The sequence below is a fragment of the Notolepis coatsorum genome (genome assembly GCF_963971535.1).
Source record: "Notolepis coatsorum genome assembly, chromosome: 10".
Lineage (NCBI taxonomy): Eukaryota > Metazoa > Chordata > Actinopteri > Aulopiformes > Paralepididae > Notolepis > Notolepis coatsorum.
Window position 1 is genome coordinate 53,203,056 of NC_140174.1, and position 70,283 is coordinate 53,273,338.

The 70,283-nt window shown below is 44.0% G+C and overlaps 1 protein-coding gene across 1 annotated transcript; it reads right to left on the minus strand.

Annotated features, from left to right (window-relative positions):
* Window positions 1-18,952: 18,952 nt before the first annotated feature.
* On the minus strand, window positions 18,953-60,092 carry LOC311236113 (ATP-dependent RNA helicase DHX8-like). The gene is given in 25 exon segments (XM_084323723.1): window positions 18,953-19,791; window positions 20,104-20,283; window positions 27,979-28,175; window positions 28,529-28,657; window positions 30,434-30,571; window positions 30,825-30,980; window positions 32,477-32,617; window positions 32,704-32,885; window positions 35,803-35,898; window positions 35,901-35,936; window positions 35,939-36,011; window positions 36,879-37,064; window positions 37,835-38,029; window positions 38,651-38,832; window positions 40,427-40,574; window positions 41,693-41,790; window positions 42,288-42,375; window positions 42,505-42,696; window positions 43,214-43,358; window positions 54,617-54,949; window positions 58,396-58,514; window positions 58,979-59,076; window positions 59,196-59,262; window positions 59,367-59,452; window positions 59,969-60,092. Coding segments are annotated over 25 exon segments (3,588 nt in total). The 5' UTR covers window positions 60,072-60,092; the 3' UTR covers window positions 18,953-19,571.
* Between the last annotated feature and the right edge of the window lie 10,191 nt (window positions 60,093-70,283).

Sequence of the window (70,283 nt, forward strand, 5' to 3'; positions counted from 1 at the left end):
TGAAACCCCGGACAGGACCCCATTACAATAGTCTAGGCGGGAGGTGACAAAGGCATGGCTGAGGGTCTCTGCTGTGGAGTCGAAGAGTGATGGTCGGAGTCTGGAGATGTTTCTGAGGTGATAGAAGGCTGATTTGGTGACGGAACTGACTTGGGCTTGGTAGGAAAGGGTGGAATCCAGGATGACGCCCTGGTTGCGGACCTTTGGGGAAGGGCAGATGGTGCAGCCAACTATGAACTCTGTTGCCTATACTAAATCTATACCTATCTACTGCCCTCACTGTCTACAACTGCCTACACTAATCATAACTACCTACCTCAAACTATAGTCTACCCATATAACTCTGTATGATAGCCTTGCACAATAATACTGTATATATATTCATATTTACTTATCCACACCTGTCTGAATATACCTGCATATATTCCTGTTTACATACCTGTATATATACTATATCTATATCTGTATATATCCCTACCTACTCTTACTAGTTATACTGGCCAGTATGGCTTACTACCATAGTGTATCTATACCTATATCACAGTACATTTAAGCAATAATACACAAGAAGCCGTGGTATGTCATGAATATTGCCACGGCTGTGATGCGCCCGCAGGCACGAGAGCGAAGCTCTAGGGCCATAGGCATCACAGCCATGGCAATATTCATGACATACCACAGGTTTCGAGTGTATTATTGCGTTTATACAGCAGGTTGCACCACCAGGAAAAATATAGGATGAATACAGACAATTCTAGGGTCTTTTATATCGATTTCAGTGAACTTGGCGTAGAAAAATAGTTCCTAAAGATGTCTTGTTGCTATGGAATTTCAAATGGAGTAGGCTATCAACAAGCTTGGCAACACAAACTAATTAAGCAAAAGTCGGAGAAAGTCATCAGCACCTTGGGGGATCAGCACCTTGGACAGTTCCGGGAGTTGGGCCACTCGTTTATGGTTAACGGGTACGTTAAATCAAAGGTAACGTTGTCCGTGGAGTAGGTCATGTTGACACAGTTTCTGTTTGATGAATGGCAGTTGAAACTGTCTACAACATTCTAAAGCCAGTGCAGTGGTATATTCACGGTACATCAGATTAGCATTATCACTCTAAATGACCATCTTTAGACAATAAAGTGTGAAAATAATGGGCCTCATGCAAGAACCATGCATATGCAGATCTAATCTTAAAGGGGACCTATTGTGAAAATGGCCTTTTTCTGTGTTTGGCATTGTTTTTACAGAATGACGGGTTGTCCCAACACTGAGAACATTTTAAATATATGCATTGTGCCTTTTCTGCAATTCAGCTGAGACAAGAACCCTCCCCCTTTAAGGAGCCGTTCAGAATTCTTACCATCTTTAGATAATACAGTTTGAAAACATTGTTCCTCTGAAAACGTCAAACTTACTGTATACTTACTGTAAATGGTTCTTCGCCTGAGGTACTCGATTCATGACATAACACATGGTGCAATAAGTCCTCATATTACATACATGTATCTAATTCTAACGGTTCCATTATGAACGTGTCCAAGGAGTTTTCCACTCTACTGATAACACAGGACACGGCTGAGGCACCTGGAGAGAACACAGGAGTGAGTGTGTGTGTGTGTGTGTGTGTGTGTGTGTGTGTGTGTGTGTGTGTGTGTGTGTGTGTGTGTTTGTGTGTGTGTGGTGTGTGTGTGTGTGTGTGTGTGTGCACCCATAATGAGTGTGCACACGACTGCAGCTGCAGTCATTATGTTTCTTTCAGCCCTGATACCTCTCTTCCCAAGGGAGAGGGAGGGGGTCTGCATGTGTAATGTGTGGCAGACAGAGAGAGAGAGAGAGCATGTGTGTGTGTGGCAGACAGAGAAAGAGAGAGAGAGCATGTGTGTGTGTGGGTGGCAGACAGAGAAAGAGAGAGAGCATGTGTGTGTGTGTGTGTGTGTGTGTGTGTGTGTGTGTGTGTGTGTGTGTGTGGCAGACAGAGAGAGAAAGCATGTGTCTGATGAAAAGAGAGGGTCTTTGGGGAGCGAATTGAAGGCACTCTTTGAAGCATTGTTATAACTTGATCTAAAGTACATGGAGCAGAGTGTAAACCATTAAGTCATCGTATTAGTATGACATGTCACATGACCAATATAGTATGGTAGTATTAAAGGGTAGTTTTGAATTTAATATAATAAAAAACACAGGATATGATTATAAGAAGGTCATGTTTAGTCAACATGTTACCTATAACAAAAATTAATAGTAATTCATAAAAAGAGTCAGATCTTCTAAGTCGTCTCCTAGTCATCCCAGGCATGAGTGGTAATGGTCCCATAACTGGGCCCTATGTATCTGCTGACTCCATGTCCACCTCGTAGGCCACCAGCGACGATAATCCATTATTTTGGTTGGTACCTTCACAACACATTTCAAACCAAATGCACAACACCAGGTATGTTTAAACAATGCAATGTAAATGATCATATTATCTATCGTTGTACTATTCTCCTGAAAACCCTCTCCTCCGTGATATCTAGTCAGATATCATGTGACCCAGCGGATCGCGTCCTACACCGTAAATTCTGCAGTGTTAAATCAACACTTAAGAGTTATTTTTAACACTGGCTCAGATAACATATGGTCCCACTCCACAGGGTGTTAAAGTTACTCTTCACATAGTGTTAACAGGTATCAAACCCACAACGTTCTGCAGCAGCCCCTGACAGGGCAGCAAAAACCGTGAATGAAATCTACTGTTACATTTTTATAATGTAAATTACTCCGACATTTCTCATCAGATTGCAATGCGTTTCTTTGCTAGACGTTCACAGAAAGGTAGAGAAAGAGAAAATAACTGGGTTCTATTTAATGGCAATAACGTTCAGGTTTGTTCCACCCGTGAAATATGATCCCGAAAATAAAGAGGGAAAAAAAACGTCACACTAGAAGTCAGATGATTGACAGGGGCTGGCGTGAGCTGGGAAGTGTAGTTTTATGAAATTCGAAAGCCCATCGAAAGCCCTGGGTCTCTTCTCTCAAAAGACTACACTCAAGTTAGGTGATTGATTGATTGATTGAAAACTTTATTAACAGATTGCAGAATGGGTACAATACAGTACAGCTCAATACACACAATTGTTAAGGGGATGCAGACCAGAGAAAGACTTTCGTCTTGTTTACATCAGGGTCCCCCATTTTCAATTCATCAGGACATATATGACATACATGACATACAGATAGACAGTACTGCTACATCTATACATTTGTCCTCATACATCGTGTCCTCACGTCAATACTGTTTGTGCCTTTTTCTGACTCGATGCGCTGAGATTTCTATAAACTCATATTTCAATCTGGTTTTCGATCTCTCCATAGCACTGAAACAGCCAGGTTAAAATCACAAACAACTTACTAGTGGCTGCCGATTCTGCTCTCCTCACTATACTTCTGGATCTCTCTGCAGCATTTGACACCATTTCACATTCCATTCTTCTAGACAGACTAACCTCCATTGGCATCACTGGCACCCCTCTTCACTGGTTCAACTCATACCTCACAGGCCGCACTCAATATGTACAACTGAAAGATGTCAAATCACACTCCACTCCAGTTACCACCGGTGTCCCCCAGGGCTGTGTTCTGGGCCCTATCCTTTTCCTAATCTATCTCCTACCCCTTAGCAACATCTTCAGGAAATATGGTCTGCAGTTTCACTGCTACGCGGATGACAGCCAGCTCTATTTTTCCACTAAACCTGACTCTGCCCTTCCCGCGACTTCCCTTGCTGAATGTTTACATGAAATAAATGTATGGTTCACAGTCAACTACCTAAAACTAAACAGTAATAAAACCGAGGTACTCCTCATTGGTTCCAAATCTACCATAGCCAAATCCAACCGTTTTCCCCTCACCATTGACAACTCTACAGTCTTCCCTTCCCCTCAGGTTAATTAAAGGGGACATGTACTATAAATGTCATTGTTCAGTCTCTAGCATTGTATTATAGTAATAGGAGTTAGTATCAATGTGTTTTAGTGTCTAAATACCATATTGGCGGATTGCTCTGATTCAACTCAGATAATTTCCTGCTCCAGTAAATTAGTCCATCCTGATTTGAAGGCCTGAGTCACGTCATTCAGGCTCTGGGTAGAAGACAGTGATGTGATTGGCTCTGTGGTTGTAGCTAATGCCCGCCCACAATCTACATAGACTAGACAGCGAGTGGAAAACCACTTCCTCATACTGCGAGGCAGTGAAACCCGACACCTCTGCATACTCTGGAGGGAGAGAGAGAGAGATAGAGAGGGAGAGAGAGAGGGAGAGACAGAGAGAGAGAGGGAGACAGAGAGAGAGAGGGAGGGAGCACTTGGGGGGGGGGGGGGGCCTGCCGCGCCACACGGGAGAGGGGAGGAAGGGAGGCCCCCCCCCCCCCCCACAAGCTGCCGCAGGGAGAGAAAAAACGAAAGGAAGAGACGGCCTGTCTTTTTTTTCTCTCTCTCTCTCTCTCGCACCTCCCCCCCCTCTCTCTCTCTCTCTTTCTCTCTCTATCTCTCTCTGTCTACCAGTCGCAGACTGTGTGGACTGACTGTCACTCAAAGTGCTTATGGGCGGAGCCAGGCCATAACAGCCTGAAATCTTGAAGCTGGAAAATGATGGTTTTGAGTACTTGATTAGAAATATAAAACAATGCATTTTTTTGAAAAAAACCTTACAGATGTCTTCAATAGACTAACAGGAATTGTGTAAAGTTGCCCAAATAGTGCTAGGAATAGCAGTACATGTCCCCTTTAAGAGTCTGGGTGTCATCCTCGATAGCATAGATATAGTCATTCAAATCTCACATAAATAACATCACACGGTCTCTGCTTACTTCCACCTTCACAACATCAATCATCTCCGCCCCTGACTCACACCTACCAGCACCGCTACTCTTATTCACGCCCTGGTCACATCCCGCCTGGATTACTGTAACTCCCTCCTCATTGGTCTCCCACACAAGTACCTCTATAAACTCCAACTGGTCCAAAACTCAGCCACCCGCATTATCACTAGAACTCCCTCCACCAACCACATCACTCCTGTTCTCCACCAACGTCACTGGCTGCCTGTTAAGGCACGCACTGACTACAAAGTATTACTACTCCCCTTCAAGGCCCTCCATAACCTAGCCCCTCCTTATCTCCTCACAGTGAACTGTGGTGTTCCACAAGGAAGCATACTAGGACCGCTACTGTTCCTAATTTATGCAAATTACATGTCGTCAGCTTGTGACTGCAACTTGTTCCTGTTTGTGGACGACTCAGCCCTGCTGGTCTCTGACAAGAACAAGTTACAGGTTGAAAAAACACTCAGCTCGGAACTAGGCAAAATCTGCATATGGCTCGCCGACAACAAACTATCATTACACATGGGCAAAACAGAGTCCATTCTCTTCGGTTCAAATAACAAACTCAGCAAGACCGACGGCTTCTCAGTTACAGTGGGTGACAATATTGTCACAAGGAAAGATGAAATTACCTACCTGGGTTCCATCCTAGAGGCTAATCTTTCCTGTGACAAAATGGCATCCAATGTAATAAAAAAAAGTCAACCAACGAACCCGATTCTTGTACCGGATCTCCTCTCTGGTAAACAAGAATACCCTGAAGACTCTGGCAGGAGCACTTATTCAAGGGTACTATGACTATGCTTGCACCTCATGGTACCAAAGCACCTCAAAGGCACTAAAAACCAAATTACAAAGATCTCAAAACAAACTAGTCAGACTACTGCTTGACCTGACTCCTAGAACCCACCTCACCCCTGCCCTATTTGCCAACCTAGGATGGCTTAGAGTAGACGACAGAGTACAGCAACTTGCAATGGGCCTGGTCTACAAGATACACTACACGACCAAGGTACCCATGTACATGTCAAAATACTTCCCAAAGGTCAATGCATACCACGATCACAACACCAGAGGGAGCTCCACAAATCATGTGAAACCCAGATTCGGCTCAAACAAGGGACTAAACACGTTTCGCAATTACATCAATGTGGAACGCCCTACCCAAAGCTGTAAAGGAATGTGAATCACTACCCACTTTCAAAAACACTCTCAAAGAACACCTACGGGAGACTGCAATTCGAAAATGGCCCCTACAAATGTCCTAACCCAGTTGTACAGTAAAGACCAAGTATGGCTTTGTCAGTATTCCAATGTACAGTGTGTGTCCCCCTATCCAACCCCCCCCCCCACCTCCAATGTACAGCCCCACCCAACCCCACCCCACCTACCCAACCTCCTCCAATGTACAGTTTCTATGTCAAATGTATGTCAGTATTCCAATGTACAGTGTACAGTGTCCCCCCCTACCCAACCCCCCTCCCCCCCACCTCCAATGTACAGCCCCACCCAACCCCACCCCACCTACCCAACCTCCTCCAATGTACAGTTTTTATGTCAAATGTATATACATTCTTTTTCTTATCACAAACAGTACTGTATTTGCAAATCTGGTATGTCATAAATGTATAGATGTAGCAGTACTGTCTATCTGTATGTCGTGTGTGTCATATGATGAATTGAAAATGGGGGACCCTGATGTAAACAAGACGAAAGTCTTTCTCTGGTCTGCATCCCCTTAACAATTGTATGTATTGAGCTGTACTGTACTGTACCCATTCTGCAATCTGTTAATAAACTTTTCAATCAATCAATCAATCAATCTCACAGAACTTCTCCAGTCCTATACTCCCTCTCGGTCACTCAGATACTCCTTTTCCTTCCAACTTGTCACTCCCTCTTCCTGCCTGATTACCGCCTTCTCCCGCTGTGCCCCCCGCCTCTGGAATTCCCTACCGCAAGACATCCGCTCAATAGACAACCTGCCCACCTTTGTTTCCAGTCTCAAAACACATTTGTTCATTCTGTCATATTCACTTTAATTTTAAGTTTATTATAACTGTTCCCCTATGTGTAACTCTGTAATAATGTGTTTTTACTAGGGATGTCCGATATTTTCGGCCGATATCGGCAGTAAAATGTGATATCGGAAAATATCGGTATCGGTTTAAAAACAAAAAAAAACAATAACAATATTTGTTATATATATATCCAGTGAAATTATTAGTTACCTGAAATTATTCAGTTTTTTGGACGGGGAAACCCTGCATATATCGGTATCGGTTGATATCGGTTGATATCGGTATCGGAAATTAAGAGTTGGACAATATCGGAATATCGGTATCGGTAAAAAAGCCAATATCGAGCATCCCTAGTTTTTACTGTGTGTAATTGTATTTGTTTTTAACCCTGTACGACGACCTTGGGTGCTTTGAAAGGCGCCTTTAAATAAAATGCATTATTATTATTATATTTCACTAATAACACTTAAAATTAGGGATGCTCGATATTGGCCTGTTGAAGTCAGAGGTTCTAGGTAGGATTGTTATTAACTGTCTAACTGCATATATAACTGTTTCCACTAGAGGGCGCTCTAGGCGGAGCCACTCGAGACACTACCAGGTGGCGAGTATAAATAGGGATGTCTCCTCCTACTCGACCTCTCTCCCCCACCTACCTCTCACAGAGAGAAGGACTCGTGTGTTACTGCTCATACCATGTGAATAAATAAACCACGCCAGTTAAAGGCTGAAGATAGAAACCATGCCTCTTGACCACATTATTGTCGCCCTATAGCCTGATTCTGTCAACATGGCCTTTTTACCGATATCCGATATTGTCCAACTCTTAATTTCCGATACCGATATCAACCGATACCGATATATGCTGGGTTTCCCCCCCCCAAAAAACTGAATAATTTCAGGTAATTAAAATTACATATCTCTTGTTGTGGAATTAACACAACATTATGCATACTTTTGACAATAAATTAAATAAGAATTTGTTCTTACTTGCTTGCCTGAGTAAATAAAGGTTAAATAAATGTAAAAAAAAAAAAAATATATATATATATATATATATAATATATATATATATATTTTCCGATATGTAAGGACGAGGTCATTGTCGCAAAATAATTGACGGACACAGAGTTTAGAATACCAAGGCGCCTCGCCGAGGTGTTCTAAACGTAGTGAAGGTCAATTATTTTGCGACAATGACCGAGTATAGGCTACATACATTATCCCGCTTATTACATGGCTAACTTACTAACAATATACCTAATTCATTTTACACCATCGACAAGACGAGATCAAATGCAGACGCAGTTGTTGTGTGGCTCCGCTGTCATTATTATTATCGCCGGCGGCGGCAGCCGGCAGGTGTGTCTGATTGCACTGATGCAGTGTGTGTCAGTGGGCTTGATTGCTGCAGCTGCGAACAGCGGTCATTATTGCTTGGCAGAGGTCCGTTATCGAGTAATAACGGACCTCTGCCGAGCGCTATTGACCAATCACAATCAAGCATTTCGGCGAATGTTAAAACGGCATGTAATAATACATTTTAATGCCAACATCGGCCCATAATATCGGTAGGCCGATAATATCGGACATCCATACTTAAAATTATTGGTAAACAAACGTAGTGCTGAAAATATACACTTTGACTGCTGTTTTGACAGGGTTAGGGTCTTTACTCTTGGCTATATTTAAAAAAAAATTATAAACGCAACATTAATTAATACATTCTGTAGGGGCGCACCATGTTACTGCACTGCAGACCTACGCGGTCGACCCAGGTTCGTCTCCCAAACCCGACGTACATTTGCTGCATGTCTTTCCCCCCATATCTTCTGTCGGTCATGTCTGACCTGAAAAAGCTGTAAAAATGCAACAAAAAAAAAAACTAAATACGGTATGTATACATTCCGTATTGATCGATTTATGTTAATTATGTTTTGTTGTTGTAGTTGTGTTGGTTAATTATGTTTTGTTTGGTTTGCTGTAGTTGTGTTGGTTAATTGTTTTGTTTGTTTGTTGTAGTTGTGTTGGTTAATTATGTTTTATTTGGTTTGTAGCTAGTGAGCCACTGCCTTGTTGGTCTTTTTCTTTCTTTTATCATTTTGATACCAGTATAACATTAGTGAAGAGCTTCACTGGTCATCTTAACCCTTTCACTGCCACACTACAGAAGGTTAATCCTTTACGATCACACTACCGATGGTTAAGTTCAAGTTCTTTAGTTCAAGTTCTTTAATAGTTGTCATACAGAAGTACAGAATACTTTCATACAAAATGCTTCTTACTGTTACGCTCCAGAGACTGTGCTAGACAAGATAGTATCAAATAACATAATAACATAATATAGCATGAATTTAGAAGAAGAAAATGAGGTCACAGTGTTCGGTATAGACATATGTACAATGTTCTGAGTTACCATATAATATACAATACACAATACTATGCAGTGTACTAATGTACAGTACTATCTAGTGCAAAGCAGAAATGGGATGAGGTACAATTTTAGGTACAATTTACAGTAAGGTGTACGAGTTGTAGTGCAATCCTTCATCCATAAATATAAAGTGTGGGGAGTGGGTGCTACAGTGTGTTTGTTTAAAGTGGGTGTGTGCTATAAGTGTGTGGAGTGGGTGCTACAGTGTGTTTGTTTAAAGTGAGTGTGTGCGTGTGGATGTGTGTGCTATGTGCGTTTGGTGGTTGTTGTTGTGTAGTGTTCATTCATTGTTCGTTTAGCAGCCTGATGGCCTGGGGATAGAAGCTTCTTCTGAGTCTTTCTGTGCTCGCCTTGAGACTCCTGTATCGCTTGCCTGACCGCAGCAGTTCAAAGAGGCAGTTGTTCGGGTGACTGGAGTCTTTAATGATTCTCTTAGCCTTGCCCTTGCAACGCTTGTAGTAAATGTTCTGGAGGGTGGGGAGCCCCCCTCCAATTGTGCGTTCGGCTGAACGTGTCACTCTTTGTAGTCTGCTTTGGTCTTGTGCAGTGCTATTCCCAAACCAGGAGGTGATGTTGCCGGTCAAGATGCTCTCTATTGTACATGAGTAGAAGTTCTTAAGGATCTTCTGGCTGACTTGGAACTTCCTTAGGCGCCTGAGGAAGTAGAGGCGTTGTCGTGCCTTCTTCACAACACTGTTAATGTGTGTGGTCCATGTCAAGTCCTCGGATATGTAGGCTCCGAGGTACTTAAAGCTGTTGACTCTCTCAACCGGTGCCCCGTCGATGCTGAGGGGGCTGTAGTCCTTGACCCCCGACCTCCTGAAGTCCACAATCATCTCCTTTGTTTTGCTGACGTTCAGGGAGAGGCTGTTTTCCTGGCACCATCCCGCCAGGACCTTGACCTCTTCCAGGTAGGCCCTCTCGTCGTTGGCAGAGATCAGGCCCACCACCACTGTGTCGTCAGCAAATTTGACGATTGTATTGCTACTCCGCTGAGCCACACAGTCGTGTGTGTACAGGGAGTAGAGGAGGGGACTCAGAACACAGCCCTGGGGGGCCCCTATGTTGAGGGTGATGGATGAGGAGGTGCAGTTGCCTGCTCTCACCACCTGGGGTCTGCCAGTCAGGAAGTCCAAGACCCACTGGCAGAGGTCATAGCCCAAGCCCAGGTCCCTGAGCTTGGCTATGAGTATGGAGGGGACTATGGTATTGAATGCCGAGCTGTAGTCGATGAATAGCATTCTCACATAGTTCCCCTGCCTCTTGTCCAGGTGTGATGCTGCTGTGTGCAGCACATGGGATATGGCGTCCTCCGTGGACCTGTTGGGGCGGTATGCAAATTGCAGGGGGTCCATGTTGATGGGGAGGGAGGAGCAGATGTAGCCCTTTACTAGCTTCTCGAAGCACTTCATGGCTATGGAGGTGAGAGCTACAGGGCGGTAGTCGTTGAGGCAAGCAGGCTTGGATTTTTTGGGTACAGGGATAATAGTGGACTTCTTCAGGCAGGTGGGGATGACAGCCTGTTCTAAGGACAGGTTAAATATGTCAGTGAATACTGGGGCCAGTTGGTCGGCACAGACTTTTAGGACGCGGCCGGGGATGCCGTCTGGACCTGCTGCCTTCCTGATATTCACTTTTTTAAAGGTCCGCCTTAATAGTAAAGGGTTAACCTTCTGTAGCATGGCAGTGAAAGGGTTAACCTGCTGTTGTGTGGCAGTGAAAGGGTTAATGTTGTGAAGGATCAGATTAAACCGAATATGTATATTTATTTATATATATATATTTAATTGTATTTGTATATCGTTTGATATCCCCTGTATATTCCTTGTACAATATGCATTGAATATCCCCGTTTCTACTAAACAGCCCATAATAGTTTCATTCTACCATTGGACGAGAACCTGGCGCCAGGTTGCCATACCCCTAGGTCCAAGTTCAATCGTGCCGCCTAACATGTCGAGGCAACCCCCGGTTCCGCGCAGTAATATGCCGGGCGAAATACGAATGGTACTATTTGTTCATAGCGCATATATATATGGCGCTCGTAAAGTAGAACTTTCTTTTAGTCCAGTTCTTTACCCTCCAACAGAGTGACAGACGCAAAAGCCTCCCCACGACGCACGTGCGGTGTAGTAAGGCCTACTTGGCCCAGAATAGGCATTGAGATATTGTGTAGATTAATAGTTGAATGGTCATAGTTTGGCACCATACCGTCGAGTTGGACGTATTCTATTAAGCTAATAATAGTCTATTTATGTATGGTGCATCGTTCGGTTAGAGTTCTACAGTTATCAGCACCCCCATCGTTCCTGACATTATCTGGACGCTTATCCAGGCTGGTCAGACCCCTAGTGGTGATTGCATCCGAGGAGCTCCGGGTCAAGAGCGACTGGACCTGTATATTGGATTACTCTACCCAGACGACGGCGAGCCTTCCACGGCTCTTGGATTATGCTTTGTGTGCTTTGATTATTCCATGGATAAAGGCCAACACTGCCGAGTGTTGGAATTACCCCCCGGAGAGGACTCCAGGTGAGGCGGCGCTCTACACGTGAGGTCGCACCACGTCTCTCCGTTGTGGACCGGCAGATACCGTTCCACAGAGGGTCCAGCTGTATTCGTCTGCGGCCCGAGGTTCTGTGGGCACTGTGTCCAAGACTTTGGATTCTCCCAAGACACCGTCGGCCAGATGGGATACCGCCAGCGGCTTCTCTAACCCCCCCCTCCTACTGTCTTACAACCAGCGGGACACCCCCCCCCCCCCTTAGTGTATCCAGCTATAATCATTTAAGTACCATCGCTATCGTTTCCTAAATATTCCAGGTTGTATACTTACTCCCTGCGCAACCAGAGATTGGACATTCAATGTTGATTTACCTACGAATACTCATTTGCCATAAAAGTGCATATTCAATATTTCAAATCATAAATGTAATTAAGTGAATGTTGTATACACCTTTTGCTGTATTAAATATTCGATTTGGTACATTTGTGTTGGTTCGTTTCATCAGGTGGGAAAGTGTTCATCATACTTATATCTTGTACTGGGTGGCCAGAAGTTAAAGTACATGAGGTAGTGGTATTAAATATCATATCTAACAATACAGTCAGGGAATTGTACCCCTCAGCTACAGTTAACCTTCTGTGTATCGTCACAGTGAAAGGGTTCTATATCATACTGGCTCCGCTCAGCGTCATCTGCACTAACCTCACTTCGTGCACAGCACTGAATAAAAATCCACAATGTACCTTTACATACCAGCATCCGTCTGGCCACATCCCTATCCGCTACCTTCATAAGCAGGTGTGTGGTCACCTACTCGCCTCCTTCTTCACTTTCACCACAAGGAAGTGCCTGTTGTATACCCCACTTGACGAGGTTGTTAGCTGAAGAAAGTTGAGAGGAAAACAGAAGACGGGAAGATACGTTGACATTATATCTTTATTTTCTCTCTCACTATTTCAAGAAAATACGGCGATATTGTCTTCGTCACTGGAGTGTCTGGAAGATGATGATCATTCTGACCTCCACCGGCTTTTTCGTATTAGGGGCTCGCGCCGCTGATATACTCCCCAACTGCAGTCCTCCTTGCTGCGGCTGGATGGGTATTGACCCTCCGGTCATACAGCTGGACTGTGGGAGGCACCGGCTGTTGTGAGAAACCGGTTTGCTTCCATGTTGGGTGAGTACTGTTTTGCTTGCGAGCGCTAGTTGTCTGTTAACGCTATGGGGGTTAGCTGCCAATTTTACGAAAGCCGGCCCCGGACTGGGGTCCTCTGCTCGGCTTCTTAAGCGGCGGACGGAGGATCTTGGTCTGACGCCCATGATGGTCAACCTAGTGGGCCGCGACCGAGACCTGGGTTGAACCCGGGATTCTCTGGACGAGCGGATGCTTCTCTGTCCCGTGCAGGCCCCATCTTACACCCTAACGAGGAAATGTGGGCATGGATCTTCGTTATGGGTTCGACTCTGTGTCCCGTTAACCAGTGTTGCAGTCCTCTCGGCCTGCGCTCAGGGTGAAGGTACGAGTCCTGACCGGACTTTAAACACTTCTTCTTTTCTTCCCTTCTAAATGTTTTGTAATAACGATGTTTCCAAAACATGTGTTGCTGCAATACATTGAGGATACGACGCGTGTTGTGTGTGAATTGTCTTGTCACTGGTATAGCTTCTCTCTCCATAGTAAATCGGCGTTGTTTTTTACATGTGTGAAAATGAACTGGTTAGTTGTGATGAGAACATGTGTGTTCATGTAACGTTGTAACGTGGGTGAACTCACAACTAAGAGGGTTAGTTAACCTGTGAAGCTATGCTTAGTGACATGTGATTGAGGAATAAATCTTTTTCTCAGCCTGTGATGACAATGAACAGCATGTTCACATATTAACAGGGGTACCTGTTCAACTTGGTCGTATCAAGGGTAAGATAGGAGGGGTGACCCCCCAGTTTCCCTGGGGCTTCCCCCCCCTCCTCTCAGACATGTTTGGTTACAATATATTGTGTCACTGTGTTTGTGGGGATACGATGTAACCCTCAGCTTAAGTTGCTGGGGTTGTGCTTCCGCTTGAGAAAATTTTTTTCCTAAAGAAAAGGTTGTTTGGTCACTTATCATGTGTGCTTAGTAAGGTCTGTGGCCATTACATAATCGAGGACTTGTGTCTTCTCTCGTTATGAAAAACGGCGTTCCTCTGTAGTAAGAGTGTACTTTTGCCATTTTTTGTTGTGATGAAGGGTTGTGTGTGTCGTTGTGATCTACAACTGGGTTAGGTTTGGCCCACATTAGCACATGTGTAAGTCTGGACCGGGGCTCTTAAAGGGGCCCTCTCTGTTCTGTGTTTTTCCTTAGTAAAACTCAGATAGCAGGTTAGCACATGAGCTATGTGAAGCTGTTAGATGCTTCATGTAGCATGCTATGACTGTGTCATGCTCTACTTTGTCATTACATCGTATCAGGGGTGAGGGGTCGTAAAGGGGTGAACTGGTAATCCCTTCCTCCCCTTTTCTGATTGGTCAGGGGTTAAAACCCCCTGTCCTTCAAGGTTCCTGTCACGTTGCTGTTCGGCACATTACAGGGTGGGGGGGGGGGGGGGGGGGGTGGGGGGGTGGGAGTTTCCTGGTCCCATGCCCTGAAAAATTGGGCGTGTGCACCGCGGAAATTTCCCCGCCATAGAGTACGTCACTGAGCGCGTCTCTATTGGTAAGACTTCCGTGAGTTGTTCAGGTCCATGTTATGGATCTGTTTCAGGGAGTTGTCAGAGCTCCTCCTCACGAAGCTCCTCCTCAGGGAGAAGTGCCTTCTGTGAGTTCGGACTCTCCTTCCCAGTGAGGGAGCCTCCTCAGAGTTTCAGAGCCTCCTCCTCAGATTGTCAAGGTGAGTAGAACTTAATCGATTCAATTCGATTATTGAGTGTGTATTGGTTCAGTGCCTCCTCCTCGGAGAGCCCTAACCCAAGTGTTACATAGCTCAATGTTGCAATATTTCTTTTCAATCTATACAGCTCGCGTGGGAAGTCTCTCTGGGGGTTCCCCGTCCTCTCCTTTTTGGAGTAGGTGGACGGGGTATTGTTTAGGGTTTCCCTGACTCCTCGCCTTATAGGTCTGTTGAGTCATGGGTTTCCCCCTGTCATAGGGGTACATCGCTCACCGTCCCCTCTTATGAAGTGTGGTTGACGGGGTGGTGTTTCCCTCAGCCGCGTCGCATGAGACCCATGTCAGTATTATTTTTTCTTTTTCTGGAAAATGTAAAATAAAAAAGCGGCTTCTTGTTGTTCCCCAGGCGGCTTGGAGGAACGGTATCTGGTGTCTTGTTAGACTATCCATTGATGTGTTTTGGGTCTCGACGCGTACATAGTGCTGGCTCTGGGTGTTTCTGATAGGAATCACGCATGAGGCTGGTGCGCCTTGGTTGCTTGTTATTAAAACGGCGTTTTTATAGGGCAACTGGGATGGAGTTTGTCTCTTCCGAACGCCAGTTTACTAGGTTTGTCTCGACGAATTCTCGTTCATATCTGGGGGATGTTAACGGAATAGATCAGAACATAGGTAGAGGGGTCTCACTCACTTGGGGTGGGCCACTGAGCGCGGTACGAATGGGACCGTCTGGGTGGCGCCCTCTTTTCATGTTTTAGATCGACACGCATACCTGCCCCCTCTCTTGGAGTGGGGATGTCGGCGTGGTTAGAGCACGGGACTGGTTCTGGTCACGATGGTCCAGGTCAGTTAACCCGTTGTTCGCCGGGGACGCAGATCTGCTGTTCTGGTACCCTGAGGGACTTGTGCTTTTTTCAGGGGAAAAAAGGCCGGGTCGGCCCGGGTGTCACAGGGTTGGGCGTTATGGAGACCCTTTGTTGGGTACACGTTGTACCTGGCACTATCATGAAGGGGCTGGTTCTCCTTTCTTTTTGCTCCTCTCTCACGCATGGCGAAGAGGGGGCTGTTGGTGTAGTCTTTTGGACCTCCTCTGGTGACCCTGTGTGCTTCCCGAGCCGCCGGGCCCGGTCCGAAGTAATGTTTCGTCGACCCGTAGGCCTGGAATAACCCTTTTTGAAAACTGAAACACTTGTACTGCGGTATAGCCAGTGTATACCCGCAGGTGTGTTTTGAAGTTTTTTCTTGAGGGGTTATAGGAACAACCACCGCATGTGGTACCAAGAGGGTGGTTGATTCCCTGGTGTGTTGGAGCAGCGTCAACTCCCGGGTTACCGGGTTACCCGGTTGAGTGTGCCCCTGCACATTCATGACGTCTGCCAATCGTGTCAGCCTTCTCTGCCTCGACCCCTCTGGGTGGGGGTTTATTGGTGGAGGCTTGTCATGGTGCGCAACAATGCCAGCATACGCCCCTTCCGCCGGGGTGCTGTTTTCAGTTGTCCCCTTTGGCGCCCGTCTCGTCCGCAGTGCTCCAGGCTCGGGTCTAACGCCTGCTGCCTGGTTTAAGGGATCGACCCCTCTGGGTGAGTGGGGTCGTCTCCCCGGTGCGCTGCCTGCTTCCGCTGTAGTATAGCCTTTTGAGTGCTTCAAGTTACCGCCATGGTGACTGCCTGTGTTGCAGGGTCAGTGTGCCAGGCGGCGTACTAGTGGGGGGAAGGGCCCGCTCTTGGAGGGGCCCTGTCCGAATACGCTGGCGATGTGGGGGGCGGTGTCACTGAGTGACCGCCTGGTGAGGTCTTGATGCTTTGGCGTCATTGACCTCTCCGGGCCCCCTTTTTCCGGGGGATCCAGTCCCTTCAGTGGGTCTGGGTCTTCCTTCGCGCTCCGCTGCTACGGCCTTGCCACAGGGTTGAGTTTGCTCTTGACCCCGTGATTTTGGGGGCAGTAATGAGGGTTGTTCCTTCCGTTCGTTCCCTGGTGGCATGCGGGTTGTGCGTGTGCGTAGTCGTGGGGTCAAGCCACGGTCTGCTCACCCTGTGCGTTGAGTTGCTTGAGTTTCTCTTCGCACGGTCGGATCCGTCTCCCTCCCGTCCTCCAATATGGAGGGTATCCTCCATTGGGGAGGGTCGGGGGGCTCGGTCCTCTCCGGTCTGATGGTTGTGGGGGGCCTCAGCGGGGTACATTTGTCAAGCTTCTGGCTCCCGCTCAGCTCCTGTAGTGCAGATGACGCTGAGCGGAGCCAGTATGATATAGAACGTAAGGTTATGTATATAACCAAGTTCTATGAATACTGGTGACGCTCAGCGTCAGGACGCCAATGCGGCCCTTGACCTCGCCTTGTGGTGAAAGTTTGGGAAGGAGGCGAGTAGGTGACCACACACCTGCTTATGAAGGTAGCGGATAGGGGTGTGACCAGACGGATGCTGGTATGTAAAGGTACATTGTGGATTTTTATTCAGTGCTGTGCACGAAGTGAGGTTAGTGCAGATGACGCTGAGCGTCACCAGTATTCATAGAACTTGGTTATATACATAACCTTACGTTATTAACCGTCGGTAGTGTGATAGTAAAGGGTTAACCTTCTGTAGTGTGGCAGTGAAAAGGTTAATCCAAGTGAATGTTTATTTTAATTTTAAAAAGGTGCCGCTGAATGTCGACCAAACTGTCCCTTTGATGCCTATGCTGTTTTATTAACCAAAGAATATTTTGTTAGATCATATTTTTGTATAACGTTGCTTTCTGGTGATATACTATGCCTTAACAGTGTTTGAACATGTTGGCTGTGGGTGCGGGGTGCCACATTATGACTCATTTGAGTGATACAACTGTAATTTGTACATATTCAGTGTCATATGCGATGCGTCTATTTGACGAGGGACAGGTGTGGTGGATCCACCCAACATGAACCTGAGGGGTGTGTTATCCACCCAGATGGTAATGGCTAGATCCAATCGCCCGGAAGGATATTTACACATTTATTTTTAGTTTGTAAGCAGTGGAAATGGTTATGGTTAAGGGATATTTATAAACAACCTTTTAGGTGAATATTATGGTGAGTTGCAGCTCTGCAGCTTGGCTAAAATTGGCAGCAGATAATCAGCACACCTGGATTAACAGGGTGCTTGCCACAGATAACACATCAAAAACACAATGGTAGCTGAACTCTCCAAATCGACCATGCAAAAAACGTATTTAATCAAAGGTTTCCATGGCTAGGCTGTCTACAACAGGATATTGTGAATGTGAACGTGACGACCCCAAGGAAGGTCCTTCCGGGCTATGGGGTCTAGACACTACCTCTCTGGATTTGCAGAGGGAAAGACAGGTTAGGGTGGGTTGGGAATTTACCAAAATAGTCACCTATTCAACCAATTTTCCATATCAAACAACAATCTTTTTGGAAAGCTGCCGCTAGAACCAAGCAACCTTTTCCTTCCATTCTGGACCGACCATCCTACCAGAATTACCTCTCTTCACAATGGTCTCTCATCACATATTTAAATCATTGCTGATTAATCACGCAGAGTATCTATCAAATTATATCATTTTGTATTCTTGTTGAATAAACCTGCATTTATGTCAGCGATGATTAGGCGAATGGCAACATTGCCACGTGTTAATGAAAGGGCTACCATTCTTCAAATTAAGATTTGCTTTGATATGACCCCTATTCACTTTTTTTTCTTTTTTTTTTTATCCGCTTTTTCTCCCATCCCAATTTTCGTATCGTCCAATTCAACCCTCCCCTGTCTTTGAACGCTGTTTCATGCCTCCCACAAGCCGGCTGCAATGTGGACTAAGTCATACATAGCACAAGTCCCCTCCGATACTCGAGGTAACAGCAGTCGCATCTTTCTACCTGCGCGGCTCCATCTTTCAGCGTCAGGGGTCTGGGCTTTGGAGGGGAGCCTCCCCCATCGCTTCCTGATTCTACTGCGCAGGTGCACCAACCGACCTGTAGGAGTCGCTGTCCACAACGCCCGATCCCCACCCATCAGTTTCCCACCCCCTAATACTGCAAATGTGTATTAGTGCGGACGACCAGCTAAACTGAAAGCAATGTGGAGCACTGGGCTCGAACATCCCTGTTCGAGCCCAGTCTCCAGTATTCGTGGTGAGCGCCTTGCCCACTGCACCACGTAACCGCCCCGCCCTATTAACTTTTCTTGAATGTAAATAGTGTATTTGCCTGTGTTGAAGAGACAGGACACCTGTGTCTGACCGTTACCATAGGGACTAATCTAAAAAAAAGAAAAAGAAACAGATCATTCTGTCACGTGGCCAAATACCACATATAGTATTTATACAAGATTCCAATAAAAAACACAATCACAAAAAAAAATTAAAAAAACTGTTAATATTGTAAAATATTGAAGAATTGGACTTTTCATAAATCTCTGGAGGACATTTCCCCTGTTATGGATACAACTTCACAGAAAACGTTACAATGCAATGAAGCCTCACAATCAGTGAGCCCTGAACTGTAGGTTGGTTGGTTTGTTTGTTAATTGAGCGTTTGCTCAATTACTTCAACTTGGTCAAGCTGGAATGAATTAGTCATCCACCACACACTCTACAACTGAGTCTGACCACTCTTCCGAGCAACTGAAGCTCTTTTCCCATCCGTATTAAAATGACAAATCTAATATATAATTTCATGAGATTTTATCTCACAGACAAGGACAATGAGTGCAGATTTAATTTGTGAGATTAATAGCGAGTTTCGGAAGGGCTGCTCTTTGACAAAAATAAAATAAATACAATAATGAAACCAAACAACATTTGGAGCACAAAGGGGAAAGTGTCTTTGTTTTTCAGCCAGCGGGCCCAAACTACTGTACAGTATGTCCATATAAAGGTATGATTGTGTAACTTCAAGAGCTCTCTTCAACGCCTTCTGAAAGCGCGAGAGATCCTCCATGCGTTGGGCTCCTCGTAGCGGTTGTAGAGAGGTTCCAGTTTCTGTTGTTTCTTCTGCCGACTGAGGCGCGTGGGGTCTGCCACTCTGTAGAAGGCCGGTGCGAGCTCCACCAGCCAGCGGGGGTCGATGGTGGTCACCTCTCGCATGTACTCCTTAGTGGTCAGGACCAGCTCGTGGTACACAAGCCTGGGGACGGGTACGAGAAATATGTTCATTAACAAGTATAAATTACATGACATTTTCACACACATAGGGATCTCTGGAGGAAGACGGAACAGATCTCCATACATTTTCAAAAACGATCAAAGCAATGGACTACATCTATATTGTTCAGTAAAAGCAATGGATAGGATCGGTATTTGGCATCAGCCGATATGAGTGTGTAGTCCTGAGAATCTTGGAAGAAGAGAATTGTCGCATCCCCACCCTGGACCCAGGGTACCCAGTGAACCCCATCGGGTAACCCATCATCCCCAGATGGGGCACGGATGGACTCACCATTCTGGCTGGCGGTTGAAGAGGGTGCTGGAGGGGTGGAGGTACACCACCTGCTGGTCGATCAGGGTGCGGTAGCCTTCCTGGGGATGTTTCCTGGCGGCATTCCTGAAGTAGCCGCTACAGACGGCTTTCTGTACCCTCACCGTAGATTTCCCACACGACACCACGTCCAACTTGTGTCTGAGAGAAAGGTTCAATGTTATTTGTATATGATTTGCATCCTTTACTTTTATACAATTAAAAATACAATATGTTTTTGCATATGATTGCAATGACATTACAATTTAATCTTTTTAGGAATTCAATCATTCTTTAGGCTACATTTACATCATCTTACATCACCTCCAGGACAGGTGTGATGTGGAATTAAACCCTGCCCTCTTTTCTTGATCCTCCAATCACAACTGTTGCTCCTTCTCAATAGGAGGATAGGAGGATCAAGAAAAGAGGGTGGGGTTTGAGACAGGTCAATTCCATGTTGCGATTATGGGCCAACAGATCAGTATGACTGAATGTAGGGCTAGGAGGTATGACGCATCTTCTTTTTTCTTTTTTTTTTTACAGCTTTTATCGTAGATAGGACGGGCAGAGAGGAAAGTTGGGTGAAGACTGCTGCAATGTACAATTTCTAGATTAAATAACAAAATACACATATGTATACATATTTCTTTTATCAAATTGATATATTGTTGATTACGGTATTGTAAAAAATGCATACCTTTGCATGCCTCCATGATGGTACGTGTATCTTAAGATACGTCATACCAGGGGCACCACGGTGGCACCCCACGTAGCTGCGCTCGCAGTGTAATCGCAGCGTCCGGGGTTCGGATCCGGCCCGGGGGCGTCTATTCTTATCCTAACCCATGTTTGCTTCCGTGTTCGCGTTTTGCGCTCTGATTGGCCACTGACGTACGCTAGTTTTGCCCCCCCCCCCCCCCCCCGGTATGAGCGTAGAAATAATGCGTGGAGAGCGGAGAGCGAGCCTCTCACACACACACTTTGAAATGGGTATCACAGTAGTACGCCCTACTGTAGAACATGAGATATTAGCATGACATCTGATTTATGAATGCCAATACTAATTAATGCCTCGTTCGTCTGCTGGCTGTGGAGCCTATGGTCACAAGTTCAAATCACTCTTGGTTCAAGTTTTTTTTTTGTTTTGTTTAATTAATTTATCCACTCTGGTTGGATGGTGTGTATGTATATGTATGTATTGTGCTGTATAATGACAATACATCGAATCTCATTTTGAAATCGCTACGCTGCCTATTGAATGATAACGGTGTTTTTCCTGTACGGTGGAGGAAGCGGTTTAGAGGCAGGAGGCAGTCAGTGTTAGCAGCGAGCAGAATGTTTGCATTCCATCAGAACACAACAACTGATAAGAGCCGCCGCAGGCACAATGGTCAGAGGGAGAGGTTTGACATTAATGAAACTTCAGGCTATGGACTGTTATGGAAAATATGATATGTTTCATCCTATTACATAATTTGTACAGCTTACTGGGCCTATTAGCACTCTAATGTACAGACAGCATGTTATAGCTTTGTTAAATACATATTCTCTGTACAGCCTTGACTAGTTAATATAGTTGACTAGTATAGTTTCTCAGACAGTAGGGCGACAGTCCAAGTGTTCTTAAAAACAACGACCAAGGCCCAGGACAGTTTGTCTTAGATATGTAATAGTTTCAGAATATGTCACCTTGTCCTTTTCTTTGTTGTCTTTTGTTTCATATCAATCTTGTGTCAGATACGACAAAACCCCTAAACCCATCTTTGTTTTCCATTTTGCCATCTTTATTTTTTCATTTGTCATCCCAAGCTTGTGTATTTAATGTAAGTCTGACCAGACCTCTTACTCACTTTCTGGATGCTTGTGTATACTTACAGATTGTAAAATGAGGAGTCTTCAGAAATAAACTATTATTTTTAAGTAGTTTGACTCGATCTGAATTTCTACAGTTTCCCTGTTTGGCTAAAATATTCCACAACAATTTCGTGACGAGGTATGGGATACCGAGGCTTGACCACCAGCGGGCTGAAAGTCGGTGAATGCCGTAGAGCTTTCCAGGGGAGCATCATCTTTCCCGGTCTCAAAATCCTCAGAGAAACATGTGCTTTAAGGAGACGAGAGAACTGCTGAGAGAACGTCTGGACGCCACCTCCGGTATTTTCCCCTGTGGACGTGTGCAAGGTCGACAGATCGAGCCTGATTATCCGGTGAACTGTTGAAATTCTGATTCTGTCTAAACTTGAATTAGGTTTGTCTAAAATAGGACATAGAACCTGTCAGAGCTATCTTTTTGTTCATATACTACAGTGTGCTTGGCAGAGCTGAATAGTTCGTACAACTGTCCTATAAAAGTAATTTAGGACTGGACTTTGTAATGAAACTCAAGTAAGGGGTACTCTAATAGTTCGGACAACTGTCCTATAAAGTAATTTAGGACTGGACTTTGTAATGAAACTCAAAGTATTTTAAGGCACTGCTCTGTTCTGTAAAGAATGTTTGAACATGGTCCATCAGTGTCAATATGACCTGTTCAGTTGCTCATATGATTAGGGCCTTGACCTAACCATGTGACCTGTTCAGTTATCCATATGACTTGACCCGTTTCAGATACAGTTAATTCAGAACTGTCCTTTAAAACATTTAGGACTGAACTTTGTAAAGAAACTCAAAGTGAGAGAGAGCCGAGCTGTCCTATTGTTCGAACTGTTCTATAAAGTAAATTTAGAACGGACCTTTGCAAAGAAACTCAAAGTGAGAAGGAGTTGCTCTGTTGTTCTGTAAAGTAATTCAGAACCATATCCTGTAAACTGTAAAGTAACTCAGGAGCCCTTATGAATTAAGAATTATGATTCTGACAGTATAAAACATGGATACTGGCGTAAATAAATGTGGTTTTCCACAGGGAAGTGTAATTTTCTATTGCAAATGTTAAACCAACTTGAAGAGAGACTGAATGCTAGGAGAGAAGAGAGAAATAAAATGGCTGGCAGTGAGAAAAGTACAGATGACACACTCACAATACCTCACCCTCTCTCTCCCCCACCTGTACCTATCTATCCCTCTTTGTCGCTTCTCAAGGTGGACTCCACCATCTCAATGCCTATCCATGCCTCCCGCCCCACTGCTCCAGAACCAGGAGGCAGGTGCAGCTGACCCCACTGCTCCAGAACCAGGAGGCAGGTGCAGCTGACCCCACTGGTCCAGAACCAGGTGCAGCTGACCCCACTGGTCCAGAACCAGGAGAAGCTGACCCCACTGGCCCAGAGCAGCTGACCCCACTGCTCCAGAACCAGGAGGCAGGTGCAGCTGACCCCACTGCTACAGAACCAGGAGGCAGGTGCAGCTGACCCCACTGCTCCAGAACCAGGAGGCAGGTGCAGCTGACCCCACTGGTCCAGAACCAGGAGGCAGGTGCAGCTGACCCCACTGGTCCAGAACCAGGTGCAGCTGACCCCACTGGTCCAGAACCAGGAGAAGCTGACCCCACTGGCCCAGAGCCAGGAGCAGCTGACCCCACTGCTCCAGAACCAGGAGGCAGGTGCAGCTGACCCCACTGCTCCAGAACCAGGAGGCAGGTGCAGCTGACCCCACTGCTACAGAACCAGGAGGCACGTGCAGCTGACCCCACTGCTACAGAACCAGGAGGCAGGTGCAGCTGACCCCACTGCTCCAGAACCAGGAGGCAGGTGCAGCTGACCCCACTGCTCCAGAACCAGGAGGCAGGTGCAGCTGACCCCACTGCTCCAGAACCAGGAGCAGCTGACCCCACTGCTCCAGAACCAGGTGCAGCTGACCCCACTGCTCCAGAACCAGGAGGCAGGTGCAGGAGACAGAGGGCGAGGCCCTGCTCCCCTACCACAGCTACAAAACACCACCACCAAGCTATGGGACAGTTTCCAGATGGGACAGCAAACCACGCTGGACAAAGTGAATTCAGAACATGGTCCATCAGTGTCTATATGACCTGTTCAGTGCTCATTATGATTAGCGCCTTGGCCTAACCATGTGACCTGTTCAGTTGTCAAGATACAATGACGACAGTTCCAGCTTATCTTATCTTCAATTGTTGGCCAGACAGGACACTGGTACAGAAACTGTGCTAAATCAAGAAAAACCATGTGGAGCGACAGAGGCAACAACTAAGAGGAACCCCGGGTATTGGATGGCGGAGAGAAGGGTCACCACCTGAGATCGACAAATAAAGCAAGTAAAACACACACTACAAAATCATCTCAAAGTATTTGGTAATATGTACTGAACTTTCACGTTACAAAAATGCACCTGAAATATGTGTCAACGTTTAGATAAAACAAATGTATCATTAAAAGTCCTCTTCAAGCAAACATTTTTGTTTGAGATGCAGCACTTGTATTCATAGTGATCAATGTGAAAATTTTAATGGCTTGTATTCATAGTGATAAAAGTATCTTATCAAATAGGGAATTTGAGATCTATTTGGAGAAACTTTCTATAACCAGTGTATGGCAAACATAACAGTATAAAACAAATTTCTAAATGTTAATAAACTAGTTTGTGGGGCGCCCCAGTGGCGAACCACATAGCGCGCTCAGCCGCGACACGGCCGACCCGGGTTCGACTCCCGAACCCGTCGTTATTTGCCGAATGTCTTCCCCCCACTCTGTCTCCCATTCCTCCTCTGTCTCTCTCTACTGGACTGCCCAGTAGCAATAAAGCGATAAAACGCCAAAAAAAAAATCTTAAAAAAAAATAAACTAGTTTGTTTTCTTTGGTGTGTGGGTTAATGAATTCAGTTGTAGAAATGTAAGACCTAGGCAGGTTTGACCTATCATAAACCTATGCGAAATCAGACACCAAAATATAATTTAGTAAACAGACACCATTGTATTCAGAGATGAAATGCTTGGTTATGTATGACCCTCCTGAGATTGTGCTTCATACAGTGGCTAGAGTCTTTGATTATTCTCTTAGCCTTGGCACTCAAATTATTATTCTTTTTTGTTTTGCCTTATCTCTCCGCTCTGAGGGGGGGCAGCTTGGCTGTGCAGCTGTGCCAAGCAAATTAAAAATAGAGTTCTCCAACCAACATCTCTCAGATCCTGTTGTGCTCAGTTACAATCAGGTCATTACTATTAGTCATAGAAACAGGGAGGCTTTATTTGAAATTTAGTTAACCAGGATTGACTATGTCAATTAGGAGCACATTCTAATTTACAGACAGCCTAGTAAATGTTATTGGTTAGACCAGTGTTTCTCAAACTACGGGTCGCGACCCAAATTTGGGGTGCGCATTGGCAAAAGAAAATAATAATAATCTTTTTTTTTCCTTTTATGTTCTGGCAACATATTCTGGCTAAATATGCCTCATTTTATAAATGTGTATTGATAACATAGTGCTGTAATAAAATATTCTAATAAATATGCATGATCAAGTTCAACAACGTGTGCTTTTATTTTGATATTCCTTTATTCCACGTTGAAATTACGCGATACATTAAGTGTGGGGTCCCCAAAAAGAATCCTAAATAAAATGGGGTATGCCGCTGTTATCCTTCTATTCACTCTGATATTTTCTCACCTGAACTGGAGTCTACCCCAGTTTGCCTTTTTAATCCACCTTTTAAAAATAGGAAAGGCCTGGGGGTAATTAATTTAAAATGTAGTGTGTAAGTGTCTGTTAAAACAACAAAACAGTATTAACCCATTCTCCGCCAATCACGTGTTAAGGCGGGTTTCTCCGCCATGCGTTGTCTGCCAATCACCCCGTAAGGCGTGTTTGAGATCAATATTTCATATTTTCGTCATGGTATTCATATTTCACCCACAGAGTCTTGGCTGATGCTGTCTGAGCCATCACAACTCTGCAACGCTTCAATACCGCCACCTGGTGGCCGATCGGCGAGTTGCCAAACCGGAAGTGGCCATTGGAGCTCGGTCCGTCCCCTATTTTCGTCCGGCCACTCGTTTATCATCCCGGGGCTCAATACAGACACCGTCGATATGGATCTTTGCCATAACTCAATAATTAACATGATTTGGACGTGTATTAGTAATATACAAACCGGAAATGGATTGCATCGATCAACATCCCATAATTGGGATCCGTTTGCTCTACTCTCATCGCCCAATGCTACGAGGAGACTGGGGTGAGTTTCAGCGTTTTTCTTTATCATTTTCGATACAAACTGCTCTGATCAATATATCACCCATACTACCGTAATTCCTCTAATAGTGACCCGGGCTTGTATTTGTTTCAACTGTAGCGGGTACCACGCTTTTATTAGGAGGAGGCATGTATAAGAGAGAGGCCTATATTTCTAATTTTAAAATAGATCATAATGAATAAATCAACATTTTGTGTCAGTTTGAACCCAGTAAAATGTACTGGGTTCATTTATTGCAGCTCCGGGTACAGTAGGTAGCAACGTTAGCTCTCATAACGTTAGCCAGTTAGCAGCTCCAGGTACAGTAGGTAGCAACGTTAGCTCTCATAACGTTTCCACTCGGAAAGTAGTGTCTCCATCTCCTCGCTCACTTTTTTGTCCCTCCTCCAGTCTGGAATCAATGTTAAAGTGCTTTGCGGCTTTCTCTCCCGAATGCTCCGCCGCATACCTCAAAACGTCCTCTTTAAACTTAGCGTCAAACTTTCGTCTCTGTTTAGTACCGGTAGCCATGCTTGCTCTGTTGTTGTTGTGTTACGTGCTGCGCGCGACCCGTGTTCCATACGGAAGTAAGGAGGTTCGCTCACGCGTATATTAGTAACCCGGTTTGTATTAGGAGGTCGGCTTATAATAGCTTAGCTCAACAGCGCACCCGGTCATTAATAGAGAGTCGGTTTTTTATTGAATATAGGTCATAAATCATTTAACGTCTGTCATTGAATTATAAATGACCCCCCCCCCCCTCCGTTCACCCGCAGATGATCAGTCATGACGTTTAGGACCATGTATAGTTGACATTTTTAATATAACGTTGATCGGTATCAAACTGCATTTGATAATCTAATACCGGTATATGCATTTATGCCTATATCTCACGTTCTATGAAATACTGCAGAAAACAATAAAAACATATTTATATTCTAGACGGTATTTTAGTATGAATGTGTGAATGAAAAAGTAAAACGTACCTACATCCTGAACGATAGATAATTGATGTTGAATGGGCCATAGTAATGTCAATTTAGCAATACAATTTAAAAAGTTATAGCCCTGCAAAGAAGGTGAACATCTCCATAGACAAATAGCGCTGGCAGAGGATGATTTAGGATGATCAAAGTGGTGGCAGAGAATGGGTTAACAACAAATATGGTATCTGAGCAAAGATATTTGTCTGGATTTTAAGAGGCACTTCATTTGAAGCTAGTAATTTGTTTGATAACAATTACACAGACCCCCCTATTGGCGGTCATGAACTGGTGCACACCGTGAGGCATCCTTCACAGTTGTTTTTCCTGCAGCCTTTTTCTTGCAGTGTTGTTTGTAAAGCACTACAGACCATAGATACACAGACAAGAGATACAAGGAAATCAAGTGGAGGGGATTAGCTGCTCCATTAATTACTGAACAATAACGCATATCTTTAATCTTTCATTGTTGTCATGTATAGTTCCTAGTATCTGGAAAATAGCTCATGTTCAGCTCATACCAATCTACCTCTGTAACTATTACACTAGCACTCTGAGTGAAAGATCATTCAGAATGTTTCCTTTCAAAAGAGACCAGACTCATGCATGTGCTATAAGTGGTCACCAATTTACTTTGGTTATACAATCGACAGGCGTTTTATGCAAAATGTGCCAGATGCATAACAAGATTATATATAGTAATATATATATATATATACTGACACACACACACACACACACACACACACCTGTCCATGATGCTCATCATCTGTTTTCGGATGTCCTGAGCTCTCTTGAGGGAGCGAGCCTGGATGAAGTTCTCAAAACACCAGGGGTTGGCAAACTTGTTGTTCTTCCAGGAGTTATAGACGGCCAGCAGGGTCAGGTGGTCTCCCTCCAGCTGGAAGAACTTGGCTTTCTTCTGGTCGGCCTGCGCCTGTTTGTCCTGCAGGGGGAAGGGAGGGAATTTGGTTGAAGCTCCTTGCAGCTGAAATGCACTGCTTCACACCGTTTCTGTTTTATTATTATTATAATTTGTTTAATCGGACATGCTAAATCTTTTTCATACGTTTATGAAATTCTTAAAAGGCAATAAAAATAAAATCTTAAAATATCTGCTTAATACATTTAAGTTGATCAACAGACAATAGTTAGCATAACTGCTGCCAGTAGAAAGTAAAATTAATTGTTGCAATATGAAAATTATTCTCTTTAGAGAGGGGGGAAAAAGCTTATAGCTGACAGCAATTAAATAATGTGACCATGACGAATGATGTGATGTATTGCTACATACTGTACCTTGGGTCTATAGAAGATGTTCTGCACAGACAGCATGGAGACGATGGTGAGCATCTCTTCACTACAGCTCAGGTGGACGGACATGATCAACATCTTACACAACATGGGCTCCAGAGGGAACTCAGCCATCTGACACATAGAAACAAAGACATGCTTAGAAACCAAGGCACAATTTCAAAACATACCGGTACTTAAAGGGGACATGCATTGCTATTCCTTGCACTATTTGGGCAACTTTACACAATTCCTATGAGTCTATGGAAGACATCTGTACGTTTTTTTTTTTTTTTATTCGTTGTTTTATATATATATATATATATATATATTTTTTTATCTTTCTCCCCCCTCCTTTTTCCTCCGATTTTCTCCCATCCCAATGTTAGTCGTTATGCCAATTCCCAATCCCCTTCCTGGTCGCTGCGCACTTACCCCCCACAGTCGGTCTGGGAGAGTGGAGGCTATCACGTGCTTCCTCCTACACACGTCTAGCCAATCAACCGCTTCTTTTCACCTGGCAGCGCGGACTCTCACTGAGAGGGTGTAACGTGTGGAAGGATCACACTACCCCCCTTAGATCCTATCCGCGCTGAGCAGGCGCCCCGACCGAACTGTAGGAGTCGCTGTTTACAACAACCCGGATCCACCCCGCCAGCTTTCCCACCCTCTAATACAGCCAATTGTATTAGTGTGAACGGCCAGCCAAGCTGGTGACAACGCCGGAGCTGTGAGCTGGATTCGAACAGGCGAATCCAGCGTTTCCGGTGTTGGTGAAGAACGCAATATCCGCTACGCCACCTGACCGCCCCCATTTTTTTTTTTTTTTTAAGATTTATTTGTTGGCGTTTTATCGCTTTATTGCTACTGGGCAGTCCAGTAGAGAGAGACAGAGGAGGAATGGGAGACAGAGTGGGGGAAGACATTCGGCAAATAACGACGGGTTCGGGAGTCGAACCCAGGTCGGCCGTGTCGCGGCTGAGCGCGCTATGTGGTTCGCCACTGGGGCGCCCCAATTGTTTTATATTTCTAATGAAGCACTCAAAAGCATAATTTTTCAGCCTCAGGATTTCAGGCTGTTATTGGATGGGCTCCGCCCATAAGCGCTTTCAGTGACAGTCACCCACACAGCGTGATACATACGAGAGAGATCGAGAGAGAGAACGAGCAAGCGAGAGAGAGAGAGAGAGAGAGAGAGAGAGAGAGAGAGAGAGAGAGAGAGATGCGTCCCCAACACACACACAGTCAAGTTTGTGTGTAAATGCTCCGACGAGGGAGAGAGATGGCGCACACACATTTACACACACTTCTGCACGGTCCCGCCGGTCCCTCTCTCTCGCTCATTCTCTGCCTCTGTCAAAACCCGTTTGAGGAAGTGTCGGGTTACACTATTCGCTACAACCATAGAGGGGCCGTTACTGCAAATCAGTACCTTATTCACGTCAGCAATACCATCAAATCAGAACAGCTTAGTTAGTGAGGGAAAATCTCGTGAACTCGAGACTAGACTGGTGAGTCAATATGATAATTAACGACACAGACCACATTGATATAATCCCCAATTGCTAGGATACAATGCTAAACACTGGAAAAGGCCATTTATAATGCATGGGACCTTTAATTAAGTCAATGCACATTGTATGTTTATGGTACAGAGTGTCAATCATGTTTATTATTGCATTATTTACAAATGTGTTTTCTGCATACACAAACCCAAATCAGACCTATATCAAAACCTCAAATGCATAAACATTTGAGTTTTGAGATGACCAACATTTGATTTCTGCTTGAGCAGCAAGTCTATTAGCATGGTTTTACCAGCAAACACAGCAGTGTCATCAGCATATATGGTGATATCGACAGACAGGTTTCAGTGATGAGTCGTTTTGTGCAGGTTTATCCATTTCTTACCCTTCGCCCCAGGCGTGTGAGCAGCCCTTCATCGTCCAGAGCTCCCAGAGTGTACAACTGCTCCATGGCTATAATCAGGGTCTCCATGGGGGGTGAATCCATGAAGTCAAATGCTAGAAGGTCATTAATCCCCATGGCCTGTGGAGGTTAGGAGAGAGGCTGTACTTAGAAAACAGGTGCCCAAGGTCTAAAATGTTACATGGGTGTCGGGTGGCAAGCCGAAGAAATGCTTCAGAACATTCAGAAATGAGAAATACATTTAGAAAATTTAGAAGGAAATAATTGGTTCTTTAGGTACCGTGTGATTCAAGACCACAACTAACAGGCCATAGCAAAGACTGTTACAATCCAGGTGTGGGGTTGCCGTTACAGCCGAATCTACAGCGTATACCTTGAGAGACAGCACAGTGCTGGCCAAGTTAGTCCTCTGGATCTCAGGAACGTTGGTGGTCAGCATCTCATCTCTGTAGGCCCTCTCAGTGTAGAGCCTGTAACACTTCCCAGGACCTGTTCTACCAGCTCTGCCTGACCTTTGTTTGGCTTGGGCCTGAGCAAGGAAAAAAACAAGTTCCGTTAGGAGAGCGGTTCTCAAACTACGGGTCGTGACCCAAAGTGGGGTCGTGGGTAGGTGACAGTGGGGTTGGCATGTAAACAAATTAAAATTAAATAAAAAATCATATATTTATTTTTATGTTCCGGCAACATATTTGGACTAAATATGCCTTATTTTATAAATGTGTATTGATAACATAGTGCTGTATTTAATTTTCTAATAAATATGCATGATCAAGTTCAACAAAGTGTGCTTTTATTTTGATATTCCTTAATTCCACGTTGAAATTACACGATACATTAACACATTGAGTGCCACGCCCCTTCCGGGAAGTGACCCCTTCCTTGCCGTCCATTAAACCCATGTAAACGTAGTTGTAGTTTGTAGAGCTAAACCTATATTTCATAGTATAGCAGCTATGGGTCTAATAACGCCGTCGAGTCTCAGTGACTTGCTTCTGGTCAACGTGCAAAAAACTAATTTTTTCATCCGTACATTTCCGTTTTTATACCGTTTTGAATATGAATATAGTTTGGGTGCTTCTGAGTCATTCCAGGGAAAAGACGTGAAAACTGCGTTTTTGTGTAATTCAATAAACACGTTGTAATTTTTCGCCTGATTATCGGATCTTCCTGAAATCAATGCTAGATCATAATTATTATCCTTCCTCGTGCACGCATGCAATGTTGTTTAGACCGGCGCCCCCCCCCCCCCCACCCCTCCTGCAACCCAACGACAAACAGCCACACATACAGACACAGAGACAGCGTCGATCGGCGTAGAAATAAATATCAGATCAACGCAAGCTTTCATATATAATGTCCTTACCTGGTCTCTGATGTAATGCAAAAAAATATCCAAATATCTGATCGCCATTCCAGTTATCCACAACGATCCTGTCTCCGACGTTGTTGGGCATTGCATTTCAACGGGCGGGCGGGGTCAGTAGTAGTCAAAACCATCCCTACAAGCGTGTGTTTTGCCGGAGTGTTTAGGACCCGCCCCCACGCCGCAGCTCGGTAGAGAAAAGAAACCAACCCGTTTCTAACGGGGTGCATTACTGGCCGAAGGCGCTAAGGGCGGTATAAGACCGTCTGCCAGCTCAGACACATTCAGTACAGCAATTATGAATGGCAATAGCGAATAAAAGAAATACTGTGAGAAAAACGTAGATCTACGTTTCCGGCACTCAACGATCGGGCGACAGAAACGTAGTTCTACGTTAATGGCACCAGATGTGTTAAGTGTGGGGTCACCAAAAGAAATCCTAAATAAAATGGGGTCGTGGTATAAAAAGTTTGAGAACCCCTGTGTTAGGAGATAGGTGTTAATATTCCATTTTTATTATTTGTATTCTTTACACCAATAACATTTAAATAAAGTTTTATCAATTTAACTTATATCAATAAGTCTGTAAAACATCCTCCAGCATGTCACAAAAAGGACCAGGATATGTTTCATATTGATAAGGATTCCGTTAGTTAGCCCACCTGTGATATAGGGGTCACCACCAGCTGGTCGATGCCGGTCTTGGAGTTGTATACTATCTGCTTGACAAAGCCAGGGTCCACCACATAATAGATCCCATCAATAGTCAGTGAGGTTTCAGCGATATTGGTGGCGATGATAACCTTGACAAAATGTAAGAGACAAGAGAATTAGTCCCAATGTTTGGTAACAATGGTGACGTGAGGTTTTATCCAGCACTTGCTGTTACCTTTCTGCTGCCTGGGGGGGCAGGGTCAAAGATCCTCGTCTGCATCTCACTGGGCAGGGCAGAGTAGACGGGCAGGATGATCAGTTCAGGCACATCGGGCCCCAGAGACTTCATCCGCTCATACAGGATCTCGCAGGCCGTGTCGATCTCCTCCTGACCAGTCAGAAACACCAGGACGTCACCTGCAGAGAAAAGAAAAAGGTTGTTTTAGGCCTTGAGTCTTCTGAAGGCTATTCCAACTGTGGGGTACATACAGTATAGCATCAAGTTTAATTATAAGAACAGGGATGTTTCCCCAAAGGTATTGGTGTCAAAATAACCATTGCTTCATTGTAGGTTAAGGGAAAAGAAAGAATCTTAGCAACAGGATATATATGGGAAACCCAGCTCAGTCTAACAAAAGACTGTGAGGTGTAATACTCAGGGTTTACCATATAAACTTTATTTGTGACACAATACAGTTTTGATTCTTAAAATTTGCTATAGATAAAATGTCTATGTAGAATAATCATTTAAAAACATATATTATATATTATAATAAAAAATATTTATTTATTGTACATGTAGCCCCCCTCCCTACATACAATTTCCACACATGGAATGCACCGGATTGGATAAACATGCTGCTAGTTGAGCTGGTGCTCTAGTGGGACATCTAGTGGCTCAATGGTATCTATAGCACCTTTAAGGCAACAATTCAACATTTGGCAATATCACAAAATCACATATAATACAAAACAATTGGGATTTGATTCAGTAACATATGATCAATATTATATGATATATTGTGATCCAGTAGAGACATTCATTTTACAACATTTCGATCAAGTCACCATGCAGTACAACCAAAATAATGAGGATTAAAAACAGAACTGTCTGTTTGATTTACAATATATATTATCAATTTTATCTGAATTCATATATATATATACACACATTGAATTGGATGGTTGCCTTTTAAATTAATGTATCGTTTAACAAACTAGAAAGGGGGAAAAAGGCCATACTCAGGGTTCCCACAGACATTGCAAAATGAAATTAAAAGGATACACTTCACTTTTAAATGCAGTTTTTTTATAGAAAGAAAATCGGATCCAATATTTATGGCTTAAAACTAATTTCCGCTGGGCTGGGTTTAGGCAATACTTAAAACAGATTACATAGTAGGTTGACGATGTAGGCTATTATTGAAGCTCCCTTTTGTCTTTCTGATGGGTATATATTGCAATGAATGATACTGTAAATGTTATTACCGGTAGTTGCTCTTTGAAGAGAAAAGATGTAACGTTAGATATTTATTTGTTTGGTGTAGAAGTATGGGCACCTGTTAGACGGGTGTAACTGGGTTTACTAAATTCTCAAAATGTGTAAAAAAAAAAAAAAAAAAACTTAAAGGCCAACCTTCACGTTGTATTTTTGTTCAATAAACAATGTGGACTAGGCCAACGGTGACTTTCATGAAGAAGGGAAAAAAAAGTATTGAAATTGACCCAGTTTTAGCGTTTTTATCAAACATTTTGTCTGCCCAACACAATCACCACGCACGTGGATATTTTAATCAATGGTTCATAACGTGCGTGTGTAATCGAAATTATCGTCACAACAGGTGCAGGGCACCAGGGGGCTCACCAGGGGGCGCTGAGAGTCACACACAGCTAGTGGCAGGCACTGCAGGCAGAGAGCCTTGCTACCATAGATATATGCTTGCTACTACTAGCCGAATGAAAATGTATCTGTTTCACCTAACACTATTGCTCCGTGATTATAGCCATCCATCCATCTCTAAAGCTAACCACTATTTGTAAAAGCCACAACCACGTTACCATATTTGTAATAATGTAAATCATTGTGTCGTTGTACACAGTGTTTATAACGTTAGTAGCTAACATAGCTTAGCTTGGTAGCTATTGTGCTAACAACATATCCCGACATCCGGCTCGCTGGCCGGCATGAACGGCCGACCCAAAATGGTTCTCTCCTCTCTGTACACCCCGTCCCCACGGGTGCCCTGCCGGGGGGCCCATGGACGCGACGGCGGCGGCAGCCGTAGGGTGCTCGAGCCCGTAAAGGCTAGTGGTACACGATAGCTATGAGCTAACTAGCGCTGCGGGCTCGGGCGCCCTGCGGCCGCCGCTGTTGTCGCGTCCACAAGCTCCTCCGCGGGACACCCGCGGGGACGGGGGCACACAAAGAGGAGAGAACCACCCGCAGGGACGGCGGGCTATAGGCTAACGTCAGTGTAGTGGTCCCGACTGTAGCAGGGACGGCGGAGCTATAGGCTAACTGTGATGCACCGAGTGGGCCACCATTGATCTAGTACTATGACCCGGACGGACATAAGGCATACGTTTCCTGAAGTGACGTCACGGCCGTGCTAGCGTCTGATAAGCTTTTAGATTCGGCTCATTAATATGCACCTGTTGTGACGTCGGCGTTTGATAAGCTTTTTTGATTCGCGCGTGCATGTTATTCGTGCGTGGACCTTTTTAACTCTTTCAGAGTGGCATTTCCGGTGTCAAATGGAAAAAAATAAATAATGAAATGATATACCAATGATGTAAACTACCCATAATTGATCAGTAGGGTTTAACCTGGAGGTTGGGCTTTAATTTGTTGAGGTCCTAGTCTGGGGGAGGGGAGGGGGGGTCTGGCCTAGAGTTTTTTTTTTTTTATATTGATTTTTTACTTTTATTTCGGGGGGGGGTGGGGGGGGGGGGGGGGGGGTGGTATTTTGTATCTATTTTTCTGTAACTCGGGGAGGGGGGGCAGTTGGCAGCATTTCCTTTTGTATGGTTGTTGAACTGTTGAACTGATGCTGTAAAACTGAAAGAAAAAAAATACCAATAAACATAGTTTAAAAAAAAAACTAATTTCCGATAATTAGTTACACTTTAAATAATCATTTTCTTGATTCAGAACTATAATATCATGGATGAACAAAACTTTCAATGAGAATGGTTGATTTGAATTTCAAGACTTTTTAAGCACCTTGTTAAATAATGGGCTGTTTTCAAGGAATTCCAGGCCTTGACTTTTTTTGGTAAAAAATCAAGCACTTTAAGCACTTCAAGGACCTTGTGCGAACCCTGCATACTGTACCTGGAGGCTCAGTCAGGTGGATCTGCATGACGGTGATGAGACTGGCGTCCAGGTAATCCGTCTCGGGTTCCTTGCAGTAGAGAACCTCCACTGGAAGGTTCTCCCTGGGATTGTGAAGATGGGGGCCTCAAAGAATACTGAGAGAACTTGACGGCATCCAGCGTGGCAGAAGACACGATCAGCTTCAACTCCTTGCGTTTCAGTATTGTCTGAGAGGGACACGCGGCAAGCAAGTGCATTTTTATTTCAGATTCAAAATGGTATTTGAACAGGGTTAGTGGGGATTAACGGCAGATTAATTAGTCTACTCTAGATAATTTGACAGGTAAACAACCAGAATTTATTCTGTTGTAAAATTCAGTTGGCTGGTAGAATAATGAAAGTGTTGGTGAATTTATTAATTAATCAGTCACTGTGGCCGGTGTCTGAGAAAATAATCAAGTGCCTTCCCTGTATTGGAATGCAGCAATACCGCAAATTCCTAATGTAACAAGGACACACAGTGTCATAGATGTGTAACTTCACAACATGCCCTAGGTGAGCGAGAGGCTGAGCTCTCTCTCTCTCTCTCTCTCTCTCTCTCTCTCTCTCTCTCTCTCTCTCTCTCTCTCTCTCTCTCTCTCTCCTCTCTCCTCTCTCTCTCTCTCTCTCTCTCTCTCTCTCTCTCTCTCTCTCTCTCTCTCTCTCTCTCCTCTCTCTCTCTCTCTCTCTCTCTCTCTCTCTCTCTCTCTCTCTCTCTCTCTCTCTCTCTCTCTCTCTCTCTCTCTCTCTCTCTCTCTCTCTCTCTCTCTCTCTCTCTCTCTCTCTCTCTCTCTCTCTCTCTCTACAGAATGTTAGTAATTTAAATACGTAGCTACAGTATGCATATGGTTCAGAATGTCAGTACCGGTAATTACTTAAGAAAGGCACCCAGCTTAGCATAAATGAATGAAAGCAAAACACCTCTCCCGGGTGTTGTAAGCTAGGCTAGCTGATCCGTATCCAATTCCATGAGTTTGTGCTGAGCTAGACTAGCTTGGCATCTTATCTTCTTGTCTGACTTTGGAGAAGACGGTATGTGCATTTCCCATAAGTACCTTCTTGAGCAGGCCAAACAGCACGTCGGTGTGGATGGTTCTCTCGTGGGCCTCGTCCAGCATGATGATGGTGTACTGGCTCATGTCCGGATCCAGGAGACATTCCCTCTGCAGCATGCCATGCGTCATGTACTTGATGACTGTCTCGATGCTCGTGCAGTCCTCAAAGCGGATGGTGTAGCCCACCTGGAGAGACACAGAGGTTGAGGAGAGAACTCCTCTAACTATGTTTGTCTTCAGGAGCTCTTGAGGAGAAGGCGCTTTATAACTTGTGCCTCACATTCTCACATTCACCCATTCACTCACACATTTACACACAGACGGCGGAGGCCACCATGCAAGGTGCCAACCTGCTCATCAGGAGCAGTTAAGGGTTAAGTATCTTGCTCAAGGACACTTCGACACGCTCCAGGAGGAGCCGGAATCGAACCGGGAACCTTCTGATTACCAGACAATCGTTATTATTCCTGAGCTACAGTCACCCCTCATTGTAGTCCTGTGTAGCTCAGTGACAGTCTAGAAGACTGTAGTCCTGTGTAGCTCAGTGAATAGAGTGAGGGTTAGTCTATATGCACTCTATGCAGTGAATAGAGTGAGGGTTAGTCTATATGCACTCTATGCAGTGAATAGAGTGAGGGTTAGTCTATATGCACTCTATGCAGTGAATAGAGTGAGGGTTGGTTTGATTCCCGCCATCCTATTTCCGTAGAAATCCATACAAGAATTTGTGAATAGTATGGTAATCTAACTATCTATCTATCTAAGGGACTTTGGATAAAACTGTCCACAAAAAATGTAGAAAGGTTGGGCATAAATTAACCTACCAGACTGCCAAAAAGCACATTGTTGCAATTGAGTAACTGAAACAATCACAAGTAATAGCTAACAGGTCTGGCCTCCAGCTAACAGGTATTTCTGTTCACACAGATGATGTAGCACAGCTCAAGGTGACTCACCTCTTGGCCCAGACAGCAACCATACTCCTCAGAGACCCTCTTGGCTACAGACATGGCGGCCACACGACGGGGCTGAGTGCAGCCGATCTTCCCCCGGGCGGTGTAGCCCGCCTCAGCCAGGTACTGGGTGATCTGGGTGGTCTTCCCGGAGCCGGTCTCTCCCACTACAATCAGAATCTGGTTGTCATGGACAGCCTGTAAAAGGGGGGTGGGTCACATGTGTTGCAGTACAAGTCATTAAAAGTATGTATCTCCTGAAAATGTGATACTTCCATCTCAAGAGACTAGCCAGGGTAATTAAAATCTACTCTATGTACCCATCCATCTACACTCATTGCACACACATCCACATGCACACGCTCACTTTAGACACTTTAACACTACATTATATTTATCTATTTATTAAAAAGATTTGCACTACATTCATTCCTCATTTGCATTTGCCTTAAAAGTTGTGTACCTCATTAAGTCTGCATTTGTACCTCATTGTCTTTCACTGTACTTAGATTGTGCTTTAGTTTGTATATTGTATAGTATATTGTATAGTGTTATTCCTCCTTTACTTTTTTTTACTGTATGAAGCACATTCTCATGGACTCATACAGAACCAAGCATTTCACTGTGTGAAGTACATGTACGTTATATGTGACAAATAAAAACAAACTTGAACTTAACCCTTTCACCGTCGCACTACCAAAACGGTTAACCCTTTCACTGCGACAATACAGAGGGTTAACCCTTTCACTGCCACGCGACAGCCGGTTAACCCTTTCACTGCCACACGACAGAAGGTTAAACATCATCTGATGCACCGACCTGAATGAGCTGCTCCTTGAGCTTGTAGATGGGCAGGCTCTCTCTCTGCTCCAGGATAGAGAGCACGGTCTTCTTGCCGTAGGAGACCGTGTTTCCCCCGAAGGCATATCGTTTCCACTCTGGGAGATTTTCAGGCATCGCTCCGATGCCTCTCATGTTGGCAGCAATCTGCCTCCCTTCATCTGTGCAGCGAAGAGAGGAATAATATGTTGATTCACCACGTGCATATTCTCACACTCGTGTTCTCTCTTTGTGCGTGTTGTTGTCGTTGTAGTAAGGGTTTATGGTGCCTGTATGGTCATTTTGCACTGGAGCTGAGCAACCATGCTGTACCACAGACACTGTTGCATTAATATAATGTTGCAATAATAAAGTATCTTGTATGTTTAATGAAGACACTGTCAGGGTTCCCACAGACATTGCAAAATGAAATTCAAGGACTTTCAAGTACTTTCCTAAGCACTATTTTTTTTAAGGGGTATTTAAAAGGATACAATTCACCTTTAAATGCAGTTCTTATTTTTTTATAGGAAAAAAACCGGATCTAATATTTATGGCTTAAAACCAATTTTCCGACAATTAGTTACACTTTAAATAAAAATAAAAAATAAAAAAATTCTTGATTCAGAACAATTTGATCATGGATGAACAAAACGTTCAATGCGAATGGTTGATTTGAATTGCAAGGACTTTTTAAGAACCTTGTTAAAACATGGGCTGTTTTCAAGGAATTCCAGGCATGGACTTTTTTTTGTAAAGAAAATCAAGAACTTTAAGCACTTCAAGGACCTTGTGTGAACCCTGTATCTTGTATGTTTAATGAAGACACTATATCTTGATCTACACCCCCCCCCCCCCCCTCAAAGAAAAAGATGTTTCCTCAATCTTCACCATGTCAGTGGTGAGTCAGAGAGCAGATGGAAGGTTCTGGCAAGATCCGTCCACCCTTACAAAATGCATTCCCCCCCCCCCCCTCTGTTTTTTTAATTAAGATGAATTGCCATGATATTGACTTTCCTAACAGATCGCCTTTTGTATTAAACTATGAGTCAGCTCCAGTATCTAGGGCTGGAAGGAACTCGTAACCCCCGCCCATAATCTTCCAATTCCACCTCGGGCTATGGAAGACACTGATACGCTGTGCATTACGCCTCCGCGAGCCACTCTAAATTAACCCCCGAAACCAGATAATGATCTCCAGCTATGCCAAGATAATCCAAGCGGGTAGTACTACAACATGGAAGGAGGTCTGGCTCAAGATGGATGAAGACTTTAATAGATTTTTTGGCTTTTAATTAGCCTCTGGTCCAAGATGAATAGGGTTTCTTCTTTTAATTAGCTCTCGTCAGCGATACCGGTCGCGATTTTAAAAACTGACCCTCTAAATAATTTTTTTTAACATCTTTATGTATATCTATTTGGAATAATTGCCCTATTTCACCTTGATGTCGCCGCATTGCAACATGGGATCGAAAAGGGGGGAAATTCAAAACAGAGATTCTGTGAAAATGTCAGGTAATCTGACGTTGGGCTACTTCACCATGGCATATAGTGGAAGACAATGTTTTTGTTTACGCAAAGTTTACCCAAGGTTTCTATACTATGAAGGAAGTAAAGAACTGCTGGGGTTGACACGGGACCAGTAGTCGATATACTTCATAATTATTGCGGTCGGAGACGCCAATCATTGCAACGTGGTCTGTGCTACTGCTGCTGCCGCCGCCGCGCAGACGGCGAGAAGCGTGAAACAGGTTTGACGTCTCCAGGGGACCTTACAGTCAGGCATGGGGTCGATCCAATGCTTGTTGAGACCCGTAGGGATGGAGTCCATCTCTTCTGCGCGCACCGCCTGCTTCAGCTCTCGTCTCTCCTTGGACAGAGCACTCTGCATCATGGCTGCCTGGGAGAGGGAGCCATCTGGATTCTAATGGGAGGGGGAGAGGCGGTTAATAACGACGACGTGGGACATGGTCACCTCGGAAGAAAATACAGTTACACAGGGCGTTCATATTTTCAGTACACAGAGGAGTATTACAAGTACTCTGTAATGGCGTCAAGCAGCGACCTCTAGGTTCTGCCAAGAGGTCTGGAGAAATTCACATAAGTTACTAAACTCCAACCCACATCAGACCAAAACAAGAAGATGTAAACAAAGTGCAATAACAACCAGGGCTCTCTTTCCTAGAGGCAGCTTTTTGACGGCATTACAGCTACCTACCTTTACTGACCAAATCATCGCCCGTTATACATCATTGTATTTATTGGTGAACTATTGAAGATTTCCGTGTATTTAATCTTGTATGAGCGTGTATAAAAAAAGGTTGAGTCTACACGGTCCTCGCCGATGGCTTGTCAAAGTGAGGACGGTGTAGACTCAACCATTAACTGTACATAGTTGAGTCTATGCAGTCCTCGTTCCAGACATCCTACAGAATGTACCTTTTCTTCAGTATTTTTCAGTGGTTTGGTCACAGCAGGCGTGCACATCCCCGAAACAACAAACTTTCTTTTAGGCAGTGCATTTTAGGGGGCACTCCAAGTTGTGTAACGTGTCACACCACACTGTCGACATCATCTTGCTTAGCAACAATAATGACATATTGCTCCTTGTGCTCTTGTCTACTGATGCCGACAGCTGTGTTTCTAGCATTGGATTATAAAATCAATCTGATCGAGCCCTAAAACAGCACTAAGATTAAGGTTCTAGTTTATTGAAAAGAAGATTCTGAACCGTCTGCTGGATCCTTTATGTATTGGCATAACGTCAGGCTGCTGTGAAAAGCATATACAGGGGCGACAGTGGCTTGGGAGGTAGAGCAGTCATCTGGTCATTCGGAGGTTCCCGGTTCGATTACCGCTCCTCCTGGGCAGCGTGTCAAAATTGCTCCCGATGAGCAGGTTGGCACCTTGCATGGTCGCCTCCGCCGTCGGTGTGTGAATGCGTGAGTGAATGGGTAAAATGTGAGGAACAAATTGTGAAGCGCTTTGGATAAAAGCGCTATATAAATGCATCATTTATCATTTTCTTTATTCTATATGTACCTTGACAATTTTGACCGGGCTCATGTTCATGGTATATTTGGTCTGTCCTCTCAGGAACGGTGGCTCTTCCTCGACCAGATCAACTTCCAGGTCTTGATCTGTCGGACAGGAGAAATATATAATGAAGGCAATTAGAGCGTATGATAATTACTAGACAATTAGAGGCATAATCACCATGTGCTTATGTGCAGTTAGGGATGTACCAATACCACTTGTTCACTGTGGACACAGATTGATGAGACCTGAAGTACCAAAGCCAATACCAAGTATCTGTCCCTTCCATTACTTTTACTGTGCAATAAAATACCTACTGTAGACCATTTGTTTTGAATGGCTGGACAAAAGGATTCAACAGATCAAATAAAGATGGCATCATTAGAAACATCTCAAATCCTTCTATATGGGATAAGGGTAGAAATTCATGTAATTTAGCTTTCGTTTCTGATACGTAACACAGGGGTAGAAATTCATGTCATGTGTTGCTCTTGGTATCAGATATATATGAATAAATAAATACAACAAAACAAATGAATCAATCAATTAATACTTAACGGATGAATTAAATAAATAAATGTAAAAATAATATATACAATACCCTCTTCGTCGTCTATGTTTGGCATGATGCCCGTCTCCTCGTCGAATTCAGGGAACTCTTCTTTCGGAAGGACATTGGCTGCAATCATCTGCAGGGGGTACATTTGTTTAATATAAAAGATATAAAAAAGACCATGTGTATAAAAAAAATAAAAAAGACAGGCCAGGGGACAAAGTGTCCCTCTGGGTAAACAAGGATGTATCCGCTTGATGAATACCTGTTTAATCTCCCATTTCTCCAGGTCCGTTATCTTGGCGAGCCTCTTGCGCTCCGTGGGGTTCTCCTCCAGCTCCAGCAGGGCGGGGTCGACGGGGCGGTCCGGGTTCCTCATGGCATCGTCCCCGATCCCGAGGTCCAGGTTCCTCCTCCGGTTAGGGTTCAGGTCCTCCCCGGTCTCCTGCTCCACATCCTGACAGGGCGGAAATCGCTTCGGTTACTGGCTGATTGTTCATTATTAAGCAACGATGAGCGTTTGAAGATATTAAAGATACTAAAGATATTGGGAGAAGGGTGTGAGATTTTTTTGGAGCAGTACTCAATTGTTTTCCTCCATTGGTTTACCAGGTATTTACAATTGGGCGCAAAGACAGGAAATGCTGGATATCGCAACTCACATGATCATTTGTTGTGAATACAAATTTCACTCCAACCCACAGTGTGATGTATTCATATTATTCCACAGGGGGACACATCAGGCATATATTATTGCAATAGAATGTGTTGATATATGAGAAATATATTTAAAAAAAAGTGTATTACTGGATCTTGTAAACAAGTTACAGTGGAACAGTAATATCCTGCTTCCCCAGTGTTTCACCTACTCTACCGCTGCACAGAACGTACACATTTTCATTCGAAAGTAGTTACCAACAGTCATTTTAAAAGAGACAGCTACACATTCCGCAGCGAGGCCTCAGTTCTCTCACCTTCATGCTGAGGCTGGCTTTGGTTCCGGTGAACGACAGCACCTTGACCTTTACTTTCTGGCCTTTGCTGACGACGTCTGCTACGTTAGCGATTCGCCCCTCTTTGCGCAGCTCTGAGATGTGCACCAGTCCTTCCCAGCGTTTCCTACAAAGACACTCAAAGTTACCTCACAGTCACCGGGGTCATGGACTGAAAGGATCTTTTCCAATCCGAATCCAGTACCAAATCAGCCTATCGAACCCAAACCCTTTCAAATATTTTATACCGGTAGGTAACATTTTGAATTGATTTGGTATACAAATCCTCCTTATATACAAAGCCCTAAACGGAACATGACAAAGCTACAATTCTCTTGTCAACTATGTGCCCCCAAGAACACTATGATCATCTACTGCTGGTTTATTGAAGGTTCCCAGCAACAGCCAAAAGAAAAATCGAGGATGCAGCCTTTGCTAATTACACACCAAAGCTATGGAACACTTTACCTGTGGACATTAGGGAGGCTAGCTCACTAAATATTTTCAAAAGTAAGCTAAACATTTCTTCATCTTAGCCTTTTAATGCATTCTACCCCCTTTAACCAGGCAGGTCAATTAAGAACAAATTCTTATTTACAATGACAGCCTGGTGAGAGGACAAAAAGGCCTCTCAAAGGGTAACAGGGAAAGGGGACAAAAACAATGTATAGAATAAAATAGAAGAAAGACATACATACATCACAGAGGTAAGGGAAAGGGAAATAATTAAAACACATCAAACAAATAAAGTTACAAGGTATGTAATACATGAAGCAGAACAGTCAAATTACAGTTAAAAGGCTGGGTGACAGTTGTAGTGTGTAAACAACGCTGCGATAGAGTCCTTAAAAGTAGCGAGGGGGATCAATTTGTCCATTTTCAAAGTCTTTTGCATCTCGTTCCAACTGCTGGGAGCAGCAGATTGGAAAGAGGATTGACCAACGGAAGTATTAACACAGGGAACATCTAGCGAGATATGGTGAGAAGCTCTGGTGTTATAGGGAAATTGGTTACAATATTAAGGTGATCAAGGACACTCTTTCTTGCATGTGTAGCACTTGTGTCACTAACAGTAACAGCTGTTCGTCACGGGCACAGTTCTAGGTTCGAATGAGGCGAGGAGTAATATGTACAATTAAAAGAATAGTAGACCAGAGGCAGAGTTATAACAATAACCGGTGTTTTAATTAAAAGCGCGCTAGCTAAACAGTAATAATACATACAGATGTAAAGTACAAGTAATGCTTTGAAGTATCCCTTTTAGGTTATTTCAGCAACCTCTCCTTTCGGGAGGGTTAGGTCGATATCAAGGCCTAGGTTGATTGGATCAACACATTGGGGTTCGTTCCGACGTCTCTGAGGTTATCATCTGTAAATCTATATCAGTTTATCAGGGAATGCAAATACCTTATTAGGTGAATTGGCCCTTTAAACCCTTTCTTTACAGGAAAACTATCAGGGATTCAGCTATAATCAATATGTCATCTAGAATGTTCTATTATGACATCACCACAAACGTTCTAGAAGGTTCAATGTTCTAGAATGTTTTATTATGACGGCACCACAAACATTCTAGAAGGTTCTATGTTCTAGAAGGTTCTATTATGACAGCATACGGTGGTTAAGCATTTACCCTCTAATTCCCCCTTCTTATAGGAGAATATCCGTACCCATACATCAAGTTAAATCAAATCAAATACAAAATACAATATCAAAATAACACAAGGTGAACGGGGTCGACGCCCTTGGAAGTCCTTGGAGTCTTGTTCAGTTCAAGCCTACCGGACTGTTGGTGTAACAATAGTTGAGCATCAGGGGTATTCACATCAGGCTGGCATTAGCCTTGAGTTATATCAAATGTTCCGGGGTTGGCTCGCCATCGGGTATCGGTCCGGCACACCACCTCGTCCCACTTGGGCACACGTGGGGATGGGTGGTCTGGACTGCTCCGGGATGCTGGTTGAGACTCGCGGGTTTCAGTCTGTTGGTTAGTCCTGTCCGTCTGGTCAATGCTGCTGGTTCGGATGTCGAGGAGAAAAGAGAGCTGGCTTCTTTTTTTTTTTTTTTGTATTTCCGGCAGTGTAGACGCATCGTGGCGTATTACTGCCCTCCGCAATTCTTTTGATGGGCTCTTCTTCTTCTTCTTTTTTTCCCGCAGTCTACTGGAACCCGTCATCCCCTACATTGTCCATTGGAGTGCAGCTATTGCTGCTACTTCCTGTCTGAGCCCCCCTTTGCGGGACTCCTTGCCCCCTGCGATCTTATTCTGGGCTTCTTGGTCCCTCAAAGCCCCCTCATCCAATACCCTAACCACCTTCTCCCATGTCAGACCTTCCATTCCAAAATGTTGAACCGCTATCCTAACAATCATCTTTACCCTATCTGTTCTACCCTTAGCCTCTGCCAGACCATTAACTACCCCTGCCACGAAGGCCACAATACCAAATTTCTCCTCCCTTACCCTCTCTCTATCCTCCTGCTCTACCTTCTCTGCCATATTCCCTTCTCCAACCCCCTGCACCCTTTCTTGGCTTCCCTGTCCTACCCTGCTAACCACCTCAGCATACGATAACTTACCCTCCCTTCTCACTCTCCGAACCGCGACCTCCTTCTTCATCACCTCGAACTCCTTCTTCATCACCTCACATCCCCTAAACGCTACACTATGCTCCCCACCACAACTACAGCACATCGGCTTCACTCCCTCTCCACACTTCCCATAGTCATGTTCCCCGACACACCTAGCGCACCTCTGCCCCTTCCTACACGTGTTAGCTATATGGCCAAACTCCTGGCACCTATAACACCTAAAAGGATTCTGAACAAATTCCCTAACCCTATACACCATTTGCCCTGCAAACACCTCCGTAGGAACAACCCCACCCTCAAACTCAATCACTACCGTCTCCGTCTCTATCCTATCCGCTCCCCTCTTCATCCTTTCTACTCTCTTAACTGTGCCATTACGCCTGTCCTCCCTTAACTCGTCCACCAGCTGCCCTACGTCCATCTCGACCGGCACGCCAGCTATCACCCCCTTACATCTCCTCTTCTCCCCTACTCTCACCACCTCCCGTATACCCACCCCACCAATGCTCCTCATCCTCCTAGCCCTCTCCACCTGCCCCTCACTACCACACCCTACGGCCAGGTTCCCATCCCACAAAACTCTCGCATACTTTACCTCCCCTAATTCCTCGTCAATGAGTTTGGGCAACTCGAGCCTACCTATTTTCCACTCTCCCCTCTCCCCCTCAAGCCTAACCACCATATGAATAACTTTTGCCACATCATTTCCAGCACCCTCGCCTCCTGGCCCACTTGAGCTATCGTCCCTCACTTTCTTCCTCTTCCACCCTCCTCCCCCACTCTCCTCCCCCCTACTCTCCATATCGTCACCACCCGACCCCTTACCCTTGCGCTGGCTATTCTCACCCCCATCGCTGTCGTTCCTCTCCGTCTGTTTCTTCCTCTTCTTCCCCACCTTTTCCCACACCTCTTTCTCATTCTCCTCCCCACTATTCTCCATTCTGTCCAGGTCTCTGGTGTCTGCCTCCTCCCACTTTCCATTCCTCATTCTGTCCAGGCTGTCCAGGTCTCTGGTGTCTTCCTCCTCCCACATGGTGTCTTCCTCCCACATCTTCTTTGTATACTCTCTGGTGTCTTCCTCCTCCCACATGGTGTCTTCCTTTCCACAGCAAAACGGTAGGCACGGCACCTTTCCACAGCAAAACGGTAGGCAAGGCACCTTGGTTGAGAAATGCAGGTTTCAGTCTATGTGTTGTAGGATAGACAGTCTATCTATCCTGTCTCAAGAAGCTGGCTTCTTCTTCTTCTTATTTGTATTTCCGGCAGTGTAGACGCATCGTGGCGTATTACTGCCCTCCGCAATTCTTTTGATGGGCTCTTCTTCTTCTTCTTTTTTTCCTGCAGTCTACTGGAACCCGTCATCCCCTACATTGTCCATTGGAGTGCAGCTATTGCTGCTACTTCCTGTCTGAGCCCCCCTTTGCGGGACACTCCTTGCCCCCTGCGATCTTATTCTGGGCTTCTTGGTCCCTCAAAGCCCCCTCATCCAATACGCTAACCACCTTCTCCCATGTCAGACCTTCCATTCCAAAATGTTGAACCGCTATCCTAACAATCATCTTTACCCTATCTGTTCTACCCTTAGCCTCTGCCAGACCATTAACTACCCCTGCCACGAAGGCCACAATACCAAATTTCTCCTCCCTTACCCTCTCTCTATCCTCCTGCTCTACCCTCTCTGCCATATTCCCTTCTCCAACCCCCTGCACCCTTTCTTGGCTTCCCTGTCCTACCCTGCTAACCGCCTCAGCATACGATAACTTACCCTCCCTTCTCACTCTCCGAACCGCGACCTCCTTCTTCATCACCTCGAACTCCTTCTTCATCACCTCACATCCCCTAAACGCTACACTATGCTCCCCACCACAACTACAGCACATCGGCTTCACTCCCTCTCCACACTTCCCATAGTCATGTTCCCCGACACACCTAGCGCACCTCTGCCCCTTCCTACACGTGTTAGCTATATGGCCAAACTCCTGGCACCTATAACACCTAAAAGGATTCTGAACAAATTCCCTAACCCTATACACCATTTGCCCTGCAAACAACTCCCTAGGAACAACCCCACCCTCAAACTCAATCACTACCGTCTCTGTCTCTATCCTATCCGCTCCCCTCTTCATCCTTTCTACTCTCTTAACTGTGCCATTACGCCTGTCCTCCCTTAACTCGTCCACCAGCTGCCCTACGTCCATCTCGACCGGCACGCCAGCTATCACCCCCTTACATCTCCTCTTCTCCCCTACTCTCACCACCTCCCGTATACCCACCCCACCAATGCTCCTCATCCTCCTAGCCCTCTCCACCTGCCCCTCACTACCACACCCTACGGCCAGGTTCCCATCCCACAAAACTCTTGCGTACTTTACCTCCCCTAATTCCTCGTCAATGAGTTTGGGCAACTCGAGCCTACCTATTTTCCACTCTCCCCTCTCCCCCTCAAGCCTAACCACCATATGAATAACTTTTGCCACATCATTTCCAGCACCCTCGCCTCCTGGCCCACTTGAGCTATCGTCCCTCACTTTCTTCCTCTTCCACCCTCCTCCCCCACTCTCCTCCCCCCTACTCTCCATGTCGTCACCACCCGACCCCTTACCCTTGCGCTGGCTATTCTCACCCCCATCGCTGTCGTTCCTCTCCGTCTGTTTCTTCCTCTTCTTCCCCACCTTTTCCCACACCTTTCTCATTCTCCTCCCCACTATTCTCCATTCTGTCCAGGTCTCTGGTGTCTGCCTCCTCCCACTTTCCATTCCTCATTCTGTCCAGGCTGTCCAGGTCTCTGGTGTCTTCCTCCTCCCACATGGTGTCTTCCTCCCACATCTTCTTTGTATACTCTCTGGTATCTTCCTCCTCCCACATGGTGTCTTCCTTTCCACAGCAAAACGGTAGGCACGGCACCTTTCCACAGCAAAACGGTAGGCAAGGCACCTTGGTTGAGAAATGCAGGTTTCAGTCTATGTGTTGTAGGATAGACAGTCTATCTATCCTGTCTCAAGAAGCTGGCTTCTTCTTCTTCTTATTTGATTTTCCGGCAGTGTAGACGCATCGTGGCGTATTACTGCCCTCCGCAATTCTTTTGATGGGCTCTTCTTCTTCTTTTCCCGCAGTCTACTGGATCCCGTCATCCCCTACATTGTCCATTGGAGTGCAGCTAATGCTGCTACTTCCTGTTTGAGCCCCCCTCCGCGGGACCCTCCTTGCCCCCTGCGATCTTATTCTGGGCTGCTTGGTCCCTCTCAGCCCCCACACCCAATTCCCTAACCACCTCCTCCCATTTCAGACCTTCCATTCCCAAATGTTGAACCGCTATCCTAACAATCATCTTCACCCTCTCTGTTTTACCCTTAGCCTAGCTTCTTCTTCTTCTTCTTCTTCTTTAGAATTTCCAGCAGGCGTATTACTGCCCTCCTCAGTTCTTATACTACGCTAGTGGTGTGCCATAGTTAGGCCTCTAAACCAACTTTTGATTGTTTACCCTCTTCTTCTTCTCATCTTCAAAACACACTATCTCCTTCTTCTCTGCTCCTCTTGCCTGTCCAATACTAATAAATACAATAACGCTATATCCTCTGGTACAGCTCTGAAGCATGCAGAAATGTCAGCACTGCCTCTGTGATCAGCTGGTGGTTCTCATTATCCATGCCAAAGAAAGATTTAAGAGAGAAGGAAGAGACTCCCAACTCTACCAGACTTTTATAAAAGATTTCCCTCTCTTTCCTATACCTTTCACATTTTAGGAAGACATGCCCGACAGTTTCAGTCTCTCCACATTCACACCCCCCATCTGGATGTTTTCCCACAATGCACAAGGTACTGTTCAACCCACAGTGTCCCAGCCTCAATCTACACATCTTCACCCTATCACTCCTCGACCCATATCCATCCACCTTGATTTTGACCCGAGACTGCAGAGAGAAATAGTGCCTTCCCTTGTTCCCCCTTTCCCACTCAGCCTGCCACTCAGCCTCAACTCCTTTCTTTATCTTCTCTCTGAGTTCTACTCTTCCCATTGAAATGCCTATCTCTTCCTCCCTTCCCAGGCTCTGCTTGGCAAGGGAGTCAGCCATCTCATTTCCCGCAATCCCAGCATGCCCCGGGACCCAACAAAACTCCACTGACCAGCCTGCCTTCGCAATCCTATATAAAACCAACATTATTTCCTGAATGAGATCAGGGCGAGCTTTAGACCCACCTGCACTCAGAGCCATCAGTGCAGCAGCCGAGTCAGAACATATAATCACCTGGCTTGGTCCCACTTCCTCCACCCACCACAATGCCCAGAGGATGGCAAGCAACTCTGTCACAAATACAGAGCTGCCATCAGATATTCTTTGTCCCTTACCGATCCCTAACCGAGGCACACACCACCCAAAGCCTGCCCTCCCACTTTCAGGATCCACAATCAGTGAAAACCTCCAGAGACCCTGAGTCCAGAAGGAACCTCTCTATTTCTCCCACAATCTCGCCCTTATCGTCCTCCATCAAGAACCTAAATTCAATGACTCGATCAGGCACTAGCCAAAATGGCACTGACAGCCAACGAGTGTGCTCCGCAACCCCCCCCTGATGCAATCGCAACTTCCTGGCCCACTGATTAATACTGGCCAAAAAAGGCTTATACTTTTCCCCATCTCCTGAAAGTAAACACCTAGCTGGGAAGGACAGACTTGTCCCACCCAATTTTGCCCAGTACTGTAGCCCTAACTTTACTCTCCTCAGGTTTAAGGGCAACGCCCCCATTTCCACCAATAGTGCTGAAACTGGGGTGGTCTTAAAAGCTCCACAGCAGATTCTCAGAGCCTTGCACTGAAGCACATCCAGCTTTCGTAAATTAGACTTGGCCGCAGAGCCGTACACATAACAGCCATAATCAATTACTGACCTGATCATCGCCTGATATATCATGCACGTGGTCTCTCTATCCGCTCCCCACCCACTCCCAGTCAAACTTCTCAGCACATTCACTATTCTTTCACACTTTGCCAGGGTTTTCTCTATATGAACAGCCCAATTCAGTCTTTCATCGAACCAAACTCCCAAAAATGTAAACACCTTCACTCTCTAAGGGAGATCCATACATAACCAGCCTTCCCCTAGGCACCTTCTTTCTAAAACCAAAAATCATATAATTAGACTTAGAGGCGGAGATTTTAAAACCCCACTTGTCTCCCCATTCCTCTACATTCCCCAGAGCTCTTTGTACCTGCTTTAAACAACAATTTTGTGGGACCCGCCTGTTTTTATAGGAATCCAAGATGTTCCGGAACGTTCTATATGACAGCATACGATGACATCACAAAGGTTCCAGAACCTTCTATCATGACATCATACGCTAGTTCTAGAATGTTCTACGTTCTAGAAAGTTCTTACCTAATAGCATTAACTATTTATGTCAAAATGATAGTTATGATAGTTATGAATCTGAACCCTGGGTTACACATGCATGTAAATGACAATAGAAGTCGCCATAGTCAAACAATGGGAGAATGGACATTTGGACTAGGGAGCGTTTAGCAGAGTGAGTAAAGCAGGAGCACTTCCTGTATGAGTCAATAGATAAAAAGCAGTAATGGCATGTATGTTACTCACCATACTCATGTACAGTAGGTATCCACACTACACAGCATTTACAGACATAAATAAACTTCATGGCTCATCTCCTACTGTGGGTATTCAGTAGGTGGTGTCAGAGAGGCAACTACCCATGTGACCTAAGGACAGTAGTACCGCACTTGAAAAACATGTAAATTATTTTGAAATGTTCAATTGCAAATTGAATCAATTGTTGTAGTTTTTCTGGTAGATGAATAATTTTGATTAAATCGATAAAAATAATCGTTGCCTAGTAGATTTCTCCAAAGTAATGAATGGAAGCAGACATGACCGGTTAGCTTAGGCATTGTCCAACTAACACCTCTCCCAAAGGCTAACCGGTCATGTCCGCTTCCATTCATTGTACTAAGCTAGGCTAACATGCAGCCAGATAGCTTTCTACTGAACGCACAGAGAGGAAACTGGTATCCATCTTCTTGTCTCTCTCTGGAGAAGACGGTAAGCTAATTTCCCAAAATGTTGGCGTGTTCTTTTAAGCCAGCTTAAATGTGATGCGAGGGAAATGCCATGGGCAGCATGGACGTTCTCAGAGGGGTCCCTTGACTTCTCACCTCAAGATATGTGAATGTAAATGGGCTCAAACAGCCAGGCTAATTCATGCTATAGTCACATGCAGAACTAAGCCCAAACCAGGCAATATATCAAGTTGAATAGACTTGTTAAAAGATAAAGCCCAAGGCAGGTGTACTTAGAACTGTGGTGAATCCCGTCACCTCGGAGCAGGCTAGAGGGTCAGAGTCCTGCTGACGGTCGGAGCCCTGGGTCGTTAGTGACTGGGGTTAAGGGGAGATGTGTGGAGTCACCATTTTTTTTTTTTTTTTATATACTCACAAAAAATAATAGTCAGATCTCAGCTAAAAAGTACTTACTTTCAAATATTTCATTACATTACACTAGGAGCACCTGATATAGCTCCTCTTGCAACATTTCCACATTGGAGACTGTTCAAGCGCCTGGCAAGTGAAATCAAATTGCTCCCCGAGCAGCGGTTTGGAACAATGTTCAAATATACAGTAGACTAGACACCTATTGGATGTGATTATGACAACACAATAAAGCTGGAAATAATTGGGGAAATTGCAGGATCACAAGAAATATGTGGCATAAAAAAAAACGAATCCTGAGAATAACTGAAAACCTGCTATACATTTTTTTTAAATGTTTTGCCTATAGCAACGGTTCTCAAACTACGGGTCGCGACCCGAAGTGGGGTCGTGGGTAGGTGACAGTGGGGTCGCGCAATGGCAACCTTTTATAAACGTGTATTGATAACATAGTGCTGTAATTAAATGTTCTAATAAATATGCATGATCAAGTTCAACAACGTGTGCTTTTATTTTGATATTCCTTAATTGCACGTTGAAATTACACGATACATTAAACACATTGAGAGTGACGCCCCTATGCCCAGATAACCCCTTCCGTGCCAGCGCTTTAGTCAATGGGAGGTTGGGGATATTTGCGAACGCTTAAACTATATCTTAAATTATGGCTATGGGTCTAAAACACCCCTCGCTTATCAATGACTTGCTTGCAGTCAACATGTACGAAACGGATTGTTTTTTCATTGGTACATTTCCGTTTTATACCGTTTTGAATACGAGTATCGTTTCGGAGAGTTCTAGTAATTTCAGAGAAATTCTGCGATAATAGCCCTTTAGTGGAATACACAAAACACGTTGTAATTTTTCGGCTGATTTATGAATAGTTTTCAAATAAACGCTAGATTATCGATACTATATGTTAGGGGTGGGACGATACATCGATCCAGATCGATACATCGATGTAATTATCAACAATCGAATCGGATCGATGCAATGTAATAAGATCGATTCATATCGATACTCTTATTTTGAAAATCCTGTGGCGAGTCTCATATCCGCCCAAGAACAACAGCAGTAGCTCCGTGTGTGTAGATGTTACAGCATAGCATTCTCCCTTTCTGTGTGTGTGCGCGCGTCTTTGGAAAGACCAGATGAGGTCAGAGGAGTTTGATGTTTAAATGTTATTTAAACATAAACAATATAATACATAATAAATGTAGGCCTATACATGATCATGCAACATCAACAAATTGTTGTAGGAACGGTTTGGGAGAGGGAGGTAGGGAGGGGTTTTAGGTTGAGTTTTGAGTTCCAAAAAATGGAGCTTAAAGTTTAAAGCTCAATATATCAAAACGTGGCACTTTACAGTGAACAGGAGGTCTATTTGTATTAAAAACAATAGATTGATTTTCCTTTAAATGTCTGGAAGAGCTCAAAAATACAAATGTCAAATGATATTTTCGTTACCTTTTTTTAGTTGATCTAAATGTTACTGATTGTGTTAAATGGGCATATGATATCATCTCATATCGATTGCAGGCACCTGAATCTAATCTAATCGTATTGTATCGTGAGAGACTTTGTGATATCGGCAAATATCGTATCGTTGTCCAAAGAATCGATATCGTATCGTATCATGATGAAACTGGTGATTCCCACCCCTACTATATGTGTACTTATGCACGCTAGAGAAGCGGGCTGAAAAATCGATTATCCATGCCGTGCTTAGCGTTAACGTTACGCACACACGTTGTGATCGCTGTGAAAAAAACATCTGATTAACCCAAAACTGGTAACATAAAGTCCTTACCTCACATCAGATGTTCTGCAAAAAGATTAATCCAATTCCTGATCACCATTCCAAATATCGATCGCGTTTATTGATCCAACGTTATACTCCAAAACAGATAATCTACGCTTCTTCCAGTCCCCTCAGTCAATGCAATAGTATCCAGATGCATGCCCCAGAAGTAAAACGTGGACCGGAGTAATTTTTTCTATGCACTTTTTCAGCCAATCCAATCCAATGATGTGCAATACCATCCAGGAGACGATAGGCGGCGGTATTTGCCCTTTTCGAGCTCAGAGCCATTCCCAATGATAACGTCAGGCTGGATGGATGAAAAATTTATGGATATTGCTAATAAAAGAAATAACGAGAAAAAAAACTAGAAAACTAGTCATTGGCACTCAACACATGGCGAGTTAAGACGAGTCGTTGGCACTCAATGTGTTAAGTGTGGGGTCGCCAAAAATAAATCCTAATTAAAATGGGGTTGTTGGTATAAAAAAGTTTGAGAACCCCTGAGCTATAGGTCTTCAATGGGTTACCATACCAAGTATCTCAACTCACCTCAGTCCCTCCAGCTGCACGAAGCAGCCAAACTGCATGATGCTGCTGATCTTGCCGTTGTAGATGTCGCCGACGACGGGCTCGTCTGGCGGCGGTCGGTCCACGAGTCTGTCTCTGTGTTTGTCCGTCACCTCCGACCAGCGATCAGAGTCTTTGTCTTCGTCTCTGCGGGGGCTGGGCGAGCGGTCGCTCCAGCGGGATGCACGCTTCCTTCTGCGCTTGTGGTTCCTGTCGCCGTCGCGGTCGCCCGATTGCGAGCGGGACCGAGATCGCCGGCGTCCGCCATCCCTGTCTCGGTCTCGACTTCTATTGTCTTGTCGATCCTGGTCTGGCCTGAGAGGGAGGAGATAGCACAGGATAACCAGAGTCAAATACTAACTCAACTCTGTAGTACAATAGTATCCCTTTAAACAAACACCAGTGCCTGTGAAGGGTCCTTTAACAGCGATTGTAAGTAAGTAAGTATGTTTTTATTTATATAGCAGCTTTTCCAATGATGTTGCAAATTGCTTCACATGATACAGAAACAATACAAAGTACAGTACATCACATAACACAATAATTAAAATAAGGTGCATCACACCCCACAAGAATATAAAAACAGCAAAGAAATACATTACAGTACAGCTCCTAATCAGGGAAGGCAAGTTTGTAGTGAGGTGTTTTGAGTAGAGAGGGGCAGGGAGTTCCAGAGGGATGGGGCCCTACCGGCAGTGGCGAAGCCTCCTGGAAGCCAACGTAAGCCAGGCTTCCCCATTATTAAAATATGAATTAATATGAAATATGAAGAAAAAAATATATAAAAAAAAATATATATATAGTTTACAATAATAATAAAAAAATCATTATTTTTCATCTGTGTTATAATTTTTTTATTTTTTTATTTATCCCTCTTCTCCTTCTCACTCTCTCTAACACACTGCCAGACTCACTGAGGCAGTCACTGCAGCAGAGGAGAGGAGGCAGAGGGGAGGTGTCTTTCTCCAGCTTCCACCATGTGATTCATGTATGTGGAGTCCAAAACCAATACTAGCCAATAAGATTTGAGCTTACTAAAGCCCTTCCCACACCTTAAAACGGGTCCGTCAGCAAACTAAGTACTCTAGCCTCTGCACATTTGCCGCCCTGGAGGTGTGGGAAGCGCTTTACTCAGCTCGAATCTTATTAAATCTAGCCCATGGAATAGTATAGCTGTATGTTTTTATTTAGTGTGCATTTTTATTTTGTCACAATATTATAATTTTTTATACACACACACACACATATATATATATATATGTGTGTGTATAAAAAATTTTAAAGACGCCACTGCCTACCAGCAAAGCACAGTGGCCTTTGGATTTGCAGAGGGAGTGGGGTATAGAGACCTTGGTTGGAGGATCTGAGAGGCCTAGAGGGAGTGGGGTAAAGAGACCTTGGTTGGATGATCCGAGAGGCCTAGAGGGAGTGGGGTATAGAGACCTTGGTTGGAGGATCCGAGAGGTCTAGAGGGAGTGGGGTATAGAGACCTTGGTTGGAGGATCCGAGAGGCCTAGAGGGAGTGGGGTATAGAGACCTTGGTTGGAGGATCCGAGAGGCCTAGAAAGAGTGGGGTATAGAGACCTTGGTTGGAGGATCCGAGAGGCCTAGAGGGAGTGGGGTATAGAGACCTTGGTTGGAGGATCCGAGAGGCCTAGAGCGAGTAGGGTATAGAGACCTTGGTTGGAGGATCCGAGAGGCCTAGAGGGAGTGGGGTATAGAGACCTTGGTTGGAGGATCCGAGAGGCCTAGAGGGAGTGGGGTATAGAGACCTTGGTTGGAGGATTCGAGAGGCCTAGAGGGAGTGGGGTATAGAGACCTTGGTTGGAGGATCCGAGAGGCCTAGAGCGAGTGGGGTATAGAGACCTTGGTTGGAGGATCCGAGAGGCCTCGAGGTGGAATAAGGTTGCAAGAGTTCAGTGATATATGAGGGGTAGGGTGATGCGAAGTATTTTGAAGGCAATCCTATACCTTACGGGGGGCCAGTATAAGAATGCGAGAATGGGTGTGATGTGGGATCTATGGTTGGTTACAGTGAACAGCCTGGCCGCAGAGTTTTGCACAAGTTGTAGGCGGGACATGGCTGATTGGCTGAGACAGGAGAAGAGAGCATTACAGTAATATAAGCAAGAAAATATTAGTGTTGATAAGTGTTTCACGATCTCTGATTGAAAGCATAGGTTTGATTTTGTCAATATTCCGGAGTTTGCAGAAGCAGGCTTGTACTAGTTAATTTATGTGTGATTCAAGATTAAGATTTTGGTCAAGGATTCCTCCCAAGTTTCTAGTGGTGGATGTAATGTTGGTGGATAGAGGACCGATATTGTGACGCGGTTCCTTTGTGAGTTCAACTCAGACACTCGTGAAGTAAAAGGGCATAATTGATTATTCATGCTCCGAGAACCCAACATTGAGCCTCCATGAGCCACCAAATCAAAATAAATAAATGCTTCCTCTTGTTTTGCCAAAGAGCAGTCTCTCTCCGAAATGACTTGGACGGCCTTGAGTGTTGGGCGTTGAAAGGTTGAGTGACAAAAAGTGTATCTCACATTCATAACCCAGTTGTACAAAAATGGTTTTAGATTTCTCCTTCTCCCCCTCTGCTACCCACTGTTGTGTTTCAAACTTGAAGCTATGGAGAGAATATATCAGAATGAGGCATTTTGTTTCAGATTTCTTACCACTCCGAAGGCTATTTCAGCAAGGACTTGTCAATGACGCCCTATACAACTACATTGTTTTGTGGCTCAGTGCAGTCTGAGCCGATGGTTGAAAAAAGGTGGATGGTTCCTTTAATTAAAACCTGTGTTGGGAACGGGCTATTGATGCAAAGACATTGGGAAATTTACCAACACACTTCCCTCCCCTTGAACAGGATGCAGTTCCAGGCTGGATCCCCTTCGACTGAGCCCTTCCTCCACAGATTCCTCTGGAGTTAAAAGAAAACGCAGCATTCTGCTTCCTGATGTTTTCTTTTCAAAAACACAAGATTACAGAAGCACTAGTCGCTTAGTGTCGATTACAAAACACTGCAGCCAGGCTGCTCACTGGAACCAGACATAGATCTCACATCACACCCACTCTCACATTCCTATGTAGGTTTGACTTCAGAATACTTCCATTACATACAAGGCCCTTCGTGGCCTCGCCCGCTCGTAAATCACTGAAATCTTGCAACTTTCTTCCACCTCGAGGCCTCACAGATCCCCCAACCAAGGTCTCCTATTTATGCCCCGCTCCCTCCGTGAATCCTAAGGCGACTGTGCTTTTGTTGTTACGGCCCCCACCCCTCACAAACTCCTCTGTTTTAATTATCGGGTTATGTGATGTAATCTGTATTATTTCTGTATCATGTGAAGCACTTTGCAACATCGTTATATAAATAAAAACATACTTACAAGGTAAAGTGCACTGTGGTCCCCAACAGGGACCAGGGAGAACCTGCCTGCTCTGGCTTCTAGTAGGCACCCACTGATATTGTTGTTATTTTGTATATTGTACAGTATTGTAACATTGTCTATAGTATTTTATGTTTCTTGTATAGTATTTATGTTTCTTGTATAGTATTTATGTTTCTTGTATAGTATTTTATGTTCTGTATAGTATTTTATGTTCTTTTTTATTACTCGTGTGATTTTATTACTGCACCTTAAGTTTGAGTCCCAAATCTTGTTGTATGCGAATATAATGACAATAAAGTACAATCTAATCTAATCAATCAAACCTTAGGGCCCACGGATCCCTGGTCTAAATGTTGTTACCTGCTGGGATCAGAGCTCGTTCCACTGACACTGGGCATGAGCATCTCCAGCTCCTTCATAGCAGCTGCTGCCACCAACTCATCGTCTTTATCGTCTTTATCCAGACAGGGAGGTGAGATCTGACAGGGTGTGAGAGGAAACCATCAAGAGCTCCAAAACGTCATCACAAGCTACATAATTAGACTTCAAATTCCCTCTCTTTTAGAAAAGAGGAACGCAACCCATTTAAATAACTCACATATGTTCTTCCTGTGCCTTAGGACAGCTCAGTCTGTATTTGTAAACACACACCGCTCCCTCCTAAAGCTAGAAATAAGAAAGTGAACCCTCCAGCCTGGGATGTAAAATCTGGAGCTGCTCCATAGACAATGAACGGGGCTCTGGATTTATGAGGTCATACAATCGGAACACCATTCATTGTATTTCTAGCTTTAGGAGAGTGGAGTGTGTGTGTGTGTGTGTGTGTGTGTGTGTGTGTGTGTGTGTGTGTGTGTGTGTGTGTGTGTGTTCACAAAATACTGACTGAACATATGTGAATTGTTCCCCCTTAAAGCGTTGAACATGTTAATCTCGACAGTCATACCCTCCATACAGAATCATCAGGCCGACATAAAGCTGGATATTTCTCTTGTATCTTCTCTTTCAGCTTCTCCTTTTCACTCTTTGGCTTCACTGGCACATCTGCAGCCAAACACCAGAGAGAGAGAGAGAGAGAGAGAGAGAGGACATAGGTTTAACATCATATAGCATCCGTCAGCTGATTTGATATTGGGTTGTATGTAATTAAAACCGTATTATACCTTTACTCGTTGATGGTGATGGACGCATTGTTTGAATAAGTCTGAGCAGATTACCGGTAAGAGTATCCTGTAAAAGGAAAAGTGTAAGCTCAGGGACACAACATCCAAAGTCTCATGAAAAACGTTAGTGTTGTGCGAAGGCTTATGATCTGTTAAGTTTACTAAACTTACTGTGAAATCTGCTCCATTTTTAAGCAGAATGGCTTTGAATCTCTCAAATGTTGGATGTTGTTCAGCTAGGTTGATGATAAATTCAGCTACAAAAGGGGGGGGGGTCAAACGTAATTAATGTTAGTTAACTAGCTTATAGGGTCAAGTTTGGGGAACGTTTAAAGGCCCAGTAATGATCAATCAAAAAGTAAACAAAAGGGTTTGGACATCCTTGTTCAAATCGAAAACACTTGACCCCTGGCTGATTGATTGAAAACTTTATTAACAGATTGCAGAATGGGTACAATACAGTACAGCTCAATACATACAATTGTTAAGGGGATTCAGACCAGAGAAAGACTTTCGTCTTGTTTACATCAGGGTCCCCCATTTTCAATTCATCATAAACGAACGTGTAACGTACAAGACAAGGCATGACAATATACGACAGCTAAACCCAAGTCATACTATAGATGTCGATGTTAACGTTAAGTTACGTATAGCAAACGTTACCGACCATTTAGGTGGTCACTGGTCAGTCAAGTTAACGTAACTATGAGGCTAGCAGTGAACGATAGTGTTAGCTAAGCGTAACTATATGAAAATAACGCTATTCAACATACCCAGATCTTTCTCGCTTATTCCCAAATGATTTTCCAGTTCAGTGCACACCTTTGACACTAAAGACAGATATTCGAGGCGTTTGATTTCTTCTAAATCTGCCATTCTTCTTGTTTATTATTTCTGACCTGACCAGCAAGTTTTTTTCTTCTCTTCCTCCCGAGTTAACTGCACACCAGATGATCTCTTGAAGTGTTGCCATCTACAGGTTGGCAGAAGAACTACAACGAGGGGTAAATATCGTTGCATTAAAGGTAGAATATGAATAGTCAAACAGTGAACTCAAAATATCCCCCTTTGGTATTGCACTTTTTTTTGTCTGATGTGCGGGTTGGAATTTTGTAACTTATTATTATACAGTAGGTGTACGTTCGTTCGATTTTTGTTTGATTTTGGTTTCAAACGGAAATAGGAAAACACCTCGTATTTCCGTTTTTTTTCGTTTGTTCGTATTTCCGTTTACAGGTCGCGCCTGCCAGCCACAGGACGCGCGCTGATTCGCGGAAAGTACGGAAGTAGGCCGTGTTCGTCTAGTCTCGCATGGCCGATACACATTCACGTGAATGAATGAATGAATGAATGAATGAATGAATGAATGAATGAAAACTTTATTTAACAGATTGCAGAATGGGTACAATACAGGACCCAATGTACAGTTTCTACGTCAAATGTATATACTCCCTTTTCTTGACTCCTTCTGTATCACAAACAGTACTGTATTTGGGTGGTTGACGTGACGTGGCCTTTTTGGAGTCCTTAGTGTCAAAGATAAATAAATAATGAAAAAATATATGAGAACATTTTGTTATATTGCACAGAACATTTAGTATTATATGAATGCACAGAGCATTTTTGCTAATATTGTTCCAGTTATTCAAAAATGTCAGCCAAATGAGTAAAAGCTCATATGGTGTGACTGTCCCACGGACATTTTGCAAAGTTTGATTTTGAATAAAAACAAGAAAATTTTTGCATTTGTTATTTATTTAACTACATATTGACAACTCAGATGTCTACTTGTTAGTGTGATCTTCTAAAAGTCCAGGCATAATATTTTGAATGCTCCAGAAACAAAAAGGTTTTGTCCCAAAATTGGATACCATATGGTGTGACACCATTTTCATATTTTTCAACGGGCAATTGTTTGGAAACCTTTGGGGTGGAGGGGTCCTTCATCTTTTCAGGAAGTAGGACAACATCTATGAAAAGTCATTACAAGGTTAGAAGGTGAGTTACCCCTCTTAGTTTTCTCAATATATAAGGTATATTTTGGCACTTCCACTTTTAGACCTTTCACACTGTCTTTTGGTGTGATGCATTTTACGTAAAAATGCCAAAAATAAGATACTTTTTAGTCAATACTAAACTTAAATCTATATTGCCATGTGCCAATGAGCATGTTGTTAGCATGCTAGCATATAGCCCCAATGCACAATGGTGTGCTAAGTTCATGAAACATCATATGGTGTGACACTTCATCATATGGTGTGACAGGGTTTTCTCGTCACACCATATGATTCATGTGTCACACTATATGATATGAACTGCATTTAACTACATATATAATGCTATTTCATACATATTTTATAACTAATACCTACATATATAATGCTATTTCATACATATTTTATAACTAATACTTAAGTTTAATGAATATTTTGTCCTTTTAACACTTTGTCACTGTATTATAAACACGTTTTCTAAGGTATACCTACTTGTATCCCTACTTCCCTACTATTCCATTTCTCAAACTAAATCCATGTCTATCTACAAGATGTTGTAGTTGAAATATTTCCCTTTCACTTGTTTTTCAGTTTGAGACAGATTTCATAGAGGAATGGCAAGTACAGGCAGAACAAGAGAATATAGGGAGAGGCTAAATGGAGATCCTGTAAGGAGAGAGGATGTCCTGAGAAGAAGACGAGAAAAGTTCATTTAACCATTAAACGTAGCCAACTCAACTTGAGTTTGACCACAACACATCGGATGTGCCCCGTGCAGAGTCAAGTAGCTCTCCTGCTGATGTGCCACCTGACCCATCAAGCAAAGGTCCCATCATCATTCAAGTTCAGTCAGATCTCATTGATGAAGATGGTGATGATGATGAAAAGTCGAGGGGCTATTTGTAATAGTGAAGTATGGAGAAAGGCCATATGTGGGGCAGATAATGGAAATAGATGAGGATGAGCTGAAGGTGAATTGTCTGGAGCAGCTTGGGAGGCAGAATGCTTTTGTGTGGCCAAGGAGGCCCGACTGCATTTTCTACCACCAAAAATAAATACTGAGTAAAATCACACAACCCCAGCATTGCAGTCGGTTTGCCATGCTTGCCAACTACGACTGGCTTCTGTTCAATCAGTACTGAGCCGGCAATACATAATTGAGGCTTGTTGTTCAGTCACTGTTCAACTAAATTGCCTTGACTTACAAAATAAATAAATGTTCAATGATTATTAGAATTGATAAGACAATATTCAAATGAGACAGCACCTTGGAATTAATACAGTTGGACGATGTTTCTTCAGGTTCTTCAGTTGTTCAGAACCCAAGTGCTATTAATGTCTTTTGTGAGACACTATTTTAAAACAGTTTTTCAAAATGATTCTACTGTTATGTTTGACTACATTTAATGTATGTAGTGAATAATTTATTTTATTAAAAATAGATTTCAATGATTATTACAATTGATTGTAACGGTTGGACGATTAATTCATATGTTTCTTCAGGTTATTCAGTTGTTCAGAACCCAAGTGCTATACGATGTATTTTGTGACACTGTTTATAACATTTTATAACAGTTTTTCTTAATTTGAACCCATGATATAATTCATATGTTTTTGGTTGTTTGTTAAATTTATTAAATACATGTTTTTTCATTACGGGTTGTTGTGTGGTGTGATTCATCATATGGCGTGACGGCATATCATTTGGTGTGACTTTCAGAATTATGAAATTATGAAGGCTTTTTGGTAAGACATGTTAAAATCATCAATGGGACAGATAAATAACAGTGTCACCAAATATTTCTAGCATTTTGGTGTTTTTATAAGAAGATTTGCCAAAATGAATTAGAAATACATAGTCAAATTTAGTGCAATCGTCTTACCATGAGTTTTGATTAAGAAAGATTATGCAAAATGTAACTAATTTGCACAAGGAAGAGCTAGAAATGTGTAGAGTAGTGATGAGGAATGCTGATAAATAAACATACATAATAAAAAATACACCCCTTTTCAATTTTGTACAGAATAACCTTCATGTCACACCATATGACAATTTTACTCACTAGCACATTATACTAATGGAAAAAAATATATTACACGAAAAAATCTACAATACCACAAATATTTTTAGAAAGATAAGAGTCCGTAAAACAGAACTGAATGATTTCCATTACTCATATGCGATATATTAAAAAAAAAAGCCTAAAACGTCAACCACCCATTTGCAAATCTGGTCATAAATGTATAGATGTAGCAGTACTGAATATCTGTATGTCATGTATGTCATATGTCCTGATGAATTGAAAATGGGGGACCCTGATGTAAACAAGACGAAAGTCTTTCTCTGGTCTGCATCCCCTTAACAATTGTGTGTATTGAGCTGTACTGTATTGTACCCATTCTGCAATCTGTTAATAAAGTTTTCAATCAATCAATCAATCAAACGGCTCAATACATACAATTGTTAAGGGGATGCAGACCTGAGAAAGACGTTTGTCTTGTTTCCATCAGCGTCCCCCATTTTCAATTCATATAGACATTTATGACATACACAATTCATACATGACATTTATGGCATAGGGACATATAGGTATTTAGTACTGATACATTTGTGACATAAGCGGTATTCAAATATACAGTACTGTTACCCCTAGATCCTGACAGAGTATATACATATGATGGGGAGGGAACTGTACATTAGGAGGGGGTGGGTGGGTGGGAGGGAAATATACATACGGCGGGGAGGGAATATATACATGCGGTGGGGAGGAGACTGTCTATTAGGAGGTGGTGGGGGTTTTGGGCATTTACGGTGGCCAGTTTCGAATTGCAGCCTCCCGTAGGTGCTCTTTAAGAGTTGAATGTGGGCAGGGATTCACATTCCTTTACAGCTTTGGGTAGGGCGTTCCACATTGTTGTGGCATAATTGCGAAACGTGTTTAGTCCCTTGTTTGAGCCGAATCTGGGTTTAACATGATTTGTTGAGCTTCCTCTGGTGTAGTGGTTGTGGTATTCACTGACCTTTGGGAAGTATTTTGACATGTACATGGGCACCCCGGTCGAATAGTGTATCTTGAAGATCAGGCCCATTGCAAGTTGCTGTACTCTGTCGTCTACTCTAAGCCATCCTAGGTTGTCAAAGTGGGCAGGGGTGAGGTGGGTTCTGGGGTTCAGGTCAAGTAGTAGTCTGACCAGTTTGTTTTGTGATGTTTGTCATTTTGTTTTAAGCGCCTTTGAGGTGCTTTGGTACCATGAGGTGCACGCATAGTCATAGTACCCTTGAATGAGTGCTCCTGCCAGAGTCTTCAGGGTATTCTTGTTTACCAGAGAGGAGATCCGGTACAAGAATCTAGTTCGTTGGTTGACTTTTTTTTTATTACATTGGATGCCATTTTGTCACAGGAAAGATTTGCCTCTAGGATGGAACCCAGGTATGTAATTTCGTCTTTCCTTGTGACAATATTGTCACCCACTGTAACTGAGAAGCCGTCGGTCTTGCTGAGTTTGTTATTTGAACCGAAGAGAATGGACTCTGTTTTGCCCATGTGTAATGATAGTTTGTTATCAGCGAGCCATATGCAGATTTTGCCTAGTTCCATGCTGAGGGTTTTTTCAACCTGCAATTTGTTCTTGTCAGAGACCAGCAGGGCTGAGTCGTCCGCAAACAGGAACAAGTTGCAGTCACAGGCTGACGACATGTCATTTGCATAAATTAGGACGAGTAGCGGTCCTAGTATGCTTCCTTGTGGAACACCACAGCTCACTGTGAGGGGGGGGGGGGGTAGAGTACCGTTTACCTCTACCATCTGTTCTCTCCCCTCCAGGTAGGATTGCATCCAGCTCACTGATAAGCTATCAAAACCAATTGCTTTTAGCTTGTCCATTAGAATGGAGTGATTGACAGTGTCGAAGGCCTTTTGTAGATCCAGCATGACCATGCCGCAGTATTTGCCTGCGTCCACCTCTTGTTTGATGTGGTCGTTCAAATAGAGGAGGCATGTGTCAGTGGAGTGGGACGTTCTGAAGCCAGATTGGAATTCGTAGATTAGATTTATTTCCGCCAGGTACTTTTCGACCTGTTCTTAGACTATTTTCTCCATGACTTTCGAGATGGAGGTAAGAATAGAAACAAGGCGGTAGTTGCCTGGGTCTAATTTGCTGCCCTTTTTGTGCAGAGGGGTCACTCTTGCAATTTTGAAGTCCTTGGGGACGTGCCCCTGTTTTATAGAGAGGTTTATTATGTGTGTGATGACTGGTGATGGCGGCTGCTGCGTCTCTGAGGAATTTGGAGGGGATGTTGTCATGGCCAGTGGCCTTGTTAGGTTGGAGGGCGCTCAATTTTTTGAGTACCTCATCGGTTGTTACCATTTCAAGTTTGAAGTCGTCTTTGTGGACCCCTAGGTTTTTGTAGTATGCTACTATGTGTTCTACCCCATAATGCCCTGAGTGGGAGGGTAGTTTGTTTACCAGTGTTGTGGCTATGTTTGTGAAGAAGATGTTTAAGTAATTGGCTACATCCAGCTTGTCTGTGATGAGCGTGTTGTCCGTCTTTATGTTTATGTTTGAGAATCTGGTTTTAAGTTTTTTACTGCAGCCTAGTTGATTATTGAGTAATTTCCAAAGTTCGCGGGGTTTGTTTTTGTTTTCCTCAGTTTTGTCGTTGATGAAATTTCTTTTTGCGGTTCTGATCATGGTGTTTACGTCATTTCTTAGTCTGTTTCTTTGGATTTTTAGTTCAACCACGTGGGCTTGGAGTTCACTGTTTGAGCTTTTGGAAAGCTTTGTCTGACTTTTATGAAGTTCAGAGCATTTTTTGTCTCTGGTTTTCATAGCGGCCAGTATTTCAGTGTGCATCCATGCCGCAGCGCGATTTTTAACCCTGGTGGTTCTTATGGGTGCCATGTTGTTGAGTATTGCTGTGAATTTGGTTTTGAATCCAAGCCATGTTTCTTCAACCTGTGTACCACTGAGTTCATCTGACCAGTCCAAGCTCCCCAGTTCTAGGTTAAAGGCCTCTCTAGAGTAAGTTTTGAGGTCTCTAGATGTGACTGTTTTGTGACAGCCGGCCTTCTGTTTTAGCTTTTTGCGGGTACAGAAAATCATATAATGATCACTTAACCCGCATGCTATCACCCCTTTATTGGAGATCATTGACTTGTCAGAGGTCAAAATGAGGTCAATGGTGGTTTGTGTCGAATCGCATACCCTTGTGGGTTGGGTGATTAGCTGGCTGAAACCGTGCAGATCAGAAAATCTACTGAAGGCCTTGAAGACGGGTGCTGCTTTACGCAGCATATCCGTGTTCCAATCCCCAATAAGAATTTTTTCTACCCCCTCCACCCCAGCTAAACACCCATCAAGTGTGTCATAAAAGCCACTCTGTTCTGGTGGTCTATAGATTGTGCCTACTAGTACTGGTTTCGCCCTGTCTAATAAGATTTCAATCCAAACAGTTTCAATTTCATCATGGTTAAGGTCAGTACGGTTGATGTATTTGGTATCCTTGTGTATATACACACAGACGCCACCTCCATACTGGTTCCTATCCCTCCTGACTATTGAGTAGTTTTCAATTTCAATCTCTGGATCCTGTACAGATGAGTCTAATTTTGTTTCTGTGAAACACAATATGTTAGCCTTACCGTTTAAAAACAACTGTTTGATTTCAGCCAGTTTAGGTCTCAGGCTATTTGTATTAAGATGGAATATGTGAAGTCCATTTTTGCTGGTAATCAGATTGACGTCGTCACACTTGAGGTAACTCTGTTCATTTGTGTCCTGTCCTGTGGTGGGGGGAGGGGGGGCGTTGTTGCTGTTTGTGCCGTGGGTGGGGAGGGGGGGAGGGGGTGATTCTTTGTCCTTTGCTGGAGTCTGTATTCCTCTGTGTGAAAGCCCGCAATGTGGGGGGGGGGGGGGGGGCTGGTTGTTTACAGATGTGTCTGATTGTACTCCATTGTGGGGGAGGGGGGGTGCCTTGTGTGTATGTCTGTCACCACCACACAGACATACACACCTGTCCAGCTTATTATAATGCGATGGCCGCGTGCACATTAGATTGGATTCAAATGTACAGCACACCATATAATACTGCTATAGTGGAATATACTATTCAATATTCCATAATGTATACCATCTTGTTGCGTGCTCCTGGCCACCGCATGTTTTGCATCAATATATATATACAGTATTGAGGCAAAACAGACGACGTGTGTGTGTGTGTACAGTATCAGATCAGCTGCTGCATCGTTAATGAACTATAGATTTATGTGGAATTCGTTAATCTATCTAGCGATTGGGTTAACTGAGAGCCAGATTGCTTAGAGGAGTACTGTATAGAGCGGTAATGCTCAGATTGCTCATTGAGTCATGACTATAAATGCAAAACGGAGATGGGACGTGCGCTCGCACACACACAGCCACTTTACGTTTATAGCTGATTTTAGAATGGCTCTTCAGCATGAAGTTAAATCAACTATCCAGTTCGTTTTATAGTGTAATTTGGCTACTTGAGAGAGAGTGAGAGAGAGAGATTCATGTTACGCGCAACTTGCGGAGTACGCACTGAGTCCGTTGTCATTCAATATGAATTGAAAATGGGGGACCCTGATGTAAACAAGACAAACGTCTTTCTCTGGTCTGCATCCCCTTAACAATTGTGTATTGAGCCGTACTGTATTGTACCCATTCTGCAATCTGTTAAATAAAGTTTTCATACATTCATTCATTCAGTATCAGAATGGATTTGGTAGAGAGAGAGAGAAAAAAATTGTCATTCTTATGTTGTGGCATTTTACAAGTAATCTGTGGCATCACTGATTGTAATTAACCAAAGGAGAATATCAATTCTATTTTTTTTATGTAATTTTTGACGGTTTGATTGATTGATTGAAAACTTTATTAACAGATTGCAGAATGGGTACAGTACAGTACAGCTCAATACATACAATTGTTAAGGGGATGCAGACCAGAGAAAGACTTTCGTCTTGTTTACATCAGGGTCCCCCATTTTCAATTCATCGTAACATATATGACATACATGACATACAGATAGACAGTACTGCTACATCTATACATTTATGACATACCAGATTTGCAAATACAGTACTGTTTTTGATACAAAAAGAGTCCAGAAAGAAAGAGTATATACATTTGGCGTAGAAACTGTACATTGGATTGGGTGGGGGGGGACTGTACATTGGAGGTGGTTGGGTGGGTGGGTGGGGGGGGGGGGGGTGGGGGGGGGGTTGGGTAGGAGGGGTGGGTGGGGGACACTGTACAACTATACAAACAAAACTGTACATTGGAATATTGACAAGACCATACTTGGTAATTTACTGTACATTGGAGGGGGTTGTGTTAGGACATTTACAGGGGCCAGTTTCGAATTGCAGTCTCCCGTAGGTGTTTTTTAAGAGTGTTTTTGAAAGTGGGTAGTGATTCACATTCCTTTACAGCTTTGGGTAGGGCGTTCCACATTGATGTGGCATAATTGCGAAACGTGTTTAGTCCCTTGTTTGAGCCAAATCTGGGTTTAACATGATTAGTGGAGCTCCCTCTGGTGTTGTGATCGTGGTATTCACTGACCTTTGGGAAGTATTTTGACATGTACATGGGTACCTTGGTCGTGTAGTGCATCTTGTAGACCAGGCCCATTGCAAGTTGCTGTACTCTGTCGTCTACTCTAAGCCATCCTAGGTTGTCAAAGTGGGCAGGGGTGAGGTGGGTTCTAGGAGTAAGGTCAAGCAGTAGTCTGACCAGTTAGTTTTGAGATGTTTGTAATTTTGTTTTTAGCGCCTTTGAGGTGCTTTGGTACAATGAGGTGCATGGTCGTAGTACCCTTGAATGAGTGCTCCTGCCAGAGTCTTCAGGGTATTCTTGTTTACCAGTGAGGAGATCCGGTACAAGAATCGAGTTCGTTGGTTGACTTTTTTTATTACATTGGATGCCATTTTGTCACAGGAAAGATTTGCCTCTAGGATGGAATCCAGGTAGGTAATATCTTCTTTCCTTGTGACAATATTGTCACCCACTGTAACTGAGAAGCCGTCGGTCTTGCTGAGTTTGTTATTTGAACCGAAGAGAATGGACTCTGTTTTGCCCATGTGTAATGATAGTTTGTTATCAGCGAGCCATATGCAGATTTTGCCTAGTTCTGAGCTGAGGGTGAATAACACCATGCTAAAAAAATACCCATTCTGCAATCTGTTAATAAAGTTTTCAATCAATTCCAGGCCGCGACCCTCTCTCCAACCGTATTGTACCCATTCTGCAATCTGTTAATAAAGTTTTCAATCAATCACTCTCTACAACCGCACGTCTCAATTCCAGGCCGCGACCCTCTCTCCAACCGTATTGTACCCATTCTGCAATCTGTTAATAAAGTTTTCAATCAATCTACAACCGCACGTCTCAACCGTGCTTGGTCAAGGGGGAGGGGCGTACTTCGAGATACTTCCGTACTTTCCGCGAATCAGCGCGCGTCCTGTGGCTGCCAGGGGCGTGATTACCAAACCTAGCCGCATTTCTGGCAGACGCTCTCTGATTGGCCGACGTCAGTTTCTACACTGGTTAAGTTTAGGCACTCTTCGAAGTTGGTTCTATATCATACTGGCTGCCGCTCAGCGTCATCTGCACTAACCTCACTTCGTGCACATGCACTGAATAAAAATCCACAATGTACCTTTACATACCAACATCCGTCTGGCCACACCCCTATCCGCTACCTTCATAAGCAGGTGTGTGGTCACCTACTCGCCTCCTTCTTCACTTTCACCACAAGGAAGTGCCTGTTGTATACATCACTTGACAAGGTTGTTAAGCTGAAGAAAGTTGAGAGGAAAACAGAAGACGGGAAGATACGTTGACATTATATCTTTATTTTCTCTCTCACTATTTTCGAGAAAATACGGCGATATTGTCTTCGTCACTGGAGTGTCTGGAAGATGATGATCATTCTGACCTCCACCGGCTTTTTCGTATTAGGGGCTCGCGCCGCTGATATACTCCCCAACTGCAGTCCTCCTTGCTGCGGCTGGATAGGTATTGAACCTCCGGTTATACAGCTGGACTGTGGGAGGCACCGGCTGTTGTGAGA